Source organism: Lactuca saligna, chromosome 7 (assembly GCF_052625555.1).
Source record: "Lactuca saligna cultivar CGN05327 chromosome 7, ASM5262555v1, whole genome shotgun sequence".
Taxonomy (NCBI): domain Eukaryota; kingdom Viridiplantae; phylum Streptophyta; class Magnoliopsida; order Asterales; family Asteraceae; genus Lactuca; species Lactuca saligna.
This window is the reverse complement of record NC_136423.1, coordinates 127859496-127931584: the sequence shown is the minus strand read 5'-3', so window position 1 is coordinate 127931584 and position 72089 is coordinate 127859496. Positions and strand designations below refer to the sequence as shown.

Genomic DNA, 72089 nt, shown 5'->3' with positions numbered 1-72089 from the left:
CGAATCATGCTTACTTGGAAAAATGAAAAAGTCACCCTTCACAGGCTCGTGTGAAAGGGGTGAAGGTTTGTTGGACCTTATACACACGGATGTGTGTGGACCATTCAAACATGCCACAAGAGATGCTAATCGTTATTATTTGACTTTTACTGATGATTACAGTAGATATGGATATGTCTACTTAATCAAGCATAAGTCAGAGACTTTCGAGAAGTTTAAGGAATTTAAACAGGAAGTCGAGAATCAATTGGGCAGGAACATTAAGATGCTTCGATCCGATCGAGGTGGTGAGTATCTTAGTTCAGAGTTCCTCGACTATCTAAAGGAATGTGGGATTGTCTCACAATTGACACCTCCCAGGACACCGCAGTTGAATGGTGTGGCTGAGAGGCGTAATCGAACCTTGTTGGACATGGTTCGTTCCATGATGAGTCGAGCTTCGCTACCAATCTCATTCTGGGGGTATGCCTTAGAGACTTCCGCCCATATCCTTAATCTAGTCCCTACAAAGAAAGTTGCCAAAACTCCTCACGAGATGTGGACTGGTAAAGTACCTAAACTAGACCACATCAAGATTTGGGGATGCGAGGCTTTCGTGAGACGCGAGACTCATGATAAGCTCGAACCCCGAAGCGAGAGGTGTATTTTCATCGGCTACCCACAACAATCCTTTGGTTACCTCTTCTACAGACCTAGTGACAATGTGGTCTTTGTAGCAAGAAGAGGAGTCTTTCGAGAAAGAGAGTTTATAAGCCAAGGAGACAGTGGGAGGCAAGTTGATCTTGAAGAAATTCAAGAGTCAAGTGGTGAAGGAACTTCAAATTCTAGCCCTCAACTTGAGGAGGAAACTCCTGTTGAGCCAATTGACGAATCTGTACCTCTGAGGCGTTCCACGAGAGTTAGGAGTGCACCTGAGCATTACTATGGATTCCATATTACTGCAGAAGGTGAGACACTTATTAGTGATGGGACACTAGTAAGTCAAGATGACCCTAACAGCTACGAGGAAGCCATGGCAGGGCCCGAGTCTGCTAAATGGAAAGAGGCTATGGATAGCGAGATACAATCCATGTATGACAATCAACTTTGGAACTTGGTTGAGAATGAACTAGGTCGTAACACTGTAGGGTGCAAATGGGTCTTCAAGAAGAAGACCGACATGGATGGTAAAGTACACACTTATAAGGCTAGACTGGTTGCAAAGGGCTTCTCTCAAATTCCTGGAGTGGACTATGATGAGACCTTTTCTCCGGTAGCCAAGATTAAGTCTATTCGGGTTCTGTTAGCCATAGCCGCATTTCATGACTATGAAATTTGGCAAATGGATGTCAAAACTGCTTTCCTTAATGGGAAGTTGGCTGAAGATGTTTACATGAGTCAGCCAGAGGGTTTTGTCAGTAACGAGTACCCCAATAGAGTGTGTAAGCTTGAGAAATCCATTTATGGATTAAAGCAAGCACCTCGCAGATGGAATCTTTGCTTTGATGAAAAGGTCAAGGAATTTGGCTTTCCTAGGAGTGAAGATGAATCTTGTGTATATGTCAAGGCTAGTGGGAGTATAGTTAGCTTTTTGGTATTGTATGTGGATGACATACTACTCATAGGAAACGACATTCCAACCCTGCAGGAAGTAAAGTCCTGGCTTGGAAAGTGTTTCGCTATGAAGGACCTTAGTGAAGCTGCCTATATTTTGGGGATAAGAATCTTGAGAGATCGGAGTAAAAGACTAATTGGACTTAGTCAAAGTATCTACTTGGAGAAGATTCTGAAGAGATTCAGAATGCAAGACTCCAAGAAAGGAGAGTTGCCCATCCAGAGTAGCGCCAAGCTGAGTAAGACACAAAGCCCTAGCACTGAGGCTGAGATAGCAGAAATGAGTCGAATACCTTATGCTTCGGCTGTAGGATCGATCATGTATGCTATGACGTGTACTCGACCTGATGTAGCCTTTGCCTTGAGCATGGTTAGCAGGTTTCAGGGGAACCCTGGCAAGGCACACTGGATTGCGGTAAAGAATATTCTCAAGTACCTACGAAGGACTAAGGACTGGGTCCTTACCCTCGGTGGGAGTGATGACTTGAGAGTTGTAGGGTATAGTGATGCTAGCTTCCAGACTGATAGGGATAACTTCCGCTCTCAGTCGGGCTGGGTCTTTACCCTAAATGGAGGAGCAATTTCTTGGAAGAGTTCCAAGCAAGAGACAGTGGCAGATTCTACTTGTGAATCAGAGTATATTGCAGCTAGCGAAGCGGCAAAGGAGGCGTTATGGCTGAGGAACTTCATTGGAGACCTTGGAGTTGTACCAGCTATTAAAGAGCCAATGGAAATTTTCTGTGATAGTGAAAGTGCTGTTGCCTTAGCCAAGGAACCAAGGGATCACGGGAGATCCAGACACATCGACAGAAAATACCATTTCATCAGACATCGGATCGAAGAAGGACTCCTCGTGGCAAAGAGGGTATCATCGGATGAGAACCCGGCAGATCCTCTCACGAAGGGACTGACTCGGATTAAGCATCTCCAGCATGCTCGGAGCATAGGGCTGAAGGATGATATTAGATTTAGTAGTTAGATAATATCGAAATTTGTAAAGTGTAATTGACATTTGATGATGAATAAAAGTGTTTTATTTATGAGTAAAGTGTTGCTATCTCTTGTCGATCGTTTACTATATTTCTTTTGCATGTTTTGACTTCCAGAATAATTTTGTTTGGTATAACATATTATTCAAACCTCCACAGTCGGTCATATGTCGGAAGTAGGTATGAATCAAGACTGTCATGGTTAGTTGTAGAGGTCTGGGACAAGGCTACAACAATCATGAGTGCTCATAAGTTCTGAGCATCGGACCCAACCCACGCTCACTGGAATCACTTCATGGAATTCTATCTCGAGTGATCGTGAGACGGTAATATCATATAAGTCTTTAAACCTAGAGATATGATTTGTTACTTACGAGTTGGTTATGCATTGATTGTACGAAAAACGCATTGGTAACTCGATGTTATAAAATCGTGCTCTTGTGTGTAATTCAATGAGTAGTAGAACAAACATATGAGTCGAAGTTTAGCTGTTCCTTCTTGGATTAGAAGCTGATATCTGGGCCCCTCGATGATTTTGTTTTGACCTATGTACCGGGCCCGATCAGAACTAAATTGATGTGTTCAATAAAGTTCTTTGTCAAACAAATCGGAAATCGGGAAACAAATGTTGGACAATAAGTAAGACATTGTTCCATGTATTTGTCCGACTGATATCTAGAACAGAGGATTATATGATCACTTATCTTAAATGGCGAACCATCATCTTCTCAAGTTTCGAGAAACCTTGTAAAGAGCTATGATTGTCGATCGGTTCCTGAAGTCATACTTGCAGTAATAGTTACTAGACTTATCCAAGTGGGAGACTGTTGGATAAGGTGTCTAAGTCCATAACTATTTCTGGTATGTACTTGACCCGACCCGGCATGGTCCATTTGGGTTGCATGGCACCATGCAATTGGATAGACTAAATGAGAGAAATAACACTTGGAGATTATTAATATATTATAAGTTCTAATATATTAATAATATTATTTGATTAGTTTGATCAAGAATTAATTTAGAATTAATTAAGTGATCAAAAGATAACTAATTAAATATATGGGTTGATTAAGTAAATCATCCATGTCTTGTATAGTGGGCTAAAAGGCTCCATGGATCATCAAGTTAGGTTCCACCCATAGGATGCTCCATGGATGCTCCATGGGAGTTACAAACCCATGGGTCATGGAAATGAAGAGTCATGACACATTAGGGTTTAACCCTAGATGTGTCAACACTATATAAGTAATATGATCTCCTCCCAAATCGGCTACACACTAAGTAATAGAGGGCTTGGCCGATTTTGAAGAGTGTGTGTTCTCTCATAAGTTCTTCCAAGAGCATTTGGTGTTGTGTGAAGCATTTGAGGCATCACACTTGGGGTGCTAGGCTCACAAGGTTTCAAGGAACACAAGCAACAACAAGGTAAGTTATTCTATCTATACTTTATGTTAAAATTGTTCCCCATGTATGCTAGATAGGAATATAACCTTGGAATTCAACTTTGCATGACAAATTAGACAAACATAGATCCAAGGTTATTAGGGTTGCATGTACACTTAGGAAGTGTTAGAATGCTCAAAACCCATCATATGTAACGTTTATATGCTTTTTATGAGACATTCAATTCAGGTTGTTTAATTCATTTTATTCAACCAAGGTAAAGTCCTGACATTATATCCAAAATCTCCAGCCCGGGGATTGAAACAAGTTGTGTGTAGATCTATATCAGGATTGAAAACCCCGCACTCAGGCTATTAGCTACAGTCAGGCATACACACTAATGAGTGGCAATTGTTATCAACAGTTTAAGCGCTCTCAAGGCGTTTGTTTCAGGCGTTCATGTCTTAGTATGGTTATAATAACTCATTAAAAAGATATTAATAACACGTTAGTGTATAAACAATTAAACGTAAGTACATCTTCAAAGTACTAGTTTACAAAATACAAAGTACAACGGTATACTATAATTTTCAATAACAGCTGGTGAAGCGAGGCACACTCTCAGTTACAAGTTTTACAAATACAAAACATTGGTTTACAAAATAGAGCGGTTTTATGGGAATAAAACTACTTTTCATATACCACAGAAAATATGGGATTTTATGGAATAGTTTTCATAATCAAAATACAAAGACACCCTTTTAAACATAAAGACTTATGTACTGACTCAACTTATTGTTGATACTCTCTTTTCAAATTACTTGTATTCTTAGGGAAATAATAACAAGTACTCCTAGAGCTTTTTGAGAAGATGGAGCCATTAGGAGTCATATCTTCTTCTTTTGTATAACTATTTTGGTTTCAATATACAATGATTGAACACATGTAAATACTTATACTTTTAAATACAATGGTTGTTTGTAATTTGATTACTATGATGCATGTGTTGTGATACTACAAATGAAGTCCTCCACCCCCGGACGTTTCCGCCGTCTAGTCTGGGGGTGTGACAGATTGGTATCAGAGCATTATTTATAGTGAACTCAATAGATCAATCCATAAAAGATATACAAACTATAAATACATTGGGGCTAAGAGCTATAACTACAAGTGTACTTTTTAAGAATTCTAAGTATTTTTACAAGAAGTGTACTAACACTCATACCTACAAGTACATAGTCATAAGAACTTAAAAGTATTTGGATGTTGAACATTACAGTCAAACTCGGGCAGTTATGTAATCCTATCTAGAATTAATATAGCTTGATCAACTATATTGATTTTAGATATGACCAACATGTGTTTGGGAGTGATAGTAGTGTTGTGACATGTCTAAAACTTACCAACTACAAAAGAAACTCTAGAACATAACATAAAATACTATAATAATATTTTAAATGTCTATATGCTTTAGTTTTTCAGGCATTTCTCATAACCTTATTCTCGTACAGACACAATGGCAGGATATCATCTACGAGGGGACCCTTATTTTCTAAATCATTGCAATGAAGGATGGGTAGCGGAGGATCCGGAGGAGGATCCAGAAGAAGACTCAGATGAAGAACCATTTGAGGACAGCGAATCAAGTGGTACGAATACAATGCCACAAGTCTGCAACCCGGGGTTACATCCTCGGAGGCAAGAGGAAGCAATACCCATACCCGAGTAGGGCTAATACATAAACCATTGGAGTTGACAAGACGGCCAACGCCCTCCCTACGGAATGGCACAGGGTTTCTATAACGTCTCACAAGGAGGAACAGCCGACAGAGCTCTTCCAGTTATAGTGAACCGAATAGCCCGAAAATTTGATCAATCAAGGATGTCAATCAATCGAATCCTAGAAGTGAATGCGGTTGTGCAGGCTAACACTACAGCTATCCTTCGTCTTGAAGAAATACAAGATAATACCCAGCACCATACCGAAGCCCTTCAAAGGCAACTTAATGCTGCTGAATCAGAGATCAGAGAACTGAGGGAGCATCAAGCTGCCCAAAGAAAGGCACTGGAAATCGCAAGACGAAGTGGAACCTAGTAACCGTCGTAGCAACCGCCGCAAGTAGTGTTTGCACTACTTTCTAGTTTAATATACTGAATGTATAGACTACTTTCAGGATATGTACAAAATCAAGTATCAATAAAATAATAAGCACTTTACTTTAACTAGAATTATTACAATTTTCACAAACATTCCATTCCAAAGTTTTGGGATTATGGATATGTTCCAGTGTTATTTTTCATACTTTTCAATACGATCGCGAAATTTTTTATTTTCGGTAGGTCGGTTTGATGTCGATACTTTCGCAATATTGTGGTATATTATAGACCTGCTTTAAGGTCAAGTATACTGATTACATATATACTAACATAATCGATATGTATTTTCATACTCTTTGAAAAATAACCGCTCCATTTTATATTATCCTGTTGCAAGTTGTACTTGCAGTGGACATCTATTTCCAATTCTTTACAAGCTTCTTGTGAATTAAATGTTTAAGTTCAGAGATATCAAATTCATATTCATTCTTGATATCTCACTATTTTTTTATTGACTTTTATAGAAAAAGATGCCTCCTCGTGGGAATCCAAGACGCAACAATGAAACTGAAGCACTGACGCCACCTCCACCACCACCTCCTCAATTCGATGTTGCTAGGTTCCAAGCGGCAGTCACGGCAGCTGTAGCAACTGCCTTATCTCATATCTATACTCCTGGTGCTAGTGGGTCGGGAGCTGGTGCACATCCATCTAACCATGTCGAGGGTCATGAGCACTCGAGAGAGTGCACTTATAAAGACTTCAAATGCCAAACCCAGGACCTTTAATGGAACTGGAGGAGTGATGGTTTTAAGGCAATGGATAGAGAAGATAGAAGAAATCTTTGAAGTTTGCTCATGTTCAGAGGGTAGCAAGGTTAAATTTGTTGCCTGTACTTTTTCAGATACGGCCCTATCATGATGGAATGGCCATGTTAAGTCACTGACTTTGATAGTGGCTAATACTATAAGCTGGGAGAACCTAAAAACCATGTTGATGCGAGAATACTACCCGCGAGGGGAAATTCAGAAACTAGAGCAAGAACTCTAGGGTCTTACTATGGCCGGTGCCGACATAACAACTTACACAAATCAATTCTGTGACTTGATGATCCTGTGTCCGGAAATGGTTGCTCTAGAGAGCAAAAAAATTGAAAGGTATATTTGGGGACTGTTGCCCCAGATACAGGCAAATGTCATTGCATCTAGGCCTGTTACCTTTGACAGTGCCAAGGAACTGGCACAGTCACTTATTGACCACGAAAATTGTCAAAACTCTGTGGTTACTGCCCCAGAACAACCTAGGGAGAACAACAACAACAAGAAAAATAAGGGTTGGAACAAAAGGAAGGATAAATCTCCTCTGGAACCTTCAAAGAAGCAACAAATAGTGGCAGTCCATGCTACTACTATACCTGATACCATACCTACTACTGTGCCTGCTATTACCCCTAACAACCCATCACTAACTAAACCCTATGCTGGTAACCTCCCTAAATGCAACAAGTGCAATTTTCACCACACTGGAAATTTCCTAGAGATGCAGTGTCATAACTGTAACAGGAAAGGGAATACTGCCCGATTCTGTAAAACACCATCTCAACCCCTTAACCAAGTAGCTACCGCTGGAGTAGGTCGAGCATGCTACCAATGTTATGGTCTAGGGCATTTCAAGAGAGGTTGTCCAAAAGCTGGAAATGCCGGTGGGGTTGGGAGAATTCTAGCACTGGGTCACGAAGAAGCGGTGGCAGACCCTGTAGTGGTCACGGGTACATTCCTTCTCAACAATACTTATGCATGCATTCTTTTTGATTGTGGTGCTGAGAGGAGCTTCGTGAGCCATAACTTTAAACATCTACTAAATCAAAACTCCCAACCACTAAAGGAAACTTTCACAGTAGAAATGGCTAACGGGAAATCCAAATCCACCAATGATATATACATAGGATGTACCCTTACCTTAAATGACTTGTCTTTCTCAATAGACCTTATGCCGGTCTCTATCAAAAGTTTTGACGTCATAATAGGCATGGATTGGTTGTGCCCCAACCATGCCGACATCCTATTCTATGAAAGAGCTATTCGTTTGAACTTGCCAACTAACAAAAATCTTGTTATTTACGACGACAAACCCGGAATGAACCTTCATATCATTTCTTGCATCAAGGCACATAAATACCTTCGTAAGGAGTACTGTGCATTCTTAGCTCACGTGGTAGACAAAAAGCAAGAAGTGAAGGACATCGCGAGCATTCCTGAGGTCTCCAACTTTTCCAATGTATTTCCCAATGATCTGCCAGGGGTGCCTCCTAAACGACAAGTTGAATTTCGAATCGACTTAATCCCTGGAGCTACCCCTGTAGCCAAATCCCCCTACTGTCTTGCACCTTCTAAAATGAAGGAATTATCCAGCTAGCTTAACGAACTCCTAAGAAAAGGTTTCATAAGACCAAGCTTCTCACCTTGGGGAGCATCGGTTTTGTTCGTAAAGAAGAAGGATGGATCATTACGCATGTGTATAGACTACCGCAAGCTGAATAAACTTACATTCAAGAACCGCTACCCTCTGCCTCGCATTGACTATCTGTTCAACCAACTTCAAGGGGCAAACTACTTCTCAAAGATAGACTTAAGATCCGGGTATCACCAGTTACGAATTTTGGAGGAAGACATTCCCAAAACCGCATTCAGAACTCGTTATGGTTATTACGAGTTTATAGTGATGCCATTCGGATTGACGAATGCACCTGTAGTGTTCATGGACCTGATGAACAAAGTGTGTCATCCATTCTTGGACAAATTCGTTATAGTCTTCATTGACGATATCCTTATCTACTCAAAAAGCAAAGAGGAACATGGCCAACATCTTTGTCAAATATTACAAACTCTTAGATCGGAGAAGCTCTATGCGAAGTTTTCAAAGTGTGAATTTTGGATCAGGAAGGTAGATTTCCTAGGTCACGTGGTCAGTTCAGAAGGAATACACATTGACCCTTTCAAAATAAAGGCAATTGAAAACTGGTCAACACCCAAAACACCTACAGAAATCCGTCAATTCTTAGGTCTTGCTGGCTATTATCGCAGATTCATTCAAAATTTCTCTTGAATAGCTAAACCTCTTACTACTCTAACCCAAAAGGGTGTAACCTTTAGCTGGGGAGAAAAGCAAGAAACCGGTTCAAAACACTGAAGCGAGCCTTGTGTAGTGCACCGATCCTGTCTCTCCCTGAAGGGACAGAGGATTTCGTAGTGTACTGTGATGCTTCTAATCAAGGGCTTGGATGTGTTCTTATGCAAAGAGGAAAGGTTATAACCTATGCCTCAAGACAACTAAAGACACATGAAATTAACTATACAACACATGACCTTGAACTAGGAGCAGTGGTGTTTGCTCTGAAGATCAGGAGACATTACTTATATGGCACGAAATGCACAATATTCACGGACCATAAAAGTCTCAAACACATCTTCGATCAGAAAGAGCTGAATATGAGACAACGAAGATGGGTGGAGCTATTGAACGATTATGAGTGTGAAATTCTTTATCACCCTGGTAAAGCAAACGTAGTAGCTGACGCCCTTAGTAGAAAAGAATACTCGGGACGCTGGGTAAAATCATCGACCATGACAATCCATTCGCATATGTCCATGCAGATCAAGGAAGCTCAACTTGAAGCCTTGAAACCCGAAAATGTGGTAGGTGAAACCTTGAAAGGAATGGATAAGAACTTCGAAGTCAGGGATGATGGAGTCTATTATTTCATGAACCGGATCTGGACACCAAAGTTCGGTGGTTACAGAGATGTGATTATGAATGAAGCACACAAAACCCGATACTCCATCCACCCAGGTTCAGACAAGATGTATCTGGACCTTAAGAAACTATATTGGTGGCCTAACATGAAGGCCGAAATTGCTACCTTTGTGGGCAAGTGCCTTACTTGCTCCAAAGTTAAGGCAGAGTACCAGAAACCTTCAGGTTTATTATAACAACCTAAAATCCCTGAATGGAAGTGGGAGCGGATTACAATGGATTTCATAACCAAGTTACCCAAGACATCAAGTGGTTATGATACTATTTGGATAATCGTCAATAGATTAACCAAATCCGCACACTTCTTACCAATCAAGGAGACTGAAAAGATGGAGAAGCTAACAAGAACATACCTCAAGCCATATAAAAACCAAATTATGACTTAAACCCTAGCCTCTTTACTAGCCCCTCATCCTCAGAAACCCTATATAGTTTCCCTTTTCTCATTCTTGTGTGTGTTTGGCCTTGTGAAGCTTGTTTTGGAGCTTGGAAGCTTGAAAGAAGGAAGGAGAAGATAGTGAAGTGGAACTTAAGTATCTTGAGCTCACAGATCCGGGATAACATCAACATTTGTGACTCATTGGCGGCATAAAGCTTTCAACTTTATTTTTGAATGCTTAGATCTAGTGTAGTGATGTTTTGGGATCTCTTTAGTTCCAATAATGGACCTTTATGACTCAAGTACGTTTCTAGGCAAAGGGGTGCCACCCTCAGTGATATTTATGTCCTATAAGAAGTAAAGTCTCGATCTTTAAGGTCCCTTTATGACCATGCATGAGTTTCGGACATTTCCATGAAAGTTAGATGCTAAACTCCAAGTTTGCGCTCACTTGGTAGGTTGCAAGCCACCAAGTAATCAACTTTATGAGTTAAGATATTTTATTAGAATCAGATCTGTAATTTTGATTTATTGCCTTAAGGGATTAAGCAGTTTTGAAGAAGATGGCTTAACAGAGTAGTATGTTGGGCGTACACGCTAGTACGCGCAACGTACAAGCCATGCAAGCTATACGCATAGCGTAGCGAGGAGTACGCTCGGTGTACTCTCAGATTTTGGGCTTTGCGACGTTTGGGCCTCGGTTTAAGCCAATCTTTAGGATTAGCAGTTATTGGGCCGAAATGCGCCATCAGAATTCAGATAATGGACCAAGGACATGTTTGGGCTTAAGGGAAGTCTCATTTGAGGAGTTAGGCCCAATTTAGAAATTTTGGCCATTAGTGGGCCTTTAGTTGGCCATTAAAAGGCTTGGAAAGATTAGAAGGAATTGGGTCTAGGTTATGGTCCAAAATAGATCTGGGGGTAAAAGAGTCATATTACCCTAAGAAGGATTAATGGATTTTTGACTAGGTGTTATTGTTAATGATAGTCGTGGAGTCGTGGAAGTAGCCGATAGAGATCCCTTACCGAGAGGTTTAGCAGCCAGCATTGTGAGGTGAGTTTTCCTCCAATAGGAACGGGTCGAAGTCACCAATGCTGACCCGTTTATGTATGTTAGCGTATACCAGACTTTGATCCAATGTCAGGGTTAGCCTGATGTAGATTATACAATTTTGGACTTCAGTCCGATGTCGGGGCAAGCATGAGGAATGTTTGTATGCTTGATGTTTTCGTGATTCTTGCATGTGTATGTTTATATGTTATGGGTTACATGTTCTAGACTTCAGTCCGATGCCGGGGCAATCTCGAGGAAGATTTAGCTTATATGTTATGTTATGTATTTATGTTATATGCTTGTTGATATGTTATATGTATACCAGACTTTGGTCAAATGTCGGGAGGGGACTGATGTCGGGCGAGGCCCGATGCCGGGCGGACCCCGATGTAGTGGGCAAGGCCCAATGTATGCTATTATGTGATTATGTGTATGATACGTAGTAGTTTGGGAAGACTCACTAAGCTTCGTGCTTATAGTTTTCAGTTTTGGTTTCAGGTACTTCCGCTAGTAGGGGAAGAGCTCGAGATGACTGCATCGTACACACCACAGCTTTTAGACTGAGATGTTTTATTCTAATTTATTTGACATATTATTGATATGGATATACTGATTTGACATTTAAGATATTATGGTTTGTGTTTTGGATACATAATTTTTAGTGATTCTGGTTTAATTAATGATTTAAAAATGAAAATTTTGGACTATATTTCTGGGATGTTTCAAAAGAAAGGGTAAACTAGAGAAATGGTGTTATATTAAATAAGTTAAATAATGTTTTATAAACAAGAAAGTGTGTTTTATTATAATGTCTTCATCCCACATCGATTGTGAGAGTAACAAGAGAATGTTTCTTCTTCTATAAATAGGAAAGGTTGTGAAATGTTTCAAATGGACCAAACCATGGGAACTTCCTTACGCATACCTTTTTAGGATGTTGAGGGTATTCTTTGGTGAAATTATCTTTATTGGCAACTGCCAAGTTAAGTTTTAGAATTCTGAAAATGGTTTTGAATAGGATTTTTTCAAGTTCAAACTGAGTTTCAGTTGAAAAACCATTATGTAGTTGGGTATATTGAGTTGAATTGGTATGAGTTTGATCAATTTGGACCAATAAATGAAGTATTTTCCTTTTACCACATACATTTGAAACTCCCATGATTTTTCAAATTGTTTCTAATAATATTATAAATAAGTTGTCTCAACATAAAATTATAATTGTTTGAAAAATGAGTTTGATTCAAAAACACGAAATATATACAAATCGGGTTTTGATAGAAAAGACGTTATGTAGTTTGGTATATTGAGTTGAATCGATCCGAGTTTGATCAATTTGGACCGATAAAGGAAGCATTTTCCTTTTACCACATAAATTTGAAACTCTCATAATTATTCAAATTATTTCTAATAATATTATAAATATGTTACATAATGTTATATAAATATAAAAAATAACTTACTTAAACATAAAATTATAATTGTTTGAAAAATCACTTTGATTCAAAAGCACAAAATATATACTTGATTATATTTTATAAATGAATTCATTTTATAATGACCTTTTGAATCATGAAAATACATATAAACAAACTTTTGATATTAGGTACCTAACTCAATTTATAATTTTAGGATTTAACAAAAAGTTATTCAATAAAAATTTACTTTTTTGGATAGCAACTTACGAGATTACTGAAAAATAGAACTATTGAACAATAAATTTTATGGATAACGTTTTATTTTTATTATTTAATATTTTATTTAATAAAATGAAATTATTGCAAATAAAGAAATGAGTTTAATTAACATGTCTTCATCCCACATCGATGGTAAGAGTAAACAAGAGAGTGTCCAATCCTCTATAATCAGGAAAAGTTGTGAAATATTTCAAAGCGACTAAGCCATGAGATCTTCCTTACATCTACCTTTGTAGCACGTCGATGATATTTTTTGGTAAGACTGTCTTTGTTGACAAGTGACCAATTAAGTTTTAGAATTTCGAAAATGATTTTGGACACGATTTTTTAGATTTGGATCGAGTTTGATTAATATTTGAGTGTCTTTTAACCGAGTTAGACAAACTCGCTTCCATTAGAGGTCGAGTTTAAGTAACATGTCGAGTATTTGATTGTGTTAGCCAAGTTTTACAACCTTGTATGTAATACAATTTTAAGTTCTAACCTTATAAAATACGTCGTTATTATCATATGTTCCACATAATTATAGTAATATTTATGATACAAAACAATTTTAATTTACTATTTAAGATAAAAGATGTCTCCATTATCATATGTTATACATAATAATAATATTTAAGATATATAAAAATCGTTTTTTATATTTGTTATGAAATTATTAATTAACTGTTAATAACAATGATTCAGTTATTTTTAATATAAAATATGTTTTCCTATCCTACGCAGCGCGAGCATTTGCCTAGTTAAGAAAGTTTTTTTGTTTTTTCTTGATACCAACACTTATTAGCTCTTGGCAACAGATTTCTATCTATTTTTTTAATCAATTTTGTATATTCACATTAATAGTCTATTTAGGTTTGAAAAAGTAATGCTAAATGCTATCTATATACTGTTTAAATTCTCTTGAATATAAGAGGATGATTGATACCGTTGGTTTAAGAAATGCACGGTGAGCGTTTTAGGTTAAGTGTGTTAGTTTTAGTTTGTATAATATGTGTTATTTGGACTAATAATTTCAAATAAAAAGTAACAATTTTAGTTTGTATAATATGTAGGGAAATCTAAAAAAAAAAAAGTCCTAAACTTTTAGAAAAAGTTTAAATAAAATCCTAAAAGCTTTTTTTGAATAGAAAAGTCCCAATTAATTAATATTTTGCCAAATTATTGAAAAAGTTTTTTTTATAAATTTTAACAGCAAATAATAAATTATATGATATTCTTAAAATATTAGGACTTTTCTGTTAAAAAAAAACTTTAGAATTTTATTAAAACTTTTACTAAAAGTTTTAAACTTTTGTGTAGATTTCCCAAATATGTATTATTAAACATATAATTAAATTAGAGAGTTGTTGTGAACAGTGGTTGCAGTAATATTTTTTACCACCACCCCTCTCTCTCAATCAGCTGCTCCACCGTTACATCATCGATTAATACATTGTCGCTTTCCTCATATCTCCATTTTCTCATAATTTCATCCAAACCTAGAACCACCATCGGTCGCCTCATTTCCTCCGCCACCATGTTTCTTCGTTCCCTACTATCGACAATAACCTTCTTCAATTCCGGCCCAACGACGCCGGAGAGACCGATTCCTTAGCGGTTGGGTTTACGTGGCTGTTTCCATTAGATATAGACACATTTTCCACCACTTATCATGGGGTGTGCAACGGAGGTGGTTTGGCCGGCGGCTTTTCCATTTCCATTCCCGACTCCCTCAATCGTAGGCTCCATCGGCTTTTCATCAGGATCATGTTTTCCATTTCCGACACCGCCACCACCATCAGCTGCCTCATCTGGACCTACGATTAAGGCTTGATGAAGACCATCGCTCCCACCAAACTTACTACAAGGTAAGAAATTCGATTACACTATGGTCAAAAAAGGAAAAAGAAATTGTGCGAGTTTGCTTGAAAGAATTCCACAGGCGGAGGGCATAAATTGAACCCATAGGGGTTCTCGATTCCCATGTGTTGTTGTGTGGTCATGCGAACAAAAGAAGAGGAGGTCAACTAACGATGACTGTAGTGCTGACAAAAATTGAAGGTAATACAATTGATTTCTCTGTTTTCCCTTTCGTGCCTTTCCAACAATCATCTCCAAATGTTTTCTTGTTGAAAACCATGTATTTTCAAATGGTTTTTGTTGAAGATAATCAACTACTTCGATTATGTATTGTGTATATGTTTGGTTTACTTCGAACTTTCAAATCAAAACTTGCAATTCGGTTATGGAATTAGGAGACAGATGTTCAGGTAGCTGGGGAGATTTTAAGAAACTTTCATTCAAAAAAATTGTTAGTACCCTTTAATTTTATTTGCATATGCATACCCGTCTGCCTCACGTGAAAAATGCAAGATGTTACTTCCAAATATATTAATAAAAATACTAATTGTTACTGTACAAAATGAAAAATTTAGCAAATCGAATTTACCTTCTTCCAAATTTCAATATGTAAGACAAAAATTAGAGATTTTCCAATAATATCCACCAATTTCGCGTTTCAGCTGTCATATTGCAGAAGTAATTTAAGCCAAAATGCAATTGTTTTCATATGCTCTGAATAAATCAAAAAGTCATATTTATTATTTTGTTGCTAAAAGTGAAGTGTTCTTATTTAAAATTTTATATTTTATTAATCTTTTTGGTATTGTAATAAAATTTAGGCTTGATAATGTTGTAATATATTCATCACAGCTCTAGGAGGATTTGGTCATGGTTTATATGTTGAGCAATGGGTACATTTTCTTAAGGTCAACATCTATCATAATCATGTATTTTATATTTATAAAATTTATATAATATAACGAATTCAATGCTTACATGTTTGTTTTAGGAGCATGTAGTCATTGTTGCAAGAGGTAGAGATAATTCCATTTCATGCTATCTTGTTGTCGAGACAATATATAGGTAAGAAAGATCATATCTTCATGTAGTTATTTTTACTTTTTACGCAAATGGTTCTATTTCATCTCGGAAGTGGTATTCATCAGGGTGTGATGGTGACATCATATTGTTAGATTAGATGTCTAAGCCTATAACTATAATTGGTGTGTACTTGATCCGATAGTAGCATGATCCTTTTGGGTTGCCTTCACCATAGCAACTTGACTGGATGAATTATGGAGAAAGAAGTTTAATTGTGATTTATTAATATATTATAAGAATAATATATTAATTGAGAAATCATATTAGGTTTTTTATCCATAAGAATAATATATTAATTGAGAAATAATATACTAATATAAGGAGGTGGACGAAATTTATGTGGAAGCCCACATAGAAATCATCCATAGGGGCCTTCTGGAAGGATCATGTGGACTGCTTAGGGCTTAAGCAATCAGATTAGGTTTTTTACTGAAACCCTAGCAACTCAGCTATATAAAGACCCCATGGGACTCCTAAAATCGGATTTGAGCCCTAAGAAGAGTACCAACCAATTTTTTGTGATCCCTAGCCTCTTTCTCATATTCCTCCAACTTGCTGTTGGTGTTTGTGATCTACTAGAGCGTCACATTTGAGGTGCTAAGTTCTCAAAGGTTGAAGATCAAGCAAGCTACAATAAAGATAATCATCTAACTTTGTATTCGTTATTAATTTTGAAAATAGCATGCTAGTATACGATTATAGCTTTGGATCATTATTATTGCATGTACAATTAGAGAAAACTTAGATCCAAAGCTTTAGGGTTACATGTACACCATATGATTGATGTTATGCTCAAAACCCATCAGTGGTATCAGAGCCTAGACCATTTTTTCTATTGTATATGATGCATTTCTTAATTGTACTTAGCTAAAAAAGTCGAAATTCTGCAATCTACTAATGAACTCATCGAGTCCTCTGATGAACTCGACGAGTGGGCTCCTCTGTTGGCAGATTTTTCGGGATTTTGACCATAATTGGATTAGGATAATTGCCAAAAACGTTTTTGACTGATAAAATTCGAACTTTATTATATGGTAGTAATTATCCTTATCCAATTAGAAGATAATTGCCAAACTATAAGATAATTATTGGTTTATATGATAAAGTTAATTATTTGTATTATTTGATGTGAATTATCTTGTCATAAATTAAATTAGATCAAATTTAGATAATGACAAATTATTTGATTAATTAAATTATAATTTAATTTGATCTAGAAGGTTTTGAAAAGTTTTAAAAACTTCCCCTTAAGTTTTAGAATTTAAATTTTGATTAAAGGGTTTTAATTTTGAAATATTTAAATTCTAAACCCTATAGTTTTAAAAGTTTAAAATTTTACCCTTATACTATAATATTAAAAGATTAATATATATATATATATATATATATATATATATATATATATATATATATATATATATATATATATATATATATATTACGACGATTCAGTCTTACCGTTAGTAGACCTCATTTACGAAACCGATCTATAACGGAGGTATAAGGAAACTAGCTATAAAATAGCGGTTGAATGGGTGTCCACTCTCACCCACCGCTTCCTTGATTGGTGGAGGGTCGTTAGCCGAATGGGTAGGATAGGACAAACTAATTCCTAATTATAAGTATAATGATTTATAAAGTAACTAAATGTTTTCATAAATTCTCAATCTTAGTTAATTTAGGAATAATGTGAAAATGATGCTATTCCATGAAATTTCACGTAGCACCTTGACAAGTCGTTAGTGGAGCGTGTGTGGCTAACCGACACACTAATTTGGGACTAGCAAGGGTGGAAAAGGGTAGCTCGATGTTTATCATAGATCAATGGAAGGTGTGTGGTTAACAGACACATTGATTAGGTGATAAATGACATCGAAAATACCAAACACATTTGCACGGTTATTCACACATTGTTTGTGATCCTCGGTATCCCAATCACAAACTTGAAGGGCATAATCGAGATTGAAACATACCATTGAAAAGTTTAATGAATCTCAAAAGAATAAAGGAATTTCAATTCATTTAAAACTTAATATTCTTTTTCCTTTTTCATGGTGGAAATTGGTACATCGTCATTTACCTACCTTCAAATATTTTGCAATTGGATTACGGCATCCCACTTCTGAATTGTGAAATATTATGTTGGGTCCTAGCCTTAGTATTTCATTTGGGTCTTATATTAAGGATTCTTATCTAAACTAAACTTTATCTCTTTTCCTTTTTAGATATCGACTTCAAACAACGCTACTAAGTCATACGCTTCCGGCTCTTTCTCCCTCATGAACATGTGTGGGAGGGTGATCTTTGATGAATCCAATTTTAATGATTGGATTCACAACATTCGCATGGTTACCCGCTACGAGGATAAGGAGTATGTTCTCGACAAAGAATTGAAGGAGATCAAAGAAAACACTACTACTTCGGAAGAAATCGAAGAATATAAGGCTCATGAGAAAGACACAACAAAGGTGTCGTGTATCATGCTTGCTATCATGACTGCAGGACTCCAAAAGTCCTACGAGGAATACTATCCTTTCGAGATGTACCAAGACTTGATGGAAAGGTACCATCAAAGTGCTCGACAAGAAAGGTACGAGATCATTGCTACCATGATAACAACAAAGATGAAGGATGGAGAGTCTATCACCACCCACTTGCAAAAGATGCAAAGATTTGTGGACCGCTTGTTGAGTTGAATGTCAACTTCGACGAAGAGTTGGCTATTGACATCATCCTACACTATTTTCCTTCGTGTTATGATCAGCTCATAATGACTTATCATATGAACAAGGAGGAAGTCACTCTAAGCAAGCTCCAAGGCCTATTAAGAACTGATGAGAGTAGTTTGAAAGGCACGTTCGTTGCATCAATTCCTACTGATGCTGCCCCTATCTTGGCAATTAGACAAGGGAATGGGAAGAAGAGGAAGACTCCTTCTAAGAGCCACAAGGGTAAGTCCTATGATGGATCCTCTTCTGGTGGGACCAAAGGTGGTTCTGTTGCTCCCTCTTCCAATCTGAAGGATGCAGAGTGTTTCTACTGTCACGACAAAGGGCATTAGAAACGAAGATACCCGAAGTATCTGCAAGACATCAAGGATGGGAAGATAAATCCCACATTCGCATGTATTTATATTATTTAATCTAATAACTCGTCACATGCTATTTCTTGGGTCCTTGATACAGGATGTGGTTTTCATATTTATTTTAATTTGCAGGGTCTAAGAAGAATTAGGGATGTGGAGCATGGGAAGATGAACTTGATAATGGGGAATAGGAATGTGTCGCCTGTCACCAAGATTGGAGTTTATTCTTTAGTGCTTAGTAGTGGATTAGGTCTAGAGTTGAATAATTGTTGCTACTCGTTAGAAATGACACAAAACATCATTTTTTTTCATTGTTTGTATAAATAAGGTTTTAGATTTTCGTTTAACAATGAAATTGGTTCTATTATTGCTTTATTGAATGGTACTTTCTATTTTGAAGCATTGCCTTGTAATGGTATATATGAAATTGTGATGGTCCGATGACACGTGCTAATCTTGTTTGCTTGGAAAGATGATCAATTCTACCTTCACTGGTACTTATGAAAGGGGTGAGGGTTTATTAGATCTCATACATACAGATGTATGTGGGCCCTTTAGATCTACCACAAGGGATGCAAACCGCTTCTATGTGACTTTTACCGATGATTATAACAGATATGGGTATATCTACTTAATCAAGCACAAGTCCTAAACTTTTGAAAAGTTCAAAGAGTTCAAGCAAGAAGTGGAGAATCAGCTGGGTAGGAAGATAAATATGTTCCGATCCGATTGAGGTGGTGAGTATCTTAGTATCGAGTTCCACGACTACCGTAAGGAATGTGAAATTTTTTCGCAATTGAAGCCGCCTAGGACACCGCAATTGAATGGTGTGGCTGTGAGGCACAATCGAACCTTATTGTACATGGTTCTTTCCATGATGAGTCGAGCTTCGTTACCTATCTCATTATGGGGCTATGCATTAGAGACTTCCACCATATCCTTAATTTAGTCCCAACTAAGAAGGTTGCCAAAACACCTTATGAGATGTAGACATGTGAGGTTCCCTCATTGGCACATATCAAGGTTTGGGGTTGCGAGGCTTTCGTAAGACGAGAGACTCACGACAAGCTTGAACCTCGTAGTGAGCGATGTATTTTCATTGGCTACCCGCAGAAGTCCTTTGGATATCTTTCTTATAGACCGAGTAACAATGTTATCTTTGTTACGAGGAGAGGGGTTTTCTAAGAGAGACAACTCATATGCCATGAGGACAGTGGGAGGCAAATTGATCTTGAAGAGCTTCAAGAATCAAGCAATGTAGGAACTTCTAACACTAGCACTCAACCCAAGAAGGAAACTCCTGTTGAATCGATTGATGGGTCATTACCTCTTAGATGTTCCAGTAGGGTTAGTGTTCCACCCGTATTATATGGTTTCCATATAACTGTTGAGGGTGATACGTTTATTAATGATAGTACGCTAATAAATTTGGATGAACCTAACAACAACAAGGAAGCCACGGTAGGAAAGAGTCTGCAAAGTGGAAATAGGCGATGAACAACGAGATTCAATCCATTTATGACAATCAAGTTTGGAACTTGGTTGACAATGTACCAGGTCGTAAAACGGCCGGGTGAAAATGGATATTCAAGAAGAAGACTAACATGGATGGAAAAGTACACACATATAAGTCGCGATTGGTTGCAAAGGGATTTACTCAAACTCCTGGAGTTGACTATGACAAGACCTTCTCACAAGTAGTGAAGATCAAGTCTATAAGGGTTATGCTAGCAATAGCTGCATTTCATAATTATGAAATATTGCAGATGGATATCAAAACCGTTGTCCTAAATAGGAAATTGGCAGAAGATGTTTACATGAGTCAGCCAGAGGGTTTTGTCAATAAAAAGTACCCTAATAGAGTGTGTAAGCTTGAGAAATCCATCTATTGATTAAAACAAGCGTCTTGCGGATGGAATCCTTGTTTCGATGTGAAAGTTAAAGATTTTGGTTTTTTGAGAAACGAGGATGAGTCATGTGTATATGTCAAAGACAATGGAAGTATAGTTACATTTCTAGTTTTGTATGTGGATGACATAGTACTTGTGACATTGATGTGTGTAAAACGAACTAGTTTTAATCCTACTTTTTATTAATAAATTAAGCACACAAAGGCAGTGAACCTGTCATTTAGTGGTATAGTTGGATAAGTAGGGTGTCGAACTCAAGGAACATAAATTAATATAATAACTAATTTTAACTAAGCAAGTAATAAAAGTAAAAATGGTTTTTTCTCTAGTTTTACAAGACTAGAAACTTAAACATAGCAATTAAAACAATTAACTAACTAACAATTAAACCAAATGACAAATTCACCAAATTTATTAAGGGGTTTCTGTTTAGGTTCAACTAATTCACTCCTATGGTTATTTTAATGATAAATTAATTATTATTGGTTGCCAATTATAGTGGTTAGGTTCATGTTCATTACTCCCAACCCTTAGACAATTAATCAATTCAAGCAGTGGCCAATTGTTTAAACCAACTAATTCCCTAGTTCAATTATTTGGATTAAATAAGATTTGTAATTGGTTAATCAAGTTGGTATTCAATTAACCTCTTGTTTATTCTCTAATTAATCTTAATTTCATATTCATTACTCTTAAGCATATGACAAGTGTTCACATAACGTATGAGATTAATAATCAAGAGATGTTCATGCAGCTTAATTACCTTCCAATTAACAGAAAATAGTTGTCATTAATACATAAGGTTCTTTAACAAACTTAATTTAATAAAATCACCAAATAATAATCAATCAAAAAGTATAATATAAACCATAGGAGTAAATTAGTCTTCCCCAACAGAAACAAAACGAATTTAGTTCATAGTCATGGTAAAAACAAACTCATAAGCAGATCTAACTAAGCTAAACATATTTAATTCCTAAATCTAAGTGGAATGATTAACCTAATTGCCTTGATTCTTCCAAGGATTGAAGATTAGGGTTCCTTAGCTCATCCAAGGGTTCTTTGTCGTAGGTTCAAGATCTCAAAATTGCCAAAAGTCTTTTTCAATCGGATAATGGTTTGGTATTTATAATTATCTCAAAACAGGGTGTACTCGGCAAGTAGCAGACCCAACTCGCCGAGTAGATGCTAGTTATCCGTCTAAAATCAGGAATCTTGACTTATCTTTTGGAATATTCTCTTGTACTCGCCGAGGAGACTCGAGAACTTGCCGAGTAGGAATGCTTTTGTCCTACATTCTTCATTCTTGGGTCTCTAATTGCTTCGCCTTGTTCCCTTTTACTACCAAGCATGTCTTTTGGACTGAAAACAAAATTTAAGCATTATTCAATACCTTTTGTCCACATTATACACATAATTAGTTAAAAATGAATAAAAATGTATGCTAAATAATTAACTAATGATGCACATATCAAAATACCCCACACTTGACTTTTGTTTGCCCCCAAGCAAAACTGAATTTTAACATATTAGAACCACATATGACAACTCCAATCTAACCCATCCGTTATGCCAAGACCGCAACGCATGTATTTGTATCTAAAATTGTCCTAAATACCCCCCATACTCCAAATACTCACAATCCTCATAAACATTCACTCACTCACCCCGAACTATGCTCATTTTATGCATCCCTCCGAATCCATCCTCAAAAAACCTCTTAACCTCAAGGTATTTTTTTGTTGAGCAACCAAAGTATACATAATCTAGATAATTACAATTCATAATACCACTACGGAGCTTTTTGGAATTCTCTATTTCTTTGATATTTGATCTTTGATCTCTTTGAATTCACCACATTGTTGTTTGGTTTTTGGTATCTTCCCTTTTTGAATTTCTTTGGAATTTTTGATCTCCATATTTGATATTTGACTTTAATGCTCCAAAAATTCTTCAACTTGTCTTGTAATTCTCTCTCTTTTTTTTTACATGTTCCTCATTTTTTTCACTCAAATCCCTACATGCTTAAGTAGGGGCGCTCAACTTCAACCCTTATTAGCTAAAGATAATAATTTTCCTGGATACATTTCTGGTACACGATGCTAAACATATTGCATCCCTCAGGCTGAGCGAGGTCGTGTTTTTGTCCCATGATTTCACTGGAATAAGGAAGCCACAACGTATATAGGCTCAACTAAACATTTGGGTTTTAATGCAATTATCAACACAATTCTAATATGGAACCCTAATTGCTTTTACCAAAATTTTCTAAATTAATTCCTAAGTAATTTTTTTTTTTGGCATGAAACAATTTTTAAAAATTAGCCTAAATTAAGATTCTAAATTTTCTAATATGTGACCAACCCTATCCCACACTTATTTTATGCAATGCCCTCATTGTAGGAACAAACTCCCCTGGGGTAGCAGTCGATAGGTTGATACTCTTCTCTTTAGCTCCATCTTCAATTGACTCTAGCCATGGGAATAGCTCATCCATGTCTTGGGTGTCATACGTCTCGTGTGGTTGACAGCTTGAAAATGTCGCGGAACAAGCTTCTTAGAAAATCCCCAGTAACAACTCTTCACGAAAAGTAGATAAATGCTGCAGTGAAAGTGCTCAAAACAGCTCTGGAACTCGAAAATTGAAAGTCTACTCAGCGAGTAGTGTCGTTTACTCGGTGAGTAGCTCTCAGCTTGGAACTATACGTGTAATACCCCCATGTACTCGCCGAGTGGAGTTTGTGCACTCGGCAAGTAGGCACTGTATTGCCAAAACTAATCCAACTCTTGTTCCTTTGGACTCATGTTTTGAAATTGGACATTTCACTGACCCTTTCTCTAAATCCTTCAGTAGCAACACTCTTCATGACTCTCTACTCTAACGGACTCAATCCTAAGGACAAGACTTCATATTTTTCTTGAACATCTCTCATTCCTTACTTGACCCTCAACAATTTATTATGCTTCCTAATCTTCCATCCTTGAAAAATAAACAACTAAAAGTGAAAGCAATAACAATCCTAAAAAAACAAAAATCATCCAAGTTTAACAATTATTCAAAATAAAACACCACAAAACATAAAAAAAAAAAAAATAAATAAAGTCTTCAATCTTCTTCTTCCATATCGGCACCTCCAGCTCCACTTCCTCCTCCTCCATCACCCCACATCATTCTTTCTTCCCAACTAATGATGTAGGGGTATCCCGGACCATGTCATGACGCAATGTTCATTTGCTCAAAAAGATACTCGAACGATTGGTTGTGATAATTAACCCCTCGTCCGATATCGTCCAAATAGCGCCGGTACTCCACTTGATTCCAACCATCATTATCCTCCTCCACCGGAATAACCGGTGGGTCTTCCCGTATCCCCTCACTACGTTGTCGTACCCGTCTTCCCAGCTCCTCGGGGATTGTCGGCTCGTCCGCATGTGGAATGGAAAAGGAATCACCAAACTTCTCAACGATCCGTGCCCTCCTGTATAATGCAGTGTTGAACGGTGGAGGATAAATGACCGTGACTGCCCTTACTTCTTGTAAGTCTAAAACCCCAAACGACATGGCAAGCCTTGTAACAAACATGCCTCCATTAATCTTGGAGTTAACTTTTTCCTTAACCGCCCCTTCAGCAAGAAATTTGGCGATGCAATAGGGGAGATTACAGAAAGCATCGGGAGTAATAATACTCCAAAGATAGAAAATATCAAGGGTTGGGACCTTATCCCAATCCTTCCGCATGTTGATGGTGCTAGCCACGAAGCGGTGAATAAGGCGATGGATTGGCGAGCGAATATGACCCTCTTGGACGGTAGAAGGAATATACACCCGGTTGGCGATAGTGTTCCACCAGGTAGAGGCCTCCACTGCCTCTGGAAGATCCTTGTGGCAGTTCTCCAGAAAGGCTTCAAAGTCCTCAGTCAGCATTGTGCTTTGATCATAAATCCCCAGTCTTCAAGAAAATTCCGCCATGCTGCACTGTCGTAGCTTCCCCACCAAGAGAAAAAGTAATTATGTTAGGGTTGTAATACTCACTACCACCTTGGAATGAGATGGTAGCAAAAAATTCCGAACATACTTCAGCATACACAGGTTCTTGTATCTTGAACAATTGCAACTAACCATCACATATGATGGTGGTATCCCCCAAGTTGCACTCCTTCACCAAATATGGAGTGAGCTCCTCTTCCAAACCCACTTTTCCCAACCAATCCTAGTTAACAGCATTGGGCAAATGAATCTCCTTCTGTTTCAGCGCCTCTAGTTTGTTTTTGGCTCGAGCTTGGGATGATTCGGACGCGATTTGTCAAAATGAGAGCCATGGGATTTCACCTTGGCTTCCCCCTCTTGAAGATTTCCCTCTCCTGAACATGGTATTCTGCATAACAACATAAAGAAAACACAAACAAACAAAACCCCACAATTAAAATCAAATAACAAGGCTGCATAGGCTTCCTACTCGCCGAGTCCATAGCATCTACTCGGCGAGTAGAATGAACTTCGGGACAGAAACCCAACGGTCATATATAGGGTGCCCAAAACTCCTAATTGTTCACAGGGGTTTGTTGTATTAAGTCAAATAACCATAGATCTAAAAGAAATTTCTTCTAACATTACCTAATTCATGGCAAAATTAGAACCCTAGAATTTGAGGAAACCCTCAAATCTGATTTTAAGCAAAATATGGGCAAATCAATGATAAAGATTGAATCTTTAATGAGTTTTAAGTAAAAAGATATTACCTTTTCCTTAGAAAGACGAAGATTAAGTGGAAATTGAAGAAAATCGCAGAGAAGGCTTGAAGGTTGCTCTGTACGGTGAGTGTGTGAGTTAAATGGGTGAAAACCCTTATTATACAGATTATAAACCACCTGTGTAAGTTGGCTACTCGTATTTGCAGTTCTACTCGGCGAGTAGGTCTTTTCTACTCGGCAAGTAGCCAACTTACATAGGTGGTTTATAATCTGTAAAATAAGGTTTTTCACCCATTTAACTCACACACTCACCGTGCACAGCAACCTTCAAGCCTTCTCTGCGATTTTCTTCAATTTCCACTTAATCTTCGTCTTTGCAAGGAAAATGTAAGATCTTTTTACTTAAAACTCATTAAAGATTCAATATTTATCATTGATTTGCCCCTATTTTGCTTAAAATCAGATTTGGGGGTTTCCTCAAATTCTAGGGTTCTAATTTTACCATGAATTAGGTAATGTTAGAAGAAATTTCTTTTAGATCTATGGTTATTTGACTTAATACAACAAACCCCTGTGAACAAGTACGAGTTTTGGGCACCCTATATATGACCGATGGGTTTCTGTCCCGAAGTTCATTATACTCGTCGAGTAGATGCTACGGACTCGGCGAGTAGGAAGCCTATGTAGCCTTGTTATTTGATTTTAATTGCGGGGTTTTGTTTGTTTGTGTTTTCTTTATGTTGTTATGCAGAATACCATGTTCAGGAGAGGGCAATCTTCAAGAGGGGGAAGCCAAGGTGAAATCCTGTGGCTCTCATTTCGACAAATCGCGTCCAAATCATCCCATGCTCGAGCCAAAAACAAACTAGAGGCGCTGAAATAGAAGGAGATTCATTTGCCCAACGCTGTTGATTAGGATTGGTTGGGAAAAGTGGGTTTGGAAGAGGAGCTCACTCCATATTGGTGAAGGAGTGCAACTTGGGGGATACCACCATCATATGTGATGGTTGGTTGCAATTGTTCAAGATACAAGAACCTGTGTATGATGAACTATGTTGGGAATTCTTTGCTACCATCTCATTCCGAGGTGGTAGTGAGTATTACAACCCCATCATAATTACTTTTTCTCTTGGTGGGGAGCTGCGACAGTGCAGCATGGCGGAATTTTTGTGGAGGCCGGGGATTTATGATCAAAGCACCATGCTGAATGAGGACTTTGAAGCCTTACTGGAGAACTGTCACAAAGATCTTCCCGACGCAGTGGTGGCCTCTACCAGGAGGAACACTATCGCCAACCGGGTGTATATTCCTTCTACCGTCCAGGTAGGTCATATTCGCTCGCCGATCCATCGCCTTATTCACCGCTTCGTGGCTAGCACCATCAACATGCGGAAGGATTGGGACAAGGTCCCAACCCTTGATGTTTTCTATCTTTGGAGTATTATTGCTCACGATGCTTTCTGCAATCTCTCCTATTGCATTGCCAAATTTCTTGCTGAAGGGGCGGTTAAGGAAAAAAGTTAACTCCAAGATTAATGGAGGCATGTTTGTTACAAGGCTTGCCAGGTCGTTTGTGGTTTTAGACTTCCAAGAAGTAAGGGCACTCACGGTCATTTATCCTCCACCGTTCAACACTGCATTATACAGGAGGGCACGGATCGTTGAGAAGTTTGGTGATTCCTTTTCCATTCCACATGCGGACGAGCCGGCAATCCTCGAGGAGCTGGGAAGACGGGTACGGCAACGTAGCGAACAGATATGGGAAGACCCACCGGTTATTCCGGTGGAGGAGGATAATGATGGTTGGAATCAAGTGGAGTACCGACGATATTGGACGAGGGGTTAATTATATCAACCAATCGTTCGAGTATCTTTTTGAGCAAATGAACAATGCGCCAAGACCCGGTCCGGGATACCCCTACATCATGAGTTGGGAAGAAAGAATGATGTGGGGTGATGGAGGAGGAAGTGGAGCTGGAGGTGCCGATATGGAAGAAGAAGATTGAAGAATTTTTTTTTATGTTTTGTGGTGTTTTGTTTTGAGTAATTGTTAAACTTGGATGATTTTTGTTTTTTTTAGGATTGTTATTGCTTTCACTTTTAGTTGTTTATTTTTCAGAGATGGAAGATTAGGAAGCATAATAAATTGTTGAGGGTCAAGTAAGGAATGAGAGATGTTCAAGAAAAAAATATGAAGTCTTGTCCTTAGGATTGAGTCCGTTAGAGTCAAGAGTGTTGTTGCTGAAGGATTTAGAGAAAGGGTCGGTGAAATGTCCAATTTCAAAACCTGAGTCCAAAGGAACAAGAGTTGGATTAGTTTTGGCAATATAGTGCCTACTCGTCGAGTGCACAAACTCTACTCGGCGAGTACATGAGGGTATTACACGTATAGTTCCAAGCTGAGAGCTACTCGCCGAGTACACGGCACTACTCGCCGAGTAGACTTGCAATTTTCGAGTTCTAGAGCTGTTTTGAGCACTTTCACTGCAGTATTTATCCACTTTTCATGAAGAGTTGTTACTGGGGATTTTCTAAGAAGCTTGTACCGCAACATTTTCAAACTGTCAACCACACGAGACGTATGACACCCAAGATATGGATGAGTTGTTCCCATGGCTAGAGTCAATTCAAGATGGATCTAAAGAGAAGAGTATCAACCTATCGACTGCTAACCCAGGAGAGTTTGTTCTAATTCTCCGTATATTTGCATTTTTATATACAATGAGGGCATTGCATAAAATAAGTGTGGGGTAGGGGGTTGATCACATACTAGAAAATTTAGAATCATAATTTAGGCTAATTTTAAAAAATTGTTTCATGCCAAAAAGAAAAATTAGTTAGGAATTAATTTAGAAAATTTTGGTAAAAACAATTAGGGTTCCATATTAGAATTGTGTTGATAATCGCATGAAACCCAAATGTTTAGTTGAGCCTATATACGTTTTAGTGCATTTGTGGCTTCCATATTCCAGTGAAATCATGGGACAAAAACACGACCTTGCTCAGCCTGAGGGATGCAATATGTTTAGCATCGTGTACCAGAAATGTATCCAGGAAAATTATTATCTTTAGCCAATAGGAGTTGAAGTTGAGCGCCCCTGCTTAAGCATGTAGGGATTTGAGTGAAAAAAGTGAGGAACATGACAGAGAGAGAGAGAGAGAGAGAGAACTACAAGAAAAGTTGAAGAATTTTTGGAGCATTAAAGTCAAATATCAAATATGAAGATCAAAAATTCCAAAGAAATTCAAAAAGTGAAGATACCAAAAACCAAACGACTAGATGGTGAATTCAAAGAGATCAAAGATCAAATATCAAAGAAATAGAGAATTCCAAAGAGCTCCGTAGTGGTATCATAAATTGTAATTATCTAGATTGTGTATGTTTGGTTTGCTCAACCAAAAAATACCTTGAGGTTAAGAGGTTTTCTGAGGATGGATTCGGAGGGATGCATAAAATGAGCATAGTTCGGGGTGAGTGGGCGAATGTTTATGATGATTGTGAGTATTTGGAGTATGGGAGGTATTTAGGACAATTTTAGATACAAATGCATGCGTTGCGGTCTTGGCATAATGGCTGGGTTAGATTGGAGTTGTCATGTGTGGTTCTAATATGTTAAAATTCAGTTTTGCTTGGGGGTAAGCAAAAGTCAAGTGTGGGGTATTTTGATATGTGCATAATTAGTTAATTATTTAGCATACATTTTTATCCTATTTTTATTAATAAATTAAGCACACAAAGGCAGTAAACCTGTCATTTAGTGGTATAGTTGGATAAGTAGGGTGTCGAACTCAGGGAACGGAAATTAATCTAATAACTAATTTTAACTAAGCAAGTAATAAAAGTAAAAAGGGTTGTTTTCTCTAATTTTACAAGACTAGAAACTTAAACATAGCAATTAAAACAATTAAGTAACTAACAATTAAAGCAAATGACAAATTCACCAAATTTATTAAGGGGTTTCTGTTTAGGTTCAACTAATTCACTCCTATGGTTATTTTAATGATAAATTAATTATTATTGGTTGCCAATTATAGTGGTTAGGTTCATGTTCATTACTCCCAACCCTTAGACAATTAATCAATTCAAGTAGTGGCCAATTGTTTAAACCAACTAATTCCCTAGTTCAATTATTTGGATTAAATAAGATTTGTAATTGGTTAATCAAGTTGGTATTCAATTAACCTCTTGTTTGTTGGTTTCTCAAACAAGCTCACACATTAATTAACCTATTCTCTAATTAATCTTAATTTCATATTCATTACTCTTAAGCATATGATCAAGTGTTCACATAACGTATGAGATTAATAATCAAGAGATGTTCATGCAGCTTAATTACCTTCCAATTAACAGAAAATAGTTGTCATTAATACATAAGGTTCTTTAACAAACTTAATTTAATAAAATCACCAAATAATAATCAATCAAAAAGTATAATATAAACCATAGGAGTAAATTAGTCTTCCCCAACAGAAACAAAACGAATTTAGTTCATAGTCATGGTAAAAACAAACTCATAAGCAGATCTAACTAAGCTAAACATATTTAATTCCTAAATCTAAGTGGAATGATTAACCTAATTGCCTTGATTCTTCCAAGGATTGAAGATTAGGGTTCCTTAGCTCATCCAAGGGTTCTTTGTCGTAGGTTCAAGATCTCAAAATTGCCAAAAGTCTTTTTCAATCGGATAATGGTTTGGTATTTATAATTATCTCAAAACAGGGTGTACTCGGCAAGTAGCAGACCCAACTCGCCGAGTAGATGCTAGTTATCCGTCTAAAATCAGGAATCTTGACTTATCTTTTGGAATATTCTCTTGTACTGGCTGAGTAGGAATGCTTTTTTTCCTACATTCTTCATTCTTTGGTCTCTAATTGCTTCCCCTTGTTCCCTTTTACTCCCAAACATGTCTTTTGGACTGAAAACAAAATTTAAGCATTATTAAGTACCTTTGGTCCACATTATACACATAATTAGTTAAAAATGAATAAAAATGTATGCTAAATAATTAACTAATTATGCACATATCAGACATCCCCATTTTCACGACCAGAAAAAACTGATTTTCTTTATGCTTTATAAAAATCAGCGTACCCCTTTTATTAAAAATGTTGCGAAATTTGTTCCCGGTAAAACATGATAAATACGTTATCAAAGCATTTTCAAAGAAAATTATTTTTATTCATTTTAAAACATTTGGGATGTCATCATCAATACAGAAACATAAGCATAAACAGAACTTACATTCATTATCACTAGTGATTTATATCTCCTTAATATTTCAGTGTAATGTCACTTCATATCAACACCTGTGATATAAATAAACTGAGTGGGTTAGGTTGGAAAACCTGCTGAGTACATAGGGTTTTCAACCCACAATAATATAATTATTATGTTTAATCACCAAACAGTTAGCCTAATTACCCAGCCCAATTATCTTCTTTACTCTTAGGGATATACCCTAAGAATCAGTTATTTCTCATTCATTCATTCCTAAGGATTATCCTAAGGAATAGGTACGAAGTCCATCGCTGTTAATGACACAGCTTTCAAGCACATCTGCTAGTTCTATCTCTTAGGTGCAACTGCCAGAATTGTGACATTCCCTATGAGGCGTAACTGCCGATATTGTCCTTCGGGCACAATGCTAAGGTTATTTTGTTTATTGAAAGTATCGTTTTCGAGAGTCCACTCGCAATACATGTCAATTGATTTTTAGAGTACACTGGTGAACACATCGTTCACAACACCTATAGGTTGCGAGTCTGCTAGTGTTCCACTGAACTGTCTAGAATAGTCTGTGGTTGTCATCCATATTTTGCTAGATGACGGGGCCAGCATTTGGGAACAATGCTTCTAACATCATCCACCTCTCTCCCTTACCTCATTGTCTATATCACCTCTCAACTCATTATCCAACTCATATTTTATCTATCCATGTTTTACCCAACATATTATGCAGATATAAATACATATACAATTTAAATCATATAAAACTTATATAAAATCATTCATCCAACATGGATAGCAAGTATGTAGATAAATGCACACATAGCACGTACTTTATATATAATACTTCATATCTATGTGTAAGATGAAAAGGACCATCCACTCTCTTGAAAAGGTGGTGAGTCGACACTCGGACGACACTTCGTTTACTTTAAACAACTCCTTTGACAGAACCTATAATCATTACCACTAGAGTTTATTCTAATGCTTGACGAGACTAATTAATAGTCTAACAATTATTACTATAATATAAGCGTTAACACAATACTTTTCACCCATTATGTACAGACAAGGCTAGACATGGGACACCGAAAGGTAGGATCATTTTGGCATATAGCACTTCTGAAATCCAGCAACCTAAGCGGCCCTCCAAACCAGATTCCCTGTACCATGAGTGATTAAAAAGATATTATAATGACACTTATATAACTCATACTAATAGTCCAAATACTTATTATAAGGTCCTAATAACATTACTATATTTAAATAAAAACTATATTTAAAATAGTGTAGACGTATCTTACCTACGAGGGGGTTTGGCGAGAAGTCGGGCTCTGCAGGGGCAGAATATCCAAGCCAAAAGCTCTTATTCTCGGAGCAGTCGAGCGCTTCGGGGCTTTCTTCTAGCGCTAGGGGAGTTTTAGGAGGTTTAGATAGAGTATAGAGAGAAGAAAGAATGGGAAAGGTGTGAAGAAAATGAGGGTGAGAGAGGTTCTATTTATAGGGTGAAATATGGCTGAACTTGGTGCCACATGTCACCATCTGGTGGCAAGACTTTGGGAGAAAGAAATGGCCAAGATTGTGCCACGTCACCCATTTTCGCACAACACACTTCCGACTTCTAAATTCCTTAAACTTCACATACGAGCTCCATTTTGGATGTTATTTATATCCACGTGTAGGTAAAAATAAGATCTATAATTTTTATTTTGACTCCGTCATCTAATTCTCGACCGATCTTAAATTTAACAGTAGGAGGAGATTATACTGATAAATATCCGCGTAAAATTCATAACTTCTACATACGGATTCCGTTTTGTCTGTATTTTTATCGTTGAGTTCCTATTAATGAGATATTCAACTCTCATTTAGGTCGCATAGGCTAAAAACCTTTCAAACTAAAATTCGAGTTTCGGGTTGTGCACCGGTATGCCAAATTTTAGAAATTCATAACTTCCTCATACGAAGTCAGATTTGGGCGTTCTTTTTTTGGATGTTCTTGGTTTAACGTATACTACAACTTTATTTAGATCACTAAGGCTAAAAATTTCTCTATCATAAATTCACTATTTACGTCTCCCTGTGTCATGCCGGTTTTGCCGTAAAACTTCGACGGACCATAACTTCTTCGTTATAACTCCGATTACGGCGTTCTTTATATGTACGGAACCCTTGTAACATATAATACAACTTGGTTAAGATTAATACTTCTAAATAATCTTCCATTAAAACTCATTTTGGATGCTCATTGTCTCTAAATTGATAAACCCGGATCTGCAGGCGTTACAATTATCTCCTTCTTAGGATGATTACATACCGAAATCATCAACGAAACAGGGCAGTATAATGACTCCATATGTTATCTCTTCATCCTAGTTAATAATCGTAACTTCTATGTTTCTTCGAATGCGTATCTAACTCTTGGTTTTCTTCACTGCAAGCGGTGCTTGATCTTGCACCCATTCTCTATGTCTTGTTAAACTTTCAATCATGACCTTCATGTCACAAACTCGCTCTTCTTCAAAGAATTCTTCTTCTTCTTAACAAATTTAAGATAAGTTTATTTTATTTCCATGATAGACCGATGGGTTACGTTCTAATGAATTCTCATCTTATGTTGCAACGCTCATACTCGGGTCTCTTAGAGTCAAATTCCAGAATGGAATATGCTTTCCTTCATGTTCTAATGTGAGATAATCACATTTTAACATGTAGCATTTCTAGCTACCAACTTCTTTAACTAGCGCGATACTTCTATTGACCACTTCAATTATCTTTCACTTCAATGTTCTGGCTTAAGTTAGATGCTACATCAAATTTGGTTCTCTGAACCATGTAACATACTCATCTTAGTCGGACTCAACTTGATATGGCCACTAGGGTTGAAACAACAATCATCTTCTTAATCATTACTGAAACGATAGTAACGACATACTTGAATAAAATGAAATCAATTACTAGCTTCTTGCTAACCTTGTGACTTTCCATGATCCAAGTGCGAGTCATGTGCTTCCGGTAGTATATGCCTCTACTACCTATCACACCTACTCATACTCGTCCCAAGTATTGTCTCGCAGTTTTCCAAGTCATCATACAAGAAAATCACATAACAACTTAACACCCGAGATAACAAAACAAAGGCTTTATATTATTCCTTGAAACGATTACATAGGTGCTCACATTCACCCTAGACTCTGCCTCTAATAGGCTACACCATATGATACTATCCACACGGCTACTATGCAACTTGATATTTGGATATGAAGTCCTCATCCTTAATTCCTCGCGTGGTTTTCTGCTTCGTCGAGGATCATGTGGAATGCTCTTGCTTTCGGCCTTGGCAGCACATTTGGCTTTGTATCCCCTTCTCTCTTTGGGCAGTCTTGCTTGAAGTGCTCTTCCTTATTACATTCATAACACATACCCTTTTGTTGAATGTACATTCATTGGCGTAATGCCCATGCTTTCCATACTTGAAACAAGTCACCTCCTCACCGCATTTTCCATAGTGTTTCTTTTTTGCACTTCTTGCACCATCTTGCTTCACTTCCTTTTCCTCCGCCAGACTTCAGGAATTTTCTCTCATTGTTGGACCTTGAAGATCCTTCAAACTTGCTCTTTTCTCCTGCCTTATCTTTTTCTACACCCCTTCCTCTTATCCGGGTCTCTACATTCTTAGCTGCTCTAACAACTGTTTTCAAAGTAGCTGCCATTTTGACCGTTGGCCAAAGTCTGTGGGCAGTCCGTTAGCAAACCTATCTATCTTGGAGAGTTTAGTAGGTACCAAGTAAGGAAACACCTTCATCCTCTCAGTGAATGAGGTGACATACTCATCGACACTCATCTTCCCTTCCTTTAGGTTCTGAAACTCGTTGTTTAGGACTATCAAATCTATCTCTGAGCAATATTACATTTTAAGCTGCTCCATGATTGCTTCCCAAGACATACGCATGGCTTCTCCCCATAGCATTGTACTTGCCAACAACTTCCACCAACTTAAAACATCGGTCATTAGTTGTCTGACTGCAAAAACCATCTTTTGCTTATCACTACAGTCATAGCTCTCAAATACCATCTCCATCTCGGAGATCCAATCCGTAATCTCCACTGGTTTTGGGCTTCTAGCAATAATTGGTGGTTTGGCACTCAATAAGTTCTTATACATGCGCCTATCCTGGTCAATCCTTCTGTCCGGGTCGTTTCTCCTAACTACTCGGGGTCCAACATGACTCACGGCACGACTGTAATTTCCTCCTTCTGAAAAATCTTCATTCAGCTCGGGCTGCTCAACAGGCACCGTAGGTTCATCTCGATTATGTTGAAGAAAACTCCTTGTTTCTTCCATTTGACGATCTAACATCATCTGGATCATTGCTTGTACCCCAACCATAGTGATTGGCTCGGGTGCGGCTGCTACATCTGGTGCACGCTCAATCACTTGTGGCTTAAGCTGCATGTTACAGCTTCCCAATCCACTTCGAGTTCTCACCATGTCAATCTATACACCGATTTAGACGTTCGGTGTCTAGTGACGAGAATTTAGATAAGAAAGATTTTATTTGCAATCGACGTGTAATCTCCCTATTACTCCGAAAAGTTACATGCCATTTCTAATACCGTAATTAAACGTTTAGAAATTTGAACACATAAAGTTTCCAGATCCGGTCGGCAACAAACCATAAATCCGATAAATCATCATAAATCATTTAGCACATAAAAGCATGTTAGGCATTTTCCCTAAATAAGCTAGTGCTTGTGTCTATTCAGGTGTATTACCTAAGACACACTCCTCACAATCATTGCTTAGCATTCTAAGTTTAAGTCTATAAAATAATCCATATTCCTAGTTCGATTAAACTAATGCTCTGGTACCAACTGTGACATCCCCATTTTCACGGCCAGAAAAGATCAATTTTGTTTATGATTTATAAAAATCAGAGTACCCTTTTTAATAAAAATGTTGCGGAATTTGTTCCCAATAAAACATGATAAATACGTTATCAAAGAATTTCCGAAGAAAGGTATTTTTATTCATTTTAACACATTTGGGATGTCATCGCCAATACAGAAACATAAACATAAACAAAACTTACATTCATTATCACTAGTGATTTATATCTCCTTAATCTCTTAGTGTAATGTGACTTCATATCAACACCTGTGATATAAATAAACCGAGTGGGTCAGGTTGGGAAACCTGGTGAGTACATAGGGTATTCAACCCACAATAATATAATTATTATGTTTAATCATCAAACAGTTAACCCAATTACCCATCCCCATTATCTTCTTTACTCTTAAGGATCTACCCTAAGAATCAGTTATTTCTCATCAAACAGTTAACCCAATTACCCATCCCCATTATCTTCTTTACTCTTAAGGATATACCCTAAGAATCAGTTATTTCTCATTCATTCATTCCTAAGGATTCTCCTAAGGAATAGGTACAAAGTCCATCGTTGTCAATGACACACCTGTCAAGCATAGCTGCTAGTTCTGTCACTTAGGCGCAACTGCCAGAATTGTGACATTCTCCATAAGGCGCAGCTGTCGGTATTGTCCTTCGGGTACAACTATTAAGGTTATTTCGTTTATTGATAGTATCGTTTTCGAGAGTCCACTCGCAATACATGTCAATGGATTTTTAGAGTACACAGGTGAACACATCGTTCACAACAACTATAGGTTACAAGCCTGCTAGTGTTTCACTGAACTGTCTAGAATAGTCTGTGGTTGTCATCCATACTCTGCTAGATGACGGGACCAACATTTGGGAACAAGGCTTCTCACATCATCCACCTCTTACTCTTACCTCATGGTCTATATCACCTCTCAACTCATCATCCAACTCATATTTCATCTACCCCTGTTTTACCCAACATATTATGTAGATATAAATACGTATAAAGTTTAAATCATATAAAACTTGTATAAAATCATTCATCCAGCATAGATAGCAAGTATACAAATAATATGCACACATAGCACGTAGTTTATATAAAATACTTCATATCTATGTGTAAGATGAAAGGGACCATGCACTCACTTGAAAAGGTGGTGACTCGGCACTCAGACAACACTTCGTTTACTTTAAACAACTCCTTTGAAAGAACCTAGAATCATTATCACTATATTTTAGTCTAATGCTTGACGAGACTAATTAATAGTCTAACTATTATTACTATTATATAAGCATTAACACAATACTTTTCACCCACTATCTACAAACATAGGCCAGACATGGAACACCGGAGGGCAGGATCATTTTGGCATATAGCACTTCTGAAATCCAGCAACCCAAGCGGCCCTCCAAACCAGATTCCCCGTACTGCAAATGGTTAAAAAGATATTATAACGACACTTATATAACTCTTACTAATAGCCCAAATATTTATTATAAGGTCCTAATAACATTACTATATTTAAATAAAACTATATTTAAAATAGCGTAGGTGTATCTTACCTACGAGGGGGTTTGGCTAGAAGACAAGCTCTGCAGGGGCAGAACTTTCGAGCCGAAAGCTCTTCTTCTCAGAGCCATCGAGCGCTCTGGGGCTTTCTTCTAGCGCTAGGGGAGTTTTGGGAGGTTTAGATAGAGTGTAGAGAGAAGAATAAATGGGAAAGGTGTGAAGTAAATGAGGATGAGAGAGGTTCTATTTATAGGGTGAAATATGGTTGAACTTGGGGCCACATGTCACCATCTGGTGGCAAGACTTGGGGAGAAAGCAATGGCCAAGATTGTGTCACATCACCCATTTTCGCACAACACTTCTGACTTATAAAATCCGTAACTTTCGCATACGAGCTTCGTTCTTGACGTTCATTATATCCACGTGTAGGTAAAAATACTGTCTACAACTTTCATTTTGACTCCGTCGGCTAATTCTCGACCGATCTTAAATTTAACAGTATGAGGATATTATATTGTTAAATGTCCGCGTAAAATTCATAACTTCTACATAAACACTCCGTATTCATCTGTCTTCTTATCATTGAGTTCCTGTTAATGAGATATTCAACTCTCATTTAGGTCACGTAGGCCAAAAACTGCTCGAATTAAAATTCGAGTTTCGCGTCGTACAATACTATGCCAAATCGTAGAAATTCATAACTTCCTCATACGAAGTTAGATTTGGGCGTTCTTTTTTTTTTGTATGTTCTCAGTTTAATGTATACTAAAACTTTTATTTATATTACTAAGGCTAAAAAGTCTTATATCGTAAATTCATTATTTATGTCTCCCGGTGTCATGCCGGTTTTGCCGTAAAACTTCGACGGACCATAACTTCTTTGTTATAACTCGGATTTCAGCGTTCTTTATATGTACGGAACCCTTGTAACATATACTAAAACTTGGTTAAGTTTAATCATTCTAAATAATCTTCCATTAAAACTTCATTTTTGACGCTCATTGTCTCTGAATTGACTAGCCCGGATCTGCAGACGTTACACTACTCATAGGAAATGACATCCTAACCTTGTAGGAGGTTAAATCCTGGCTTAGGAAGTGCTTCGCTTTAAAGGATCTCATAGAAGCTTCTTACATTCTAGGCATAAGGATATTGAAACGTTTTAGCATGGAGAATTCCAAGAAATGAGAATTACCAATCCAGAGCAATACTAAAATGAGTAGGACTCAGAGTCCGAGTACCGATGCTGAGATAGCATAAATGAGTCGAGTACCATATGCTTCCGCCGTTGGCTCAATCATGTATGCTATTATGTGTACTCGCCCTAATGTAACTTTCGCTTTGAGCATGGTTAGTTGATATCAAGGGAACCCTGGTAGAGCTCATTGGACTACGGTAAAGAACATTCTTAAGTACCTGCGAAGGACTAAGGACTGGGTTCTTATCCTTGGTGGGAGCGATGACTTGAGAGTGTGAGGGTATTGTGATGCCAATTTTCAGACCGACCGAGATACTTTCCGCTCACAGTCGGGATGGGTGTTTACCCTAAATAGAGGAGTAGTAACCTGCAAAAGTTCCAAGCAGGAGACCGTAGCTAATTCAACATGCGAATCAGAGTACATAGCAGCGAGTGAAGTGTCAAAGAAGGTAATATGGCTAAAGAAATTCATTGGAGACCTTGTGTAACATCCCAAAATTTCAAGCCAAAAATTTCATTTTAAATTAAGTTACTTATAAACTTATTTCTCAAAACATAGCTGATAACATAACACTCCATAAACCATATCAATCATGTTTCCGAAATCATATCATCAAGTAGTAATAAAATCAGTGTACAATCCCATGAATCGCAAAATGTGAAAAATTGATGTGCGTGTGATGTGCAGCTACCGCACCAGCTCCTTCCCCTTCGCTGAAGAGGTACCTAAAACAAAACTAAGAACTGTAAGCACAAAGCATAGTGAGACCCCCCATAATAACACATACCATACAATCACATAGCATACATATTGCCAGACAATTCTGGGGTACTCGACCTACCCGGCCCGACCATTCTGGGGTACCGACCTACCCATGTCAAGTCGTTATGGGGGGATGACTGACCCATGTCAAGCCATTCTCAGGTGCTGACCGACCCTTCGGTCCTATCAACCGAACTTGGGGACTATTTCACCCATACCACTACTACCACTTATATCATAGAATAAACATACTGTCAGGCATATCTGGGGTGCCCGACCTACCCTTCGGTCCTAACAACCGAAATTGGGGACTAGTCCCCTCCTACTACCACTATCACATATAACATATCATGCTAACATATAACATATCAGGTAGTAGCAAACAAAAACATATCACAAAGACAATTATCTTGACTATAATCAACTACTAGTGGGTCGGCCTTGGTGCCTTAGACCCATTTCTACTGGAAGATAACTCACCTTCATGTCGTGCGGTGTCTGAACTGTCCTCGGTACGAGAATAAACTCATCTCAACTCCTGAATACCTACACATCAATCTTTCTTGATTACTATCTCATGTTCATAACCCTTTTACAAAGTTCAACTAAAGTCCAAGTCAAAGTCAAGGTCAAACCCTAGTCAAAGTCAACATCTGGTTGACTCGACTCGCCGAGTTGGTCCACCAACTCGTCAAGTCCCCATGTCCACCTATTGCCATAATCCCATCCTTACTTGTCGAGTCTAGCAAGAGATCGATGAGTTCGTCTTCAACAACACATCTGACTATCTTCAATGTCCACCTATTGCCATATCTCACAGTCGTAGTCCTTAAGTAATTCTAGCCAACGTCGTTGCCTCATATTCAATTCCTTCTAATTAAAGAGATATTGGAGACTCTTATGATTAGTGAAAAGTTTGCACTTCGTGCCATAGAGGTAATGCCTCCGTATTTTCAAAGCGAAAACTACTGCTGCCAACTCCAAATCATGAGGCGCGTAGTTCTTTTCATGCTCTTTCAGTTGTCGAGACGCATATGCTATCACCTTATCTCTTTGGGTCATAACACAACCCAATCCAATCCCAGACGCATCACTATAAACAGCAAAGTCTTCAACTCCATCACATAGAGAAAGTATCGATGCCTCGCATAGTTTCTTCTTTAGCTTCTCGAACGCTTCTTTATGCTTATCACTCCAAGCATAAGTAGCTCCTTTGTGGGTCAAAGCTGTTAATGGACTAGCAATCGAAGAAAAGCCTTGGATAAACCTTCGGTAATATCCGGCTAATCCTAAAAAGCTTCGGATCTCCGTGGGACTTTTTGGTTGTTCCCACTTCATCACAACTTCGATCTTTGCTCGATCAACCATTATCCCTTCTTGGTTGACCACGTGACCCAAGAATTGGACTTTTCGAATCCAAAATCACATTTGGAGAACTTTGCATACAACTTCTCCTTCTTCAGAACTTCTAACACTTCTCGCAAGTGTCTGCCATGCTCCTCTTGGCTTTTTGAATAAATCAGAATGTCATCTATGAACACCATCACAGATTTATCTAGGAACGGATTACAAACCCTGTTTATTAAATCCATGAATGCTGCTGGAGCATTGGTCAGTCCAAACGACATAACCAAGAACTCGTAGTGTCCATAACGCGTTCTGAATGCAGTCTTCTCTATATCCGGCTCTCTTACTTTTAGCTGAAGATATCCTGACCTAAGATCGATCTTCGAGAAATAGCTCGAACCTTGAAGTTGATCGAACAGGTCATCAATCCTCGGCAACGGATATCTATTCTTTATTGTTGCCTTGTTCATCTCTTTGTAATCGATGCACATTCTCATACTTCCATCTTTCTTCTTCACGAATAACACCGGAGCTCCCCAGGGTGATGAACTAGGTCTAATGAAACCTTTGTCCAATAACTCATGAAGTTGCATCATCAGCTCATTCATTTCCATCGGTGCTAATCGATAAGGTGCTTTTGCTATTGGCGTCCTCCTTGGTAACAAGTCTATTCTAAAATCCACTTGTCTATCAGGCGGTAATCCGGAAAGATCTGCGGAAAATACTTCCGGATAATCACATACGACATGAATGCTTTGCATCGCCTTTTTCTCCTTCTTAGCATCGATCACGAATGCTAAGTATGATGTACACCCCTTGGTCAAACATTTTCTGGCTTTCATTAGAGAAATGATTCCAGAATTTACTCTACGTTTATCTCCATATACCATCAACGATTCCTTCCCAGGCGGGTTTACTTTGACTATCTTCTTCTTGCACAATATCTCGGTGTCATTGGCGCTAAGCCAATCCATTCATAATACGATGTCGAAACCATTAAGTTCGATAGGCAATAATTCCTCATGGAACTTATTCCCATTCAGATCAATTAATATGTTTTTGATACGATGGCTAACAGGTACAAAATTACCAATAGCAGCTTCGACTGATAAAGCATTATCTAGTCTATCAACAGGAAAAACTAGTTTTCTACCAAATTCATGCGAAATAAAGGAGTAGTTGGCTCCAGAATAAAATAAAATTTGGGCAAGCAAATTGTTAACGAGAAAGGTACCTGAAGCGACATCAGCTTCATCTTTAGCAGCTTCCAGTGTCAACTGGAATGCTCTCGCCTTCGGTTTTGGCGGAATGTTGGGTCTAGCTGCCTCCTTCTTCTTCGGGCAGTCCCTCGACATGTGTCCCTCCTCACCACAACCATAGCAAAATTTCTTAGAGAGGGTGCATTCATTGGCATAGTGCCCTGGTTTTCCACATTTGTAGCATGTGGCCACTGCCTCACATTTTCCATAATGCTTCTTCTTACATTTGTCGCACCACTTGGCTTCGCCTCCACCTCCCCTTGAACCAGACTTTGAGAACTTGTTTCTCTTGTTGGACCCTGGAGTTCCATCGAACTTCCTCTTTTCACCAACATCTATCCTTTCCAGACCCTTTTCCTTCTGTTGGGCCTCCACGTTCTTAGCTGCTCGAACAGTTGTTTTCAGAGTGGTTGCCATCTTGACTGTCGGACCAAAGTCGGAAGGTAGTCCATTAGCGAACCTCTCAATCTTGGAGAGTTCCGTTGGTACTAGGTACGGAAATAACTTCATTTTCTCAGTGAACGCAGTAGCATAGTTATCTATGCTCATCCTTCCCCTCTTCAAGTTTTGGAACTCATTGTTCAGATCAATCAAATCTATCTCTGAACAATATTGCACCCTTAGTTGTTCCAAGAACTCATCCCATGACATTTTCAGAGCTTCCCCTCGTGGCATAGTATCTGCCAACAGCTCCCACCAACTCAAGACTCCAGTCTTCAGTTGTTAAACTGCGAAAACAGTCTTCTATTTGTTGCTACAGTCGTAACTTTCAAATACCATCTCCATTTCAGAGATCCAATGCATTATTTCAACAGGCTTTGGGCTCCCAGAAAGACTTGGCAGTTTGGCACCCAAGAAATTCTTGTACATTCGCCCATCGTTGTTGTTTCTCCTTTCCGGATTGTTCCTTCGTTCTTCTTGAGTCCCAATTTGACTCACAATGTGACTATTGATCCCTTCCTCCAATCGTTCAGGAATCGGTTCGGGTTCCACGTTAGGTATGATAGGTTCGTCCCTATTTCCATGCAGCATCTATCGCATTTCCTCCCTTTGTTCAGCTAACATAGCCCGAATCATGGCTTGCACTCCAGCCATGGTGATCTGTTCTGGTGCAGCAGCTTTAACAGCTACTTGTTGAATTACAGGCGGTTGATTCCTGTTCTCGTTTGCGTTTCCAACACCGCTTCTTGTTCTCACCATTTTTGATCTATACACCGAATAAGGTGAAATTTAGATCTTCATTCACGATAGATATTCAAATCATGCTTATCACTCCAAAACGATTACATGCTAGTTCTAATATCGTAGACATACGCTTAGAATACTAAACACAGAAACCTTCAGATCCGGTTGGCAACAAACCGTAGATCCGAACAAATAATATCATATATGGCAACATATAACATTTAGCACGTAAAAAGCATTTTAGGCAACTTCCTAAAATTTACTAGTGCTTGTGTCTAAAATCCAACAGACACTCAACTCAAATTTCCACTTAGCACTCTAAGTTTAAGTCTAGAAATCCTACAAATTCCTAGTTCGCTTAAACTAATGCTCTGATACCAACTGCGACATCCCCAAAATCACGGCCAGAAAAGATCGATTTTTCATTTATGCTTTTTAAATAATTTCAGAGAAAATCCTTTTGATTTGAAAGAGTTGCGGAATTTGTTCCCAAAAACAAAACGTGATAAGATAATATTTATCCGCGCATTTCATCAAGAGATGCATTTTCATTATATAATCAAAACTCGGGATGTCATGTTCCGATACAGACCATAAAGCATAAACGATAACATTACAAGTCATTCAACAAATATATGCATATACAGACTTGTAAACAAAACAACTCCATGATTCATCCATCTTATGCCTTTGCGCCACTTCCTGTAATACAAATAAAACTGAGTGGTTCAGGCTTGGGAGCCTGGTGAGCATATAGGGTTTTCAACCCACAATAAATAAATTATATTTAATTTCACCAACCAATAATAACCCGATTACCCGTTCCCGTTATCCTCACTTTACGCCCCTAAAACAACATCTATCTCAAGGGACCTAATCAAGGATTTTCATCGGGATGGACATTACTGCTAAGGGGTTTCCTCAACAATAGATATCCTAAAGGCAACCATGAGGGGGATAGAGTACATCGGTGAACACATCGTTCACAGCACCTACAGGTTATAAATCTGCTAGCGTTCCACAAGACTGTCTAGAAGGAGTCTGTGGTCGTTATCCATACTCCGCTGAATAACTAGGTCAACAACAATAACATCGAGGTCTCTCATCTGTTTATCACACATCAACTATCTGCCCATGTTCTACCCAACATATTAGTAGATAAAAAATATATTTTTATACATAGTTTAAAACCTGTATAGCATGTTCAATCAATACATATTCCACATAACATATGAGACACACACATATAACACATATTTCATAGAGAATAAATCGGATCTATGAGATAGAAGAAAGTGAATATACATTCACGTATATAACAACCAAATATACACATAACACGTATTTCGTATAAAATACTTAATAATTATGCGTTAGAAGAAAGTAACTACACACTCACCTGATCAGAAGATGATCGGGCAACACTAAAACTTGTAGAAGTACTATTTCTCCATAGATCTGGAAGATCTTCACAAAACCGGGTTCCTCGCACGCAGAGCTTCGGCTTGGGAATCGCACTTCTCGGGATCTTCGGGGCTTCGGGACTTGCTTCGGAGCTCAGGAATATTACCGGGGCTTCGGGGTATAAACGGCACGCTAAACGAGGCAAAAGATGAGAGAAAAAGGAAGAGTTTGTAAAGGATTAAGGCTGCCTTCGTATCCCCTTTTATAGGAGGCTGGACCCTCGCGCGTACGCTGTGTGTATGGGGCTACGCGGGGCGTACGCCTCAGATCGTCCGCGCTTGCATCATCGGAGGTACTCGAGTGCTGGGCTTCATCACGCTTCGTTGTACGATGGGCGTACAGCAGTACGCTGGGTGTACTTCGGATGAGTCCGATGACTCCCCTTCGGATAATATCGGATATAATAAATAAATTTAAATATTAATTATTTAATAAAATTTGAAAATTCATATGTTCTTCATACGTACTCCGTTTTCGACGTTCTTTATATCCACGCGTAGGTGAGAGTACGCTCTACAACTTTCGTTTAGACTCCACCGGCTAATTTTGATTTTATTTTTATTATATATTTTTAGGAGGCCGAGACAGAAAAACTTCGTTATAAATTCATAACTTCTTCGTCCGACGTCCGTTCTCGCCTAACTTTTCATCGTTTCGCTATTAACAACGAGATCTTCGATTCTCGTTTAGATTGTTTCGGCTAAAAACCGATGGATCTCAAATCGAGTATTCGGACTGCATACTGCCAAGTCGAAACTTCAGAAAATCATAACTTCCTCATACGAAGTCAGGTTCGGGCGTTCTATATATATTTGGAAACCGCGTTTCAACTACTACAACATTATCCAAAGATATCGAGTTTATTTTACACTTCAATTTTGACGCTCATTTTATTGTTAATTAATCATATCACATAATTAAGCAATTAAGCATGAAACACATAATACTCAAATAATATGTTATTATTATATTAAATTGGGTTACAAAGGTTAACCTAGACTATTACATTGCTAAAAATGGCAAGCCAATAAACACAGGCGTTACACACATACGATGCGACCCATCCTTCTTCTTCACAAATAGTATCGAGGCTCCCCAGGGTGAACTGCTCGGTCTACTAAAACGCTTATCTAGCAGCTCCTACAGCTACATAGACAACTCCTGCATCTCAAGAGGGGCCAACCAGTATGGTGCCTTGGCTATCGGAGCCGCACAAAGAACAAGGTCGATCCTGAACTCCACCTGTCGCTTCGGAGGTATCCCAGGCAGCTCCTCTTGGAATAAATCTGCATAATCTCGCACCACGAGTACATCGCTCTTCTACGCCTTGCCCGCCTCCCGGGTATCTATAACATAGGCGACATACCCAACGCAACCCTGCTGAAGGTAGCGCCTAGCCCTCGCTGCTGAACATAATGTTGGTCCATGCTGTGGCCTCTCTCCCTGAATCACCAGCTCTCCCCTACCTGGGGTCCTGACACACACTAATTGTTGCGTGCAATCTATCACCGCCTCATTGGGGCTCAACCAATCCATGCCTACAATCACCTTTTTCCCATGCAACGGGATGGGAACCAAGTCTACCAAATAACACTCCTCGAACAACCTCAAAACATAATCCCTAAAAACATCTGATGCTCGCACTGATCGATCGTCCGTAATCTCGACCTCTAAGGGGCAATCCAACATGCCCGAAGACTCAGGGAACCTCTTGTTAAGTGCAAGAGAGACAAATGATCGGGTAACGCCCGAATCAGACAACACCTGAATTGGGATACCATTCCCATTGAACGATCCCGTCACCACTTCGGGTTTGGTGCGTGCCTCCTCGGTAGTCAACTGGAAGGCTCGAATCCTCACCATTGGGGCCTTTGACTTGCCCTGCTGGTCATCAGTGATCTGCAGGCTTGCTGGAGCTGGCGCTGCTACTGCTGTCAATCTCGGATAGTTGGCCTTTTTATTGCCTCGCTGGTGGCAGTGGAAACACAGCAACTCTAATGTCTGAACAGTGGGTGCAGGGGCGGTACAGTCCCAAATGAAATGCCTCGTCTTGCCGCACATGTAGCAACAAGACGATCCAACTGAAATGCCTCGTCTTGCCGCACATGCAGTGGCCCGGGCCCGACTGGCCCTTCGGCCTAGTGTCGGATCCATTAGGCTTCTTCCCCGAAGCCCCAGTAACCTGCTCTATCTCTACCTTCCTCTTCCTAATGTTCTCCAAATCAATTTCCCTCTCCCTCGTCCTAGCAATCATGGTATCCAGGGTCGGACACGATGAGAAGCTGACATGATCCCGGATATTAGCTCTCAACATGTCGTGATAGCGGGACCTCCGCATATCCTCATCTCCTGCATACTGAGGCACCAATAAGGCCCTCTCCCGGAACTTGGTAGTAATCTCCACCAGTGTCTCTGTCGTCTGCCTCATATCAAGGAACTCCCTGGCCAGCTGCTAAAGCTCCATGGCCGGTGCAAACTCAGACTTAAACCTGGTCACAAAGTCCGGCCAAGTCATAGCCTCAATAGCTGAGGCTGCAAATGAGTCACCAACTGAATCCCACCAATCCCTAGCCCCGTCTCTCAAATATCCCGCATTATAGTGGACCTTCGACCCTTCTGGGAAAAAGCTTGTCAACTGTGCAGACTCAATGTCTGAAATCCATATCCAAGCAATAATGGGGTCCTTAACCCCGTGGAAATCCAGTGCGCCACTCCCCCTAAAGTCCTTAAAGGACAGCGTGCGTGTACCCGACTGGCTAGACGCCATGTCACTCTGGAACGCTCTGAGGCGATCCTCCATTATGTGACATCCCCAAAATCACGGCCAGAAAAGACCGATTTCATTTATGCTTTTTGAAATAACTTCAGAGTAAATCCTTTTGATTTAAAAGAGTTGCGGAATTTATTCCCAAAAACAAAACATGATAAAATAATATTTATCAAAGCATTTCATCAAGAGATGCATTTTCATTATATAGTCAAAACTTGGGATGTCATGTTCCGATACATACCATAAAGCATAAACGATAACATTACAAGTGATTCAACAAATATATACATATACAGACGTGTAAACAAAACAACTCGATGATTCATTCGTCTTATGCCCTTGCGCCACTTCCTGTAATACAAATAAGCTGAGTGGGTTAGGCTTGGGAGCCTGGTGAGCATATAGGGTCTTCAACCCACAATAAATAAATTATATTTAATTACACCAACCAACAATAACCCGATTATCCATTCCTGTTATCCTCACTTTACGTCCCTAAAACAACATCTATCTCAAGGGACCTAATCTAAGATTTTCATCGGGACGGACATTATTGCTAAGGGGTTTCCTCAACAATAGATATCCTAAAGGCAACCATGAGGGGGATAGAGTACATCGGTGAACACATCGTTCACAACACCTACAGGTTATGAACCTGCTAGCGTTCCACAAGACTGTCTAGAAGGAGTCTGTGGTCGTTATCCATACTCCGCTGAATAACTAGGTCAACAACAACAACATCGAGGCCTCTCATCTGTTTACTACACACCAACTATCTACCCATGTTCTACCCAACATATTAGTATATAAAAATATACATTTTTATACATAGTTTAAAAACCTGTATAGCATTCTTTAATCAATACATATTCCACATAACAGATGAGGCACACACACATAACACATATTTCATAGAGAATAAATCGGATCTATGAGATAGAAGAAAGTGAATATACATTCACGCATATAACAGCCAAATATACACATAACACGTATATCATATAAAATACTTCATAGTTATGCGTTAGAAGAAAGTAACTACACACTCACTTGATTAGAAGATGATCGGACAGCACTACGGCTTGCAGAAGTAGAAATCCTCAGCAGATCTGGAAGATCTCTACAAAAATCGAACTTCTCGCGGGTAGAGCTTCGGCTTGGGAATCGCACTTCTCGGGATCTTCGGGCTTCGGGACTTGCTTCGGGTCTCGGGGATATTACCGGGGCTTCGGGGTACTTCTGGCACACAAATTAAGGTAAAACAGAAGAGAGAAGAGAGAAAATAACAACCCTAAACGGCTGCCCTTCAAATCTATTTATAGGGCAAATTGGGCCCTTGCCACGTCGTGGGCTTGGTCGTCACTGCATGCGTCATCCCAAGTTGCATATAGGGGCCTCCCAGTGGTGTCAGGAGACTTGCCACGTCGTGGTCTCTGACAGTTTTTGGGGTTTCGCGCCCCGAACTTCAGAAATTCATAACTTTCGCATACGAACTCCGTTTTCGACGTTCTTTATATCGCCGCGAAGGTGAGATTATGCTCTACAACTCTCGTGTAGACTCCATTGGCTAATTTTGATATTATTTTTAATATATTATAAGTATATTACTTATATATTATCTTTAGTAGGCCGCGACAGGAAAACTCTGTTCGAAATTCATAACTCCTTCATCTGAACTCCGATTCCGTCCGTCTTTCCGTCATTGCACTACTATAGATGAGATCTTCAATTCTCATTTAGATCAGTAAGGATACATATCTATCTACCTTAAATTCACTATTTAGGTCGTGCTGGGTCGTGCTGGTTCTGTCGCGAAACTTTGATAGGTCATAACTTTTTCGTTATAACTCGGATTTCAGCATTCTTTATATATTCGGAAACCTCGTTTCAAATACTAAAACATTATCCATAAATATAGGCTTTATCTAACATTTCATTTTGATGCTTATTTTTATTCTTAACTAAATTAAGACACACAATTAAGCACATAACACATAATACTCAAATTATACACTTCTATTATTTCAAAACGGGTTACAAAGGTTAACCTAGACTATTATACCAACATTAATGACAAGCCCAGAAACACAGGCGTTACAATTCTCTCCACCTTAGAATGATTCCGTCCCCAGAATCACACATCAACAAACAAATGCGGATAGCAACCCATCATGTCACTCTCCGTCTCCCAGGTGAGATTCAGCCCATTCGTCTGTTTCCATCGGACAAGCACTAACTCAACCATCTTGCGTCGCAACTTCTTTGTCTTTCGGTCAACGATTGCCTCTGGTTCTTCAATCAACCTTTTGTTCTCATCGATTCTCAACTCCGAAAGTGGAATCATGTCGGGAACTTCTCCCGTGAACTTCCTCAAATAACACACATGGAAAGTGTTATGAATTCCATTCAGTTCTTCTGGTAGTTCGAGCTTGTAAGCTTGGTTCCCAATCCTCTGAAGAACTTTAAACGGTCCAATAAACCTTGGACTTAATTTTCCCCTTTTACCAAATCTTATAAGTCCCTTCCACGGCGAGACTTTAAGGAAAACCGAATCTCCAACTTCGAAAGTCATCAGTCTTCACTTGTTGTCAGCATAGCTCTTTTGACGATCCTAAGCTGCTAACATTCTTTCCCTAATTATTTTCAACTTTTCAGCAGTTTGATGAACCATCTCCGGTCCCATAAACTGCTTTTCCCCAGCCTCAGGCCAACAAGACGGCGTACGACACTTCTTCCCGTACAAAGCTTGATAAGGTGCCATATTAATGCTCGAGTGAAAACTATTATTGTAGGAAAATTCTACCAAAGGTAAATGTTCATCCCAGTTATCTAGGAATTCTATGGTACATGCCCTCAGCATATCTTCAAGCGTTTGTATCGTCCATTCGCTCTGACCATCAGTCTGCGGATGGTAATCTGTACTTAAACACAACTTGGTACCCATTTCCTCTTGTAGTCTTTTCCAAAACCTCGAGGTGAAACGGCTATCACGATCCGATACAATCATTAACGGAACACCGTGAAGCCTCACAATTTCCTTTACGTAAGAATTCGCAAGCTTATCCATAGACCATTTCTCCTTGGCCGCTATGAAATGCGCACTCTTAGTGAATCGATCAAGGACCACCCAAATCATGTCGTGACCATTCTTTGTTCTGAGCAGTTTAGTGACAAAATCCATAACAATGTCTTCCCACTTACCCGTAGGTACAGGCAATGGTTCTAAACTCCCATACGGTTTCTGATGTTGTGTCTTTACTCTTGCACAAGTCACACACTCAGCCACATACTTTGCAACATCAAGCTTCAACGTCGGCCACCAGTAGTAGGGTTTTAGGTCCCTATACATTTTAGTGCTACCGGGATGAATCGAGTACATGGTCTTGTGAGCTTCTTCCATCAGAAGATCTCTGACTCCTCCTGTCATAGGTATCCAAATCCGATCTTGGAACACCTTCAGTCCATGACTATTTATACCGAACACCAATGTTTTGCCCAAACGTTCCTCCTTTCGGTCATTCTTCTTAGAAGCTTCCTCTTGAGCTTTCTTTATACTTTCCACAATGGTCGAGACAACTTCAATTCTCAACGCTTTGGGCCTTTTTCTTTCAAGATTGACTTTCCGACTGAGAGCATCAGCAGCAACATTTGCTTTACCAGGGTGGTAAAGTATCTCACAGTCGTAGTCCTTAAGCAACTCTAGCCAGCGTCGTTGCCTCATATTCAATTCCTTCTGACCGAAGAGATATTGGAGACTCTTATGATCAGGGAAAAGTTTGCACTTCGTGCCATAAAGGTAATGCCTCCATATTTTCAGAGCGAAAACTACCGCTGCCAATTCCAAATCATGAGTCGGGTAGTTCCTTTCATGCTCTTTCAATTGTCAAGATGCATATGCGATCACCTTATCTCTTTGGTTCAGAACACAACCTAATCCAACCCCAGACGCATCGCTATAAATAGCGAAGTCTTCAACTTCACCAGGTAGAGAAAGTATCAATGCCTCGCATAGTTTCTTCTTTAGCTTCCCGAACGCTTCTTTATGCTTATCACTCCAATCATAAGTAGCTCCTTTGTGGGTCAAAGCTGTTAATGGACTAGCAATCGAAGAAAAGCCTTGGATAAACCTTCGGTAATATCCAGCTAATCCTAAAAAGCTTCGGATCTCCGTGGGACTTTTTGGTTGTTCCCACTTCATCACATGTTCGAGCTTCGCTGGATCAACCATTATCCCTTCTTGATTGACCACGTGACCCAAGAATTGGACTTCTCGAATCCAAAAATCACATTTGGAGAACTTTGCATACAGCTTCTCCTTCTTCAGAACTTCTAACACTTCTCGCAAGAGTCTGTCGTGCTGCTCTCAGCTTTTCGAATAAATCAGAATGTCATCTATGAACACTATCACAAATTTATCTAGGAACGGATTACAAACCCTGTTCATTAAATCCATGAATGTTGTTTGAGCATTGGTTAGTCCAAACGACATAACCAAAAACTCGTAGTGCCCATATCGTGTTCTGAATGTAATCTTCTCTATATCCTGCTCTCTTACTTTCAGCTGATGATACCCTGACCTAAAATCGATCTTCGAGAAATAACTTGAACCTTGAAGTTGATCGAACAGGTCATCAATCCTCGGCAACGGATATCTATTCTTTATTGTTGCCTTATTCAGCTCTCTATAATCGATGCACATTCTTATACTTCCATCTTTCTTCTTCACAAATAACACCGGAGCTCACCAGGGTGATGAACTAGGTCTAATGAAACCCTTGTCCAATAACTCCTGAAGTTGCATCATCAGCTCCTTCATCTCCGTCGGTGCTATTTGGTACGGTGCTTTTGCTATTGGCGTCGTCCCTGGTAACAAGTTTATTCTAAACTCCACTTGTCTATCAGGCGGTCATCTGGGAAGATCTTCGGGAAATACTTCCGGATAATCACATACGACATGAATGCTTTGCATCGCCTTTTTCTCCTTCTTAGCATCGATCACGAATGCTAGATATGATGTACATCCTTTAGCCAAACACTTTCTGGCTTTCATCAATGAAATGATTCCAGAATTTATTCTGTGTTTATCTCCATACACCATAAACGATTCTTTCCCAGGAGGGTTTACTTTGACTATCTTCTTCTTGCACAATATTTCGACGTCATTGGCGCTAAGCCAATCCATTCCAAGTACGATGTCGAAACCGTTTAGTTCAATAGCCAATAATTCCTCATGGAATTTATTCCCATTCAAATCAATTATGATGTTTTTCATACGATGGCTAATAGGTACAAACTTGCCACTAGCAACTTCGACTAATAAGGCATTATCTAGTCTATCAACAGGCAAAGCTAGTTTTCTACCAAATTCATGCGATATAAAGGAGTAGCTGGCTTGAGAATCAAATAAAATTTGGGCAGACAAATTGTTAACGAGAAAGGTACCTGAAGCGACATCAGCTTCATTTTTAGCAGCTTCCAGTGTCATCTGGAATGCTCTCGCCTTTGGCTTTGGCGGGATGTTGGGTCTAGCTGCTTCCTTCTTTTTCGGACAATCCCTTGAGATGTGCCCCTCCTCACCGCAACCATAGCAAACTTTCTTGGTGAGGGTGCATTCATTGGCAAAGTGCCCTGGCTTTCCACATTTGTAGCATGTGGCCACTACCTCACATTTTCCATGATGCTTCTTCTTACATTTGTCGCACCACTTAGCTTCGCCTCCACCTCCCCTCGAACCAGACTTCGAGAACTTGTGTTTCTTGTTGAACCTTGAAGTTCCATCGAGCTTCCTCTTTTCACCAACCTCTATCCTCTCCAGACCCTTTTCCTTCTACTGGGCCTCCACATTCTTAGCTGCTCGAACAGCCGTTTTCAGAATAGTTGCCATCTTGACTGTCGGACCAAAGTCGGCAGGCAGTCCATTGGCGAACCTCTCAATCTTGGAGAGTTCCGTTGGTACTAGGTACGGAAATAACTTCATTTTCTCAGTGAATGCAGTAGCATAGTCATCTATGCTCATCCTTCCCTTCTTCAAGTTTTGGAACTCATTGTTCAGATCAATCAGATCTATCTCTGAATAATACTGCACCCTTAGTTGTTCCAAGAACTCCTCCCATGACATTTTCAGGGCTTCTCCTCATGGCATAGTATCTGCCAACAACTTCCACCAAGTCAAGACTCCAGTATTCAGTTGTCTAACTGCGAAAACAGTCTTCTGCTTGTTGCTACAGTCGCAACTTTCAGATACCATCTCCATTTCAGAGATCCAATCCGTTATCTCAACAGGCTTCGGGCTTCCAGAAAGACTTGGCGGCTTGGCGCCCAAGAAATTCTTGTACATTCGTCGATCCTTGTTGTTTCTCCTTTCCGGATTGTTCCTTCGTTCTTCTTGAGTCCCAACTTGATTCATAATGCGACTAGTGTTCCCTTCCTCCGATTGCTCGGGAATCAATTCAGGTTCCTCAATAGGTATGATAGGTTCGTCCCTATTATTATGCAACATCTGTCGCATCTCATCCCTTTGTTCGGCTAACATAGCCCGAATCATGGCTTGCACCCCAGCCATCGTTATTGGTTCTGGTGCTGCTGCTACAACAGGTGCTTGCTCAATTACTGGCGGTTGATTCCTGTTTTCATCCACGTTTCCAACGCTACTCCTTGTTCTCACCATTTTTGATCTATACACCGAATAAGGTGAAATTAGATCTTCATTCACGATAGATTTCAATTCATCCTTATTACTGCGAAACGATTACATGCTAGTTCTAATATCGTAGACATACGCTTAGAATCCTAAACAAATAAACCTTCATATCTGGTTGGCAACAAACCGTAGATCCGAACAAATAATATCATATATGGCAACACATAACATTTAGCATGTAAAAGCATTTTAGGCAACTTTCCTAAAATAGACTAGTGCTCGTGTCTAAAATTTATCAGACACACATCTCACAATCTCCACTTAGCATCTTAAGTTTAAGTCTAGAAATCCTACAAATTCCTAGTTCGCTTAAACTAATGCTCTAATACCAACTGTGACATCCCCAAAATCACGGCCAGAAAAGACCGATTTCATTTATGATTTTTGAAATAATTTCAGAGTAAATCTTTTTGATTTAAAAGAGTTGCGGAATTTGTTCCCAAAAACAAAACATGATAAAATAATATTTATCAAAGCATTTCATCAAGAGATGCATTTTCATTATATAATCAAAACTCGGGATGTCATGAGCACCTAAATGAAGGCCTTACGTGTTGTACCAGCTTAGGAGGACCAAACCTATGAATGGTCGGGACAATACTGATCTCAGGAAGCAGTTTGATCGACTGCATGGCATGGACTCGCCGAGTCCAATGAACAGACTCGGCGAGTAGCTTGGAGAATAACTGGGACTCGTCGAGCTGTTCTTCAGACTCGGGGAGTGGAGTCGGGGTGGCCCCGCGATTCTTCCACGAGGAACTCGTCGAGTCAAGAGGGATACTCGACGAGTAGAAAGGGAACATCAGGATTTGGTGAGGACATCTAGACTCGCCGAGTCGCCTTAGCACTCGCCGAGTCCGGTCAAGTTGACCGTTGACCGTTGACCAGAGTTGACCTACATGTGATTTCTTAGGGTCAGTTGTCTTGAAAGATAAAAGTATTAATATGGGATATATGATATTATAGGGAGTCTGTAGCTCGGCGGATCGAGTGCGAGTGATTTTAGGAGTCGCTAGCTTTCATTACCCACGAGGTGAGTCTTCTCACTATACTGTACCCGGAAGGGTTTGATTGTGTGACCGGAAGGTCGGATATGATATGTGTTATAAGTGCTATAAATGGAAAGGTAATTGCTATGCGTGCTATGTATGTTTATATGGGCCGGAAGGCAATATGTTATGTGACCGAAAGGTCGGATATGATATATGATATATGTGCTATATGTGTTAGGATAAATGTATTATGTGCTGTGTATGTTTATGGGCCGGAAGGTAGTATGTTATGGGCCGGAAGGCAATATGTTATGGGCCGGAAGGAGAATATGTTATGGGCCGGAAGGCGATTATGTTACGGGCCGGAAGGCGTTGTGTTGTAGACCGGAAGGTCAGGGCCTGGAAAGGCGTATATGTGTAAGTAGTATACTGGGGAACTCACTAAGCATTTATGCTTACAGTTGTTATGTATATGTTTCAGGTACTAGCGAGGACCGTGGGAAGGCGCCGGCGTGATGTGTACACACTGTTGTTATTTTGAGATCTTGGGGATTTTATGATTGTATTTTGATATGAAACTTGGAATAATTATATTAGTTGAATAAAATCACTTTATTTTAAATGAAAATTTTGTTTGAAAATTTGCGTTGTTTCAATTGGTATCAGAGCCTTGGTTTGAGGGATTCGGGTGTACCTTCGGGTGTAACTGAACTCAAACCGAGGATTTGAGGAAAATCTTTTAAAAATAATAAAGGCATAAACTTTTATAAATGGTAAGGTGGTAAACAAGAAAGAAGCAGTGTGTACGATCAGCCAGCGCCCGAACGGTAAAGATCCCCAGAATACCTTACAATGTTATGTTATGCAAGGAATTATGAATTGTTATGCATGCTAGAAGACTAGGTATTCATGATAGGACTATAGTGGCCTGATTTGTGATGCCTTAGTCTAGGGAGTTTGCCGATATGAGATGTTTGGTAGCGTGCAGGTAGATAGTGCATATCAAAAGTAGAGTACTCACTATTCGGGGTTTGGGGAGGAAGATTTGGGACGAATGCTGATACGGTGTGGTCGGTAGTATTGGGCCCGTACTACCGAAGACACCAGGTCGGTGGAAGACCCAAGTAAGAATTCCTGGATATCGGAGACTGAGTAGGGTGCGTTATCGAGTACAATTGTACTTGATGGAGTCTCTGATAATTTTATGTTGTATTTCAGAGACATCATGGTTACCACACACCACGGGGCGAGTTCGAGCAGTGTGAGCGACGAGGATATTCGTCAGATGATTCAGGAGGAGGTAGCTGCAGCGATCCGGGCTGAGATCCCAGAGATGTTTGGGTCTATTAAGACCACTCTGATGGAGACGTTCGAAGAGCGGTACGCCGCACTGACTGAGGCTACAGCCGCTGCCGCTACCGCAGCCGTGGCCGCTACCAGGCCGCAAGGGGGCGATTCGTTGCTATTCCGGGAATTCAGCAACACGAAACCCCCTGAGTTCGATGGGACGCAGGATCTGATTGCTGCGATGAGGTGGATCGCCGACATTGAAGGGTGCTTCTACACTTGCTCATGCCCGGAGCACCTGAGGGTACGGTTCGCTTTGAACCAACTCCGTCTGGGAGCGAAGGATTGGTGGAAGTTCGTGACGGCGAACTTCACTCGGGCGGAGATTACAGCAGTGACATGGGAGAGGTTTACTGTCATGTTCAGGGACGAGTACGTTCCCCCAGTGGAGAGGGAACAATTGATTCAGGAGTTCTTGACCCTTAAGCAGGGTACTGATTCGGTTGCGGTGGTCACACGGAAGTTTCACGAGAGGGCGATGTTCTGCCCCGAGCTGGTGTCTACAGAGCAATCGCGGATGAGCCGGTACTTAGGCGTTTTGAGGAGGGATATCCGGGAGTTTGTGTCAAACTCCACCTATCGTACTTTCACTGAGCTTCAGGCGAATGCCAGGAAGCGCGAGATCGAGTTGGAGACCCAGGCCAGGGAGGAGGCCGAGTCTCGGCAGGTGGACCGGCGGCCGGCTCAGTCTCAGCCGGCAGCCAAGCGGACCAAGTCCGCTGATTTGAAGACGGGAGGTCCAAAGGGCTGCACTTGCGGAAAGTGCGGCAAGGATCATGAGGGGGCGTGCCGAGCTGGTGGTTGCTACAAGTGTGGCAAGGAAGGACACATTGCCAGGGATTATCCTAAGGGGTTTATGGTTTGTTTTCATTGCAACCAGATAGGCCATCGGAAGGCTGAGTGCCCGCAGCTTCGTCAGGGATCTACACCTACTACCAGGACTACTGAGACTCGACCGGCGAAGGTCGAGGCCCCAAGGGCTCGCGGGAGAGCCTTTCAGCTGACTGCGGAGGAGGTCCGCGCTGCGCCCGATGTTGTGGCAGGTATGCTGTAATTCATGTATTTATTTAAAGTCGAAATGTTATGCTTATGTTAATATATGTGTAGGTACTTTTCTTGTGAACTCTATGCCTGCTCTAGTGTTATTTGACTCGGGTGCGAGTAGGTCCTTTGTATCTTTAGCTTTTAGTCAGCATATCAGCAGTAGTCGTGAGCCGTTAAGTCGGCCTCTGAGCGTTTCTATAGCGGCCGAGAAGGTGGTTTGTGCCACGGAGGTTCTTCAGGGGTGCGTACTAGAGATTTTCGGGGTTGAGTTTCCGATTGACCTAATTCCTATTGCGATGGGTGATGTTTGTGTCATCGTGGGCATGGACTGGTTGAGTCGATTCAGCACTGTCATCGACTGTGAGCGCCAGCTGGTGAGTATACGAGACCCTAGTGGGGGAGTTCTTACGGTGTACGGCGAGGGTACCCGTTCGGGATCAGCTTTTTGTTCGGCCGCTAGGGCGAGGCAATGTCTACAGCAGGGATGTAAGGGTTTTGTGGCGTATGTGATGGATACGCGGGAGGCTTCCGAGAGACCAAGGTCAGTGGAAGAGGTTCCAGTGGTGCACGAGTTTCCAGATGTTTTTCCCGAGGAGCTGCCGGGAGTACCTCCTGCGAGGCAAGTAGAGTTTGGTATCTACCTGATTCCGGGGGCTGCGCCTATTGCGAAGGTGCCTTATCGTCTCGCACCTCCAGAGATGCAAGAGTTGTCCTCGCAACTCCAGGAGTTGCTGGGGAAGGGATTTATTCGGCCGAGCAGCTCGCCGTGGGGAGCACCGATCCTGTTCGTCAAGAAGAAGGATGGTTCACACCGGATGTGCATTGATTACCGGGAGTTGAACAAAGTGACGGTCAAGAACCGCTATCCGTTACCGAGGATCGATGATTTATTCGATCAGTTGCAAGGGGCATCTTGGTTCTCCAAGATCGATCTGAGGTCAGGGTACCATCAGGTAAGAGTGCGGGATGAGGACGTCCAGAAGACAGCATTTGGGACGCGATATGGGCATTACGAGTTTGTGGTGATGCCTTTCGGGCTCACCAATGCCCCGGTGGTGTTCATGGACCTCATGAACAGGGTATGCAGACCGATGTTGGATCGGTCAGTGATTGTATTTATCGACGACATCTTAGTGTATTCGCGATCTAGAGAGCAGCATGAGGGACATTTGAGGGAGGTCCTTGAGGTACTGAGGTCGGAGAAGCTATATGCAAAATTCTCCAAATGTGACTTCTGGTTGCGGGAGGTCCAATTCCTTGGACATGTTGTTAATCAGGCAGGGATATTGGTCGATCCGGCCAAGGTTGAGGTAGTGATGAGTTGGGAGGTACCGAAGTCACCTTCCGAGATCAGGAGTTTCCTTGGGTTGGCAAGGTACTATCGGAGGTTTATTAGGGACTTCTCCAAGATCGCAGTACCGCTCACCAGATTGACCCGGAAGGGTGTTGCATTCTCTTGGGGACCCGAGCAACAGACTTCTTTCGAGACACTTCGCCAGAGATTGTGCGAAGCCCCGGTATTAGCTCTCCCGGAAGGGATGGAAGATTTTGTCGTATATTGCGACGCATCGATTTCGGGACTGGGTGCAGTGTTGATGCAGAGAGGTCATGTGATAGCTTATGCATCGAGGCAGCTAAAGCCTCACGAGGCGAGATATCCCACGCATGACCTAGAGTTGGGGGCAGTAGTGTTCGCTCTCAAGATTTGGCGTCACTACCTGTATGGGGTTCGATGTACGATATACACGGACCATAAGAGTTTGAAGTATTTGATGGATCAACCCAACCTAAATATGCGTCAGAGGAGATGGTTGGATGTGGTCAAGGATTATGACTGTGAAATTCTATACTACCCGGGCAAGGCTAATGTGGTAGCCGATGCATTGAGCCGCAGGGCGGAGAGCACTCCATTGCGAGATGTATGTCTGAGACTGACGGTGATGACTCCGGTATTGGATGCTATTCGTGGGGCGTAGGCTGAGGCTGTGAGATCCGAGATGCAGAAGAAAGAGCGGGTCATTGGGTTAATCTCAGAGTTCGTTAAGGATGGACGAGGACTTCTGACGTTTCAGGGTCGGATTTGGGTACCGTTCGTGGGCGGTACGCGTGCTACTTTGATGGAAGAGGCTCACAAATCGAAATTCTCGATTCATCCCGGTGCTACAAAGATGTATTTGGACTTGAGGAAGGAATACTGGTGGCCTTGTATGAAGAGAGACGTCGCCTGGTTCGTTGAGAGGTGTTTGACCTGCCGTAGGGGTAAGGCCGAGCACCAGAGACCGCATGGCAAGTTGCAGCCTTTGGAGATTCCTGAGTGGAAGTGGGAACAGATTACTATGGATTTCATCACCAAATTGCCGAGAACTGCCAGGGGAGTCGATGCAATTTGGGTGATTGTGGATAGGTTGACGAAGAGTGCATATTTCCTTGCCATCAGCGAGAGTTCATCAGCGGAGAAGTTGGCGGAGATATACGTGAGGGAAGTAGTATCTCGGCATGGAGTGCCGATCTCGATTGTTTCGGACCGTGATGTACGCTTCACTTCCAGGTTCTGGAGGAAATTCCATGAGGAGCTGGGTACTAAACTGCATTTTAGTACCGCATACCATCCCCAGACAGACGGTCAGAGCGAGCGGACGATTCAGACATTGGAGGACATGCTTCGAGCGTGTGTGTTAGACTTCGGGGGTAGCTGGGATGCGTATTTACCCTTGGCAGAGTTTTCCTACAACAACAGCCATCATTCGAGCATTGGTATGCCACCTTTTGAGTTGTTGTATGGTAGGAGGTGTCGGACCCCCATTTGCTGGGGAGAGGTGGGACAGAGAGTGATGGGCAGTACGGAGATCGTACTTCAGACGACAGAGCAGATTCAGCAGGTTAGACAGAGGTTATTGACCGCCCAGAGCCGATAGAAGAGTTATGCGGACAGACGCCGGTCCGAGCTTTAATTTCAGGTTGGCGACTTCGTTCTCCTGAAGGTTTCTCCTTGGAAGGGAGTGATCCGGTTCAGGAAGAGGGGCAAGTTGGGGCCCCGGTTTGAAGGCCCATTTCGTGTGATTGCAAGGGTAGGTCGGGTAGCTTATCGGTTGGAGTTGCCAGCAGAGTTGGGACAGATCCACAATACTTTTCACGTATCGCAGTTGAGGAAGTGTATAGCCGATGAATCGGCAGTAGTTCCATTAGAGGATATTCAGGTGGATGCGAGCCTGAATTACGCCGAGAGACCAGTAGCCATCAGGGATCGGAAGATCAAGGTTCTGAGGAACAAGGAGGTACCTATGGTGTTGGTTCAGTGGCAACACCGGAAAGGATCGGAGATGACTTGGGAGTCGGAGCGTGAGATGCAGGAGCAACATCCGGAGTTATTTGCAGAGTGAGACTTCGAGGGCGAAGTCTAGTCCTAGTGGGGGAGAGTTGTAACAGCCTGGAATTTCAGGTATTGTCATAATATTGTTTTTGGGGTGTTTAGGAGGGGACTCGGCGAGTTGGAGCCAGACTCGCCGAGTAGGACCACAGACTTGGTCGCGGGTTCGCGACTGGACTCGACGAGTCCATTATGGACTCGACGAGTCCATTATGGACTCGGCGAGTCTGCGCTGTTCAGCGGAAACCCTAGCCGTTTGGTTTTGGAACGTATATAATGAACTTATAGGCCGTCATTGTCCGTCTTTAGCCTACTGAGAAGAACCCTAATCGGTTGTGTGCATCTGGAGCAAGGATTGAAGGCCATTGGTGATCTTGAAGAAGTTATTGTGCAAGGAAGAGAAGGGTTTAGCTAAAGGAACAGCAAGGGAATCAAGTTCTGAGGATTGGGGACACAGAGAGTGCATTATTCAGGTAACAATTCGGATTATAATCTGCTATGTTGATGTGTGCATGGATTTAGGGTTTATGGAACCCTTTTGTGACTAGATTGATTGTTATCCTTGTTTCCTCAAACGATTATAACCCTGTATTAGGACCTTTAGAGGTCCAGAATGTCCCATGCCTGTGTATTTCGGGAATTAAGAGAGGTTTTGGATTGGAATCCTTATGCCTTAGGTCAAAATGTAAATTATAAGCCTTGGGGTATAGCATGAGCACCTAAATGAAGGCCTTACGTGTTGTACCAGCTTAGGAGGACCAAACCTATGAATGGTCGGGACAATACTGATCTCAGGAAGCAGTTTGATCGACTGCATGGCATGGACTCGCCGAGTCCAATGAACAGACTCGGCGAGTAGCTTGGAGAATAACTGGGACTCATCGAGCTGTTCTTCAGACTCGGGGAGTGGAGTCGGGGTGGCCCCGCGATTCTTCCACGAGGAACTCGTCGAGTCAAGAGGGATACTCGACGAGTAGAAAGGGAACATCAGGATTTGGTGAGGACATCTAGACTCGCCGAGTCGCCTTAGCACTCGCCGAGTCCGGTCAAGTTGACCGTTGACCGTTGACCAGAGTTGACCTACATGTGATTTCTTAGGGTCAGTTGTCTTGAAAGATAAAAGTATTAATATGGGATATATGATATTATAGGGAGTCTGTAGCTCGGCGGATCGAGTGCGAGTGATTTCAGGAGTCGCTAGCTTTCATTACCCACGATGTGAGTCTTCTCACTATACTGTACCCGGAAGGGGTTGACTGTGTGACCGGAAGGTCGGATATGATATGTGTTATAAGTGCTATAAATGGAAAGGTAATTGCTATGCGTGCTATGTATGTTTATATGGGCCGGAAGGCAATATGTTATGTGACCGAAAGGTCGGATATGATATATGATATATGTGCTATATGTGTTAGGATAAATGTATTATGTGCTGTGTATGTTTATGGGCCGGAAGGCAGTATGTTATGGGCCGGAAGGCAATATGTTATGGGCCGGAAGGAGAATATGTTATGGGCCGGAAGGCGATTATGTTACGGGCCGGAAGGCGTTGTGTTGTAGACCGGAAGGTCAGGGCCTGGAAAGGCGTATATGTGTAAGTAGTATACTGGGGAACTCACTAAGCATTTATGCTTACAGTTGTTATGTATGTGTTTCAGGTACTAGCGAGGACCGTGGGAAGGCGCCGGCGTGATGTGTACACACTATTGTTATTTTGAGATCTTGGGGATTTTATGATTGTATTTTGATATGAAACTTGGAATAATTATATTAGTTGAATAAATCACTTTATTTTAAATGAAAATTTTGTTTGAAAATTTGCGTTGTTTCAACAAGTCATTCAACAAATATATACATATACAGACTTGTAAACAAAACAACTCGATGATTCATCCGTCTTATGCCCATGCGCCACTTCCTGTAATACAAATAAGCTGAGTGGGTCAGGCTTGGGAGCCTGGTGAGCATATAGGGTCTTCAACCCACAATAAATAAATTGTATTTAATTTCACCAACCAACAATAACCCGATTACCCATTCCCGTTATCCTCACTTTACGTCCCTAAAACAACACCTATCTCAAGGGACCTAATCTAGGATTTTCATCGGGACGGACATTATTGCTAAGGGGTTTCCTCAACAATAGATATCCTAAAGGCAACCATGAGGGGGCTAGAGTACATCGGTGAACACATCGTTCACAACACCTACAGGTTATGAACCTGCTAGCGTTCCACAAGACTGTCTAAAAGGAGTCTGTGGTCGTTATCCATACTCCGCTGAATAACTAGGTCAACAACAACAACATCGAGGCCTCTCATCTGTTTACTACACACCAACTATCTACCCATGTTCTACCCAACATATTAGTATATAAAAATATACATTTTTATACATAGTTTAAAAACTTGTATAGCATTCTTTAATCAATACATATTCCATATAACAGGTGAGGCACACACACATAACACATATTTCATAGAGAATAAATCGGATCTATGAGATAGAAGAAAGTGAATATACATTCACGCATATAACAGCCAAATATACACATAACACGTATATCATATAAAATACTTCATAGTTATGCGTTAGAAGAAAGTAACTACACACTCACTTGATTAGAAGATGATCGAACAGCACTACGTCTTGCAGAAGTAGAAATCCTCAGCAGATCTGGAAGATCTCTACAAAAATCGAACTTCTCGCGGGCAGAGCTTCGGCTCGGGAATCGCACTTCTCGGGATCTTCGGGCTTCGGGACTTGCTTTGGGTCTTGGGGATATTACCGGGGCTTCGGGGTACTTATGGCATGCAAATCGAGGTAAAACAGGAGAGAGAAGAGAAAATAACAACCCTAAACGGCTGCCCTTCAAATCTATTTATAGGGCAAATTTGGCCCTTGCCACGTCGTGGCAACCTTTTTCCACGTCGTGGGCTTGGTCGTCACTGCATGCGTCATCCCAAGTTGCTTCTGGGGACCTCTCGGTGGTGTGAGGAGACTTGCCACGTCGTGTCACTTCTTGCCACGTCGTGGTCTCTGACAGTTTTGGGGTTTCGCGCCCCGAACTTCAGAAATTCATAACTTTCGAATGCGAACTCCGTTTTCGACGTACTTTATATCGCCACGAATGTGAGATGAAGCTCTACAACTCTCGTGTAGACTCCATTGGCTAATTTTGATATTATTTTTAATATATTATAAGTATATTACTTATATATTATCTTGAGTAGGCCGGGACAGGAAAACTCCGTTCGAAATTCATAACTCCTTCATCTGAACTCCGATTCCGTCCGTCTTTCCGTCATTGCACTACTATCGATGAGATCTTCAATTCTCATTTAGATCACTAAGGATACATATCTATCTACCTTAAATTCACTATTTACGTCGCGTTGGGTCGTGCTGGTTCTGTCGCGAAACTTCGATAAGTCATAACTTCTTCGTTATAACTCGGATTTCGGCATTCTTTATATATTCGAAAACCTCGTTTCAAATACTACAAAATTATCCATAAATATAGGCTTTATCTAACATTTCATTTTGATGCATATTTTTATTCTTAATTAAATTAAGACACACAAATAAGCACATAAAACATAATACTCAAATAATACACTTCTATTATGTCAAAACGGGTTACAAAGGTTAACCTAGACTATTATACCAACATTAATGACAAGCCCAGAAACACAGGCGTTACACATTAGCTCAATGATCCCTTCCTTGATCGACCCGAAAATCACCGGGGTCGACTTAAGTATGCCTCTCATGATCTCAGATGTGATGAACTCACGTAGTCCCTCATCCACTGGCTCGGAACCTGCCCCCGAACCCGATCCTGAACCAGATTTTGATCCTGAACCTCCCCCCCCCCCCCCATGACGTGTGATCATCACCATTCTGAAACAAACATATAATCGTCAGAATCATACATAAACCTCGGGAGGTCTCATACACTCTAAAGTTCCCTGATTCCGTCTCCGCCCTCCTTGACTCGAGTACGAATCCTCTGCTTTTAGTAGTACGGGCCCATACTACCTTCCACATCTATCTGTACTTTCCTCAAGGATTACTTCGACTTCACCAAGTCCCTTCTACTACTGTTTCACGCTTTGTTAATCTCATCCTAGCCTTAACCTAGGGTAACTCTCCAATCCACTAGCTCACGAATAACATTACATATCACTAGGATCAGATAATTCTTCGAATGAGGGGTCGTACCCTACAACGGTTGGACTCAGATAAGAGTTGCGAAATAGGGCTAAACCTAACCTTCTGAAATTATTCAATCCTCGCAATATGTAATGTGATGTATTCATTTATTAGTTAACTAAAGATAATTAGAACTCCTATTAGCACAAAACAATAGCATTCGGGCATTGAGTAACCCAATCAGACATACTCTATCCAAGCTATCATAAAAGTGACTAATCAGTGATATCTTGCAGCTCAAAAAGCACATATAGCAGGCATATCAGGCATCTTCCTAGATCCTTATCCCTAATCTAGCATGCAATTCTCTTACATAGGCCATAGGCATGTAAGACATCCTTCCTATATTCTTAGTCCTAATCTAGCATGCTGTAACATCCCGAAATAGCAAGAGTTGTGTGGAAGGGCTAAAAGTGTAATTTGGGAAAGAGTGACTCGTCGAGTCCATGGATGGACTCGGCGAGTAGAGTCGCGACTTGGTCGCGTGTTAAATAGCCAACTCGGCGAGTCATGGAGATGGACTCGGTGAGTAGGCGCAGAGTGGAGAAAACCCTAATTCTCGGGGTTGAGCCCTATATAAAGAGCATTATGTTTCCTCCCCAGCCTCTTTATCACCCCTTTGAATCCTTGAAACCCTAAAATCGTGGAGAAGCACCATTGTTGAGTGGATTGTGGCTTGGAGAAGTAATTGTTGGAGAAAGTTTGGAAGTTTGAAGGTGTGGAGCAAGGGGTTTTGCTTGGATTCGAGTTTCCTTGCAGTTTAGGGCACTCCTTGAAGGTAAAATCTCGTTCTTGAGCTGCTATTGTCTTGTCTCTTCATTTTGGGGTTTGGGGGGAAACTTATCTTGGGTTATTTTGGAGTCTAAAGGTTGGATCTGAGGTTGCTACCTCAGATCTGGAATGGAGGAGGGTTAGAATGCAGGAAAGTCCCTGTGTTGAGTGTTGGATGAAGCTATCTTGTCCCAAACCTTGGCCCTAATGTGCAAAATGCATAGATCTCTTTGGATTCACGTAAAGATTGCCACTTTACGTGATGGATGAGTTGTAGGAGGCTAGATCTATGTTTTGGATCAATTGCATGGTCTGGAACGCTTCTATTTGGATTCAGACTGGTGGTACTCGGCGAGTCACATGGGTGGACTCGACGAGTTGCTTGAAGACGAGATGAGACTCGACAAATAGGAAGAACAACTCGGAGAGTTGGATGAAGATGGTCTGGAACTCGACGAGTTGGATGAACAACTCGGCGAGTAGGTTTAAGATAGCCTTAGACTCGGCGAGTTTGTTCTTGGACTCGGCGAGTCTTGTCGAAGAGTCCCAATATTTTCTGGTCGAGTCGAAGAATCGGTGAGTCAAGGGATGACTCGGTGAGTTATGTGAAAATGGACTCAGAGTTGTTGGACTCAGCGAGTCCCGGGATGACTTGGCGAGTTAGGTCGCGGATTGAGTGAAGTTTTGAGTTGGGAACTCGGCGAGTCATAGGGTTGACTCGGCGAGTAGGGTCAGTCAGGGGTTGACTTTAACCCAGTCTTTGACCAAGGGTTGACCAGTGGTTTCCAGGGGTATTTTGGTAATTGTTGGTTATGGTTTTGAGTTCAGTGCATTGGTGACTGTCCAGTGGTGGAGATTGTATCAGGGATCGGAGCAGTTCGGGTTATCTGTTCAGTCGGCAGTTTCAAGGTGAGTTATCCTCACTATATCTATAGGGTTTAAGGCACCAAGGCCAACCCTTTTTATCGGATGGAAATCCGAGTAATTGTCTGTTGTATGATATTGCGGAAATGGGCCAGAAGGCGTTACGTTATAGGCCGGAAGGCATTACATGTTGTGGGCCGGAAGGCAATACGATGTGGACCGGAAGGTCATGGCCTGGAAAGGCGTACGTGCATAATTAGTATGTTGACTGAGTTGTAGTGCGATGTTATGCTAGTGATCGGCTAGGCTGGTATCTTGGTTAGAGTAATGATATGTTAGGTGATCTGTTGATCGATTTGCTAACTGTGAACTGTTATATGATTACATGTTATGTGCATGGTTGTTTTATGTTCTGTCATGATATGTATGCTTTTATGTTGCGGGCCGGAAGGCGATATGATATGGGCCGGAAGGCTATGTGTTATGGGCCGGAAGGCATTATGCTATGGGCCGGAAGGCGATGTGTTTTGGACCGGAAGGTTGTGGCCTGGAAGGGCGTATATGTGGTTGGTATTTTGGGGGTATCTCACTAAGCTTTCGGGCTTACAGTTGTGGTTTTTATGTTTTCAGGTTCTCAGGAGTCTGTGGCAAGGCAAAGGCGTGATCGTACCATTCCTCGCGTTGGTGTTTTATGAAATGGACCTGGGAAAATACTCTGTTAAATAATGTATTGAAAACCTTTTTGTAACGACGTTATTAAAATGGGTTGTTTTTGAAAAGTTTTAATTGTTTTGAAATTTCGGTCGTTACACATGTAGTCCTCGTAATCATATCATATCATAACATAACATGTATGGGTATCTGGGGGAAAACTTTCTTGAGCTCGGCCGGTCACGCACATCACACACCACGTTCTTTCTCAAAACTTCTCACTTTATCTTTTGGAAAAACATTTTTTTTATGTGAAAAATCTTTCAAACCCTCGATTTGAGTCCAGACACCCCCAAATGTGTGTCTGAATCCCTCAAACCAAGGCTCTGATACCAATTTGTAACATCCCAAATTTTCAAGCCAAAAATTTCATTTTAAATTAAGTAACTTATAAAATCATTTCTCAAAACATAGTTGATAACATAACATTCCATAAACCATAGCAATCATGTTTCCGAAATCATATCATCAAGTAGTAATAAAATTAGAGTATAATCCTATGAATCGCAAAATGCGGAAAATTGATGTGCGTGTGATGTGCAGCTACCGCGCCAGCTCATTCCCCTTCGCTAAAGAGGTACTTGAAACAAAACTAAAAATTGTAAGCACAAAGCTTAGTGAGTTCCGCCATCATACCACATACCATACAATCACATAGCATACATATTGTCGAGCAATTATGGGGTGCCCGACCTACCTAGTCTGGCCATTCTGGGGTGCCGACCTACCCATGTCAAGCCATTCTGGGGTACTGACCTACCCATGTCAAGCCATTCTGGGGTGCTGACCTACCCATGTGAAGCCATTTTAGGGTGCTTAGCTACCCTTTGGTCCTATCAACCGAACTTGGGGACTATTTCACCCCTTACCACTACTACCACATATATCATAACATAAACATACTGTCAGGCATATCTGGGGTGCCCGACCTATCCTTCGGTCCTAACAACCGAACTTGGGGACTAGTCCCCTCCTACTACCACGATCACATATAACATATCATGCTAACATATAACATATCAGGTAGCACCAAACCAGACAATTATCACAAAGACAATTATCTCGATTATAATCAACTACTAGTGGGCCGGCCTTGGTGCCTTAGACCCACTTCTACTGGAAGGTAACTCACCTCGATGTCGTGTAGTGTTTGAACTGTCCTCAGTACGAGAATCAACTCGTCTCAACTCCTGAATTCCTACACAACAATCTTTCACGATTACTATCTCATGTTCATAACCCTCTTACAAAGCTCAACCCAAGTCCAAGTTAAAGTTAAAGTCAAACCTTAGTCAAAGTCAAACCTTAGTCAAAGTCAACTTTGGTCAAAGTCAACATCTGGTTGACTCAACTCATCGAGTTAGTCCACAAACTCGTCGAGTCCCCATGTCCACCTACTGCCATAATCGCGTCCTTACTCGTCGAGTCTAGTAAGAGCTCAACGAGTTTGCCTTCAACAACACATATGAATATCTTCAACCGACTCGTGGTTGCCGAGGTTCCAAAAATTTAATGTGACCTTAAAAGATAAAGTTTCTAACCTTATCCATTAGAATCATCCAAAAGTCCCAAAAAGGCTTAATAATGCAAGAACTTAACCAACAAGCACTTATTCCATAAGGTTCGAAATCCATCCTTTCCAGAAGTGATTCTATTTCCAAAACTAACTTAAAAGTTGGTGTTTTATAGACATGCATGTCTTGAACCCATAATAGATCAAAATGAATGTTTTATGACCTAATCTTATGCATGGACCAAAAACCCAACCAAACTCTAGATACATGGCACAAAATACTCCAAATGTCTCAGATATTCATAAAGTTGCAAACTTTATGAGATCTCATCATCTCAACAAACAAGAACAAGAAGTTAATGGGACCAAACTCAATATCTAGCAACCTAGCATGATACAAATCAAGTCTTCGACACTTAAAAAGGTCCATAAGAGTGCTAGGGTGAAATGGAGACTTGTTTGCTTGATCTTTTCTTATTACTTCTTCATTCTTCCTCCTTTAGCTTCACGGAACACCAAAACTAGCTCAATAATGGAGGAATGTGATTAGGATTTCTTTGAGGCTTGAGGGAACTGATGGAGGTTGAGAATGAGTAAACCATAGCCTCCTCGTTCCTTTAAATAGGGAACAAACTCGGAAAATAAGGTTTGCATTCTAGCCGCCACCACGTCGTGGCCAATATTGCCATGTCGTGGTGACTTAAATGAACATGCGTTCCATTTCACCTCACCACATCGTAGTGATGCCTCCACCATGTTGTGGTAATCCCCAAAAATGACAATTTGATTATGAACGATGTACCTTAATATTCGATTGTTACAACTCTCATCCACTTGAATTAGACTTCATCCTCGAAATCTGTCACTTCAAACAACTTGGGGTAATGCTCTCTCATCTCATTCACCAGCTCTCATGTCTATTCTGAACCCTTTTGGTGTTGTCACCACACCTTCACGAGATCCACAACCTTGTTGCATAAGGTCTTCGTCCTTTTGTTGATGATTTTCACCGGTCTCTCTATATAATTCAGGCAATCATCCACCTGAATGTCCTCCAATGGAACGACTGCAGAATCATCAACCAAATACTTCTACAACTGACATGAAAAGTGTTAGGAATTTGACTAAGTTCTATTGACGATATGCAACCATGCCCACCCAGGCTAACACCTTGAAAGGACCAATATACCTGGATCCAGCTTGCCTAACTTCCTGAATAGGATGAAACCTCTCCAAGGTGATACCTTTAGGTGCACCATGTCCCCAACCTAGAACTCCTAGTCTGACTGTCATCTATCTGCATAACTCTTCTGCCGGTTCTAAGCTGTTTGAAATCTGTTGCGAACCTGTTGGATAAATTATGTCATCTTGAGTACCACCTAGGTACTCCCAATGACCTACTGACCGAACTCTCCCCAACATATTGGGGTCCTACACTTCCTCCCATATATCATCTCAAAAGGAGGTCGATCAACGATGGCGTGATAACTATTTTTATATGAAAACTCTGCTAGAGGGTGATACGTATCCCAACTACCGTTAAAATCCAGAAAACATGCTCGCAACATGTCCTCCAAAGTCTGGATAGTACGCTCACTCTGACCATCTATCTGCAGGTGGAAATCTGTGTTGAAATGTAGATGGGTACCTGACTCATCATGAAATCTCTTCTAGAACCTGGAAGTAAAACGAACATACCTATCTGAAATGACTGAAACCGACACCCCATGTCGCGACAAAACCTCCTGAATCTAGATGTTTGCCAACTTCTCTGCAGATATACCTTCCTGAATCATAATAAAATGCACGCTCTTGGTCATTCGGTCCACGATGACCCATACCGAATCCAATCTGTGCGCCATCTGAGGTTATTTTGTGATAAAATCCATCATAATCTCTTCCCCTTTCCAAATAGGAGTACATAACAGCTCCATCTTACCATTGATTTGCTGATGCTTAGCCTTAACTATCCTGTAAGTCAAACACCTCTCCATATACCATGCCACATCCTGCTTCATGCATGTCAACCAATACATAGGCCGGAGATCTTTATACATTTTTGTTGCTCGCTAAGATGAATAGAGAAGCTCGACTTGTGCGTCTCCTCCATCAAGATCTGAAACACTCTACCCTAATATGGAACTCACACCCTCGACAAAAGTTCAGCAATCCCCATCTATCATAATTGAAGGAAGCTACTTGATCCACTATGTGGTTACTCTTCAGGTGCTCTTCCTTGATAGCCTCAACCTGAGCCTCTCGAAGCTGCTCTAAAAGTGGGATAATCAATATCATCCTCAAACATACATCCCTGATCAGGGTAGCAATCGCCTTGTGGCTGAGGGCATCATCCACCACATTAGCCTTCCTCCAGTGATAAAGGATCGCACAATCATAATCATTTACCATGTCCAACCCTCTACACTGCCTCATATTCAGATTCGACTGATCCATCAGATACATCAGGATTTTGCGGTTCATGTGAATAGTACAAAGAACCCCATAGAGGTAATGTTTCCAAATATTAAGGGCGAAAACCACAGCCCCAACTCTAAGTCATGCGTAGGATTATTCGCCTCACAAGGCTTCTGTTGCCTCGAAGTGTAAGCGATCACATGACCCCGCTACATCAAAACTGCACCCAAACTAGTGATCGACGCATAAAAATATACCATAAAGTCCTCAACCCCCTCTAACAGGTTCAGAATCGGTGCCTCACACAATCTCTGCCTCAGAGTCTCAAAAGTTGCCAACTGCTCAGGTCCCCAGTGAAATATAATAGTATTCTTCGTTAACCTGGTCAAAGGAACCGCTATATTAGAGAAATCCTGAATGAATCTCCGATAGTAAGTCACCAATCCAAGGAAACTCCAAATCATGGGTGGAGACCTCGGAACCTTCCATCTCATCACCGCCTCAACCTTGGCCGGATCGACCAGAATACCGTTCTGGCTGACAAGGAATCCCAGAAACTGCACTTCGTGCAACCAAAACTCACACTTTGAGAACTTCTTGAACAACTTCACCCTCCTCAAAGTCTCCAATAGCTCCCTCAGATGCTCCTCATGCTATTCCTGAGTCTTGGAATAGACCAGGATATCATCAATAAATACAATCACTTACCGGTCCAACATAGGCATGCACACGTGATTCATAAGTTTCATGAATACAGCTAGATCATTGGTGAGCCCGAAGGGTATCACCACCAACTCGTAATGACCATAACGAGTCTGGAAGGTCATCTTCTGCATATCCTCCTCTCCGACCCTCATCTGGTGATAACCAGAACGCAAATCAATCTTTGAAAACCAAGATGTGCCATGAAACT

General features: G+C 40.5%; 1 protein-coding gene across 8 annotated transcripts; it reads left to right on the top strand.

The window, feature by feature from the left end:
- The first annotated feature begins 14430 nt into the window (after positions 1-14430).
- Positions 14431-62491, top strand: LOC145006569 (uncharacterized). Of its 8 annotated transcripts, XM_078965652.1 has the most exons (6): positions 14431-14852; positions 14927-15045; positions 15697-15752; positions 15836-15909; positions 56148-57319; positions 62346-62491. In XM_078965652.1, exons 2-6 carry the CDS (start codon positions 15018-15020, stop codon positions 62378-62380), a joined length of 1365 nt encoding a protein of 454 aa, XP_078821778.1. In that variant the 5' UTR covers positions 14431-14852; positions 14927-15017; the 3' UTR covers positions 62381-62491. The 8 variants fall into 8 exon arrangements, 2 of the variants coding, with proteins under 2 accessions (XP_078821778.1, XP_078821779.1); XR_013662945.1 differs by lacking the exons at positions 56148-57319; positions 62346-62491 and adding exons at positions 18153-19052; positions 19145-19410 and having other exon boundaries at positions 14431-15045; XR_013662948.1 differs by lacking the exons at positions 56148-57319; positions 62346-62491 and adding an exon at positions 55411-55478 and having other exon boundaries at positions 14431-15045.
- Positions 62492-72089: the final 9598 nt, after the last annotated feature.

What these genes read in the sequence shown, in the direction of transcription:
- LOC145006569 (XM_078965652.1), top strand. Translation starts at nt 15,018, where the DNA reads ATGACTGTAGTGCTGACAAAAATTGAAG. An exon ending in AGTGCTGACAAAAATTGAAG is followed by an intron (nt 15,046 to 15,696) that starts GTAATACAATTG and finishes TATTCATCACAG; the next exon opens with CTCTAGGAGGATTTGGTCAT. An exon ending in AATGGGTACATTTTCTTAAG is followed by an intron (nt 15,753 to 15,835) that starts GTCAACATCTAT and finishes TGTTTGTTTTAG; the next exon opens with GAGCATGTAGTCATTGTTGC.